This window comes from Oncorhynchus clarkii, chromosome 28, assembly GCF_045791955.1.
Source record: "Oncorhynchus clarkii lewisi isolate Uvic-CL-2024 chromosome 28, UVic_Ocla_1.0, whole genome shotgun sequence".
Taxonomy (NCBI): Eukaryota; Metazoa; Chordata; class Actinopteri; order Salmoniformes; family Salmonidae; genus Oncorhynchus; species Oncorhynchus clarkii.
The window spans coordinates 49502626-49565001 of record NC_092174.1 but is presented as its reverse complement, the minus strand read 5'-3'; the positions used below and the strand labels follow the sequence as shown (position 1 = coordinate 49565001).

The 62376-nt window shown below is 42.4% G+C and overlaps 1 protein-coding gene across 1 annotated transcript; it reads left to right on the top strand.

Annotated features, from left to right (window-relative positions):
• Positions 1 to 1634: 1634 nt before the first annotated feature.
• LOC139387300 (transmembrane protein 236) lies at positions 1635 to 17726 on the top strand. Its single transcript, XM_071133415.1, has 4 exons — positions 1635 to 1885; positions 8571 to 8643; positions 11690 to 11819; positions 17134 to 17726. Exons 1-4 carry the CDS (start codon positions 1635 to 1637, stop codon positions 17724 to 17726), a joined length of 1047 nt encoding a protein of 348 aa, XP_070989516.1.
• Positions 17727 to 62376: the final 44650 nt, after the last annotated feature.

The window sequence follows — 62376 nt, the reverse complement described above, 5'->3', positions numbered from 1 at the left end:
TTCCATTTGAGATCCGCCTCCAGGGATCTGACTAATTCTGCTGTTGTCTTTAAGCTTCTCTTGCCAGTGTTAAATTGATAGTTTTTTTTATTGTGCGTTTTAATTTATATTTGATTATTGTTATGCTATTTTACATGCACAGTACTTTACAGAATTTGTCATGATAGAAAATGAATGTGATGTCCTTCCTGATTTTAGGTCTATATTTAAATAGCTCATAAGAAGTGTTCTCTCATTTTAACCCTTTAGATCCAGGAGCTGCTGTTCATCTCAATGTATTTATCTAACCTTAACTACCCCTTATAGACTGGCCTCTGACTGTATTTATCTGAAGTAGAACCGAGCAATAGGTCTGTGGATGAAGGTTATGTTTATACAACTAAAGAATCCTGTCATTTCAAGTCTGGGGAATGTCGTCTACTGTGTTATCTTCTACTTCCCCCTAGCTCTGATCCATACTGTCACTACGTTCTCTACTGCCCCTAGCTCTGGTCTATACTGTCACTACATTATCTACTACCCCCTAGCTCTGGTCCATTTTGTCACTACATTCTCTACTACCCCCTAGCTGTGGTCCATGTTGTCACTACATCCTCTACTGCCCCCTAGCTCTGGTCCACAATGTCACTACATTCTCTACTTCCCCCTAGCTCTGGTCCATACTGTCACTACATTCTCTACTTCCCCCTAGCTCTGGTCCATACTGTCACTACATCATCTACTACCCCCTAGCTCTGGTCCATGCTGTCACTACATTCTCTACTGCCCCCTAGCTCTGGTCTATACTGTCACTACATTCTCTACTGCCCCCTAGCTCTGGTCTATACATCCCTGCTACTCGGAGCATGTAACAGACCTTATGAGAATATAAAGCCCATTGGATCAACTGACAGTAAAGTGTAGCATCAATCTTCATGCCTGGTTTAACTGTCATTTAATAGGATCTCTATGGGTTTACCTTTCAAACATGATAGTTGTAAAGGTTCTGTTAAATGTACCCAGCTGTTTAATATTTACTATTTTAACCATGCTTATTCATTGGTATTCACAATAAAACTAAAAGCCAAATATCCAGAATATTGTGGTTTACTATGATTTCTGTATGACTGGCTTTTCTTTTTACACTGATCATGTTCTAGGTTGATAGGTCATGTAGTTGACATGGGTAATGGTCTAGGTTGATAGGTCATGTAGGTGACATGGGTAATGGTCTAGGTTTATAGGTAATGTAGCTGACATGGGTAATGTTCTAGGTTGGGATATATAATCTAGTTGACACTGGTAATGTTAAACAATATTTTCCCCCTTAGTACAGTATGGGAGTGCTTTTTGCGACCCCATAAAAAGTTGAGCGTGACTACCTTATTGCCTTAGTAATAAAAGTATACAATTTCCCGAGTCGTGTGATGTTGCGTAGTGATGTGTAAGCAGTGTTGGTGAGCAGAGTCCACAGGAGGGTTCACTGGTTTCTGCTCCAGTCAGACAGAACAGGAGTAGTTTCAGTCCAGACAGAGAACAGGAGTAGTTTCAGAACAGACTGAGAATTGAAAGGGTTTCAGACCAGACTGGTGTTGAGTGAGAGGTTGATAAAGGAAGGGGCTGTATCTAAACCCTGGGGAACAAGGGTTAAAGACATGCCATCAGGGCGGATGATCAAGCTGGTGGTGTACGAGGTGTTACAGGTCGCTTGTCTCAGTGTTCCAATGTTTGTGGTGATGGAGAGGTTTGCTTCCCTGATGCTCCATGTCAGAGGAGATCTGACTGCCTATTGGTTGGTGGTAGCAGCTTCCATAGCCTACGTTACCTCTGTATCTCTGCTGGTCTGGGTTCCACTCCGGTACTTTGTCCTCAAGCAGCGCACGGTCATCACAAACATCACGCAGTGGTGAGTACATTACATTAGACAGTATTTGGAAAGTATTCAGACCTCTTCCCCTTTTCCACATTTTGTTACGGAACAGCCTTATTCTAAAATGTATTAAATACGTTTTTCTCATCAAAATACACACAATACCCCAAAATGACAAAGCGAAAGCAGGTTTTTAGAGATTGTTTTGTAAATGTATTAACGATAAAAAAACACCTTATTTACATACGTATTCATGCCCTTTGCTATGAGACTTGAAATTGAGCTCAGGTGCATCTTGATCGTCATTGACCCTCAAGCAACCTCTCCACTCACTGGACCCTTTTGATCACTCGACTAAGCATGCCTCTCCTTAATGTCAATATGTCTTGTCCATTGCTGTTCTGGTTAGTGTTTATTGGCTTATTTCACTGTAGAGCCTCTAGTCCTGCTCATTATACCTTATCCAACCTATTAGTTCCACCACCCACACATGCAATGACATCTCCTGGTTTCAATGATGTTTCTAGAGACAATATCTCTCTCTTCATCACTCAATACCTAGGTTTACCTCCACTGTATTCACATCCTACCTTACCTTTGTCTGTACATTATACCTTGATGCTATTTTATCGCCCACAGAAACCTCCTTTTACTCTCTGTTCTAGACGACCAATTCTTATTGCTTTTAGCCGCACCCTTATTCTACTCCTCCTATGTTCCTCTGGTGATGTAGAGGTGAATCCAGGCCCTGCAGTGCCTAGCTCCACTCCTATTCCCCAGGCGCTCTCTTTTGACGACTTCTGTAACCGTAATAGCCTTGGTTTCATGCATGTTAACATTAGAAGCCTCCTCCCTAAGTTTGTTCTTTTCACTGCTTTAGCACACTCTGCCAACCCGGATGTTCTAGCTGTGTCTGAATCCTGGCTTAGGAAGACCACCAAAAATTCAGACATTTTAATTCCCAACTACAACATTAGTTGTACTGCCAAAGGGGGCGGTGTTGCAATCTACTGCAAAGATAGCCTGCAGAGTTCTGTCCTACTATCCAGGTCTGTAACCAAACAATTTGAACTTCTACTTTTAAAAATCCACCTCTCTAAAAACAATTATCTCACCGTTGCCGCCTACTATAGACCACCCTCTGCCCCCAGCTGTGCTCTGGACACCATATGTGAACTGATTGCCCCCCATCTATCTTCAGAGTTTGTGCTGCTAGGCGACCTAAACTGGAACATGCTTAACACCCCAGCCATCCTACAATCTAAACTTGATGCCCTCAATCTCACACAAATTATCAATGAACCTACCAGGTACCTTCCCAAAGCCTTAAACACGGGCACCCTCATAGATATCATCCTAACCAACTTCCCCTCTAAATACACCTCTGCTGTCTTCAACCAAGATCTCAGCGATCACTGCCTCATTGCCTGCATCCGTAATGGGTCAGCGGTCAAACAACCTCCTCTCATCACTGTAAAACGCTCCCTGAAACACTTCAGCGAGCAGGCCTTTCTAATCGACCTGGCCGGGGTATCCTGGAAGGATATTGACCTCATCCCGTCAGTAGAGGATGCCTGGATATTTTTTTAAAATGCCTTCCTAACCATCTTAAATAAACATGCCCCATTCAAGAAATTTAGAACCAGGAACAGATATAGCCCTTGGTTCTCCCCAGACCTGACTGCCCTTAACCAACACAAAAACATCCTATGGCGTTCTGCATTAGCATCGAACAGCCCCCGTGATATGCAGCTGTTCAGGGAAGCTAGAAACCATTATACACAGGCAGTTAGAAAAGCCAAGGCTAGCTTTTTCAAGCAGAAATTTGCTTCTTGCAACACTAACTCAAAAAAGTTCTGGGACACTAAAGTCCATGGAGAATAAGAACACCTCCTCCCAGCTGCCCACTGCACTGAAGATAGGAAACACTGTCACCACTGATAAATCCACCATAATTGAAAATTTCAATAAGCATTTTTCTACTGCTGGCCATGCTTTCCACCTGGCTACTCCTACCCCTGTCAACAGCACTGCACCCCCAACAGCAACTCGCCCAAGCCTTCCCCATTTCTCCTTCTCCCAAATCCATTCAGCTGATGTTCTGAAAGAGCTGCAAAATCTGGACCCCTACAAATCAGCCGGGCTAGACAATCTGGACCCTTTCTTTCTAAAATTATCTGCCGAAATTGTTGCCACCCCTATTACTAGCCTGTTCAACCTCTCTTTCGTGTCGTCTGAGATTCCCAAAGATTGGAAAGCAGCTGCGGTCATCCCCCTCTTCAAAGGGGGGGACACTCTTGACCCAAACTGCTACAGACCTATATCTATCCTACCATGCCTTTCTAAGGTCTTCGAAAGCCAAGTCAACAAACAGATTACCGACCATTTCGAATCTCACCATACCTTCTCTGCTATGCAATCTGGTTTCAGAGCTGGTCATGGGTGCACCTCAGCCACGCTCAAGGTCCTAAACGATATCTTAACCGCCATCGATAAGAAACATTACTGTGCAGCCGTTGATCATTGATCTGGCCAAGGCTTTCGACTCTGTCAATCACCACATCCTCATCGGCAGACTCCACAGCCTTGGTTTCTCAAATGATTGCCTCGCCTGGTTCTCCAACTACTTCTCTGATAGAGTTCAGTGTGTCAAATCGGAGGGTCTGTTGTCCGGACCTCTGGCAGTGTCTGGGGGTGCCACAGGGTTCAATTCATGGACCGACTCTCTTCTCTGTATACATCAATGAGGTCGCTCTTGCTGCTGGTGAGTCTCTGATCCACCTCTACGCAGACGACACCATTCTGTATACTTCCGGCCCTTCTTTGGACACTGTGTTAACAACCCTCCAGGCAAGCTTCAATGCCATACAACTCTCCTTCCGTGGCCTCCAATTGCTCTTAAATACAAGTAAAACTAAATGCATGCTCTTCAACCGATCGCTACCTGCACCTACCCGCCTGTCCAACATCACTACTCTGGACGGCTCTGACAACTACAAATACTTAGGTGTCTGGTTAGACTGTAAACTCTCCTTCCAGACCCATATCAAACATCTCCAATCCAAAGTTAAATCTAGAATTGGCTTCCTATTTCGCAACAAAGCATCCTTCACTCATGCTGCCAAACATACCCTTGTAAAACTGACCATCCTACCAATCCTCGACTTTGGCGATGTAATTTACAAAATAGCCTCCAATACCCTACTCAACAAATTGGATGCAGTCTATCACAGTGCAATCCGTTTTGTCACCAAAGCCCCATATACTACCCACCATTGCGACCTGTACGCTCTCGTTGGCTGGCCCTCGCTTCATACTCGTCGCCAAACCCACTGGCTCCATGTCATCTACAAGACCCTGCTAGGTAAAGTCCCCCCTTATCTCAGCTCGCTGGTCACCATAGCATCTCCCACCTGTAGCACACGCTCCAGCAGGTATATCTCTCTAGTCACTCCCAAAACCAATTATTTCTTTGGCCGCCTCTCTTTCCAGTTCTCTGCTGCCAATGACTGGAACGAACTACAAAAATCTCTGAAACTGGAAACACTTATCTCCCTCACTAGCTTTAAGCACCAACTGTCAGAGCAGCTCACAGATTACTGCACCTGTACATAGCCCACCTATAATTTAGCCCTAACAACTACCTCTTTCCCAACTGTATTTAATTAATTTATTTATTTTGCTCCTTTGCACCCCATTTTTATTTCTACTTTGCAAATTCTTCCATTGCAAAACTACCATTCCAGTGTTTTACTTGCTATATTGTATTTACCTTGCCACCATGGCCTTTTTTGCCTTTACCTCCCTTCTCACCTCATTTGCTCACATTGTATATAGACTTGTTTATACTGTATTATTGACTGTATGTTTGTTTTACTCCATGTGTAACTCTGTTGTTGTATCTGTCGAACTGCTTTGCTTTATCTTGGCCAGGTCGCAATTGTAAATGAGAACTTGTTCTCAACTTGCCTACCTGGTTAAATAAAGGTAAAATAAAAAAAATAAAAAAAATAAATTGACATGTTTCCACAACTTGGAGTCCACCTGTGGTAATTGCAGTTGATTGGACATGATTTGGAAAGGCACACACCTTTCTATGTAAGGTCCCACAGTTGTCAGAGCAGAAACCAAGCCATGAGGTCGAAGGAATTGTCTGTAGAGCTCCGAGACAGGATTGTGTTGTGGCACAGATTCTGGGGAAGGATACCAAAACATTTCCGCAGCATTGAAGGTACTAACAAACACAGTGGCCTCCATCCATTCTTAAATGGAGTACGTTTGGAACCACCAAGACTCTTCCTGGAGCTGGCTGCCTAGCCAAACTGAGCAATCGGGGGAGAAGGGCCTTGGTCTGGAATGTGACCAAGAGTCTGATGGTCACTCTGACAGAGCTCCAGAGTTCCCCCGTGGAGATGGGAGAACCTTCCAGAAGGACAACCATCTGTGCAGCACTCCACCAATCAGTCCTTAATGATAGAGTTGCCAGACGGAAGCCGCCACTCAGTAAAAGGCACATGACAGCCCACTTGGAGTTTGTCAAAAGGCACCTAAAGGACTCTGACCTTGAGAAACAAGATTCTCTGGTCTGATGAAACCAAGATTGAACTCCTCGGCCTGAATGCCAAGCGTCACATCTGGAGGAAACCTGACACCATCCCTATGGTGAAGCATTGTGGTGAAAGCATCATGCTGTGGGGATGTCCTTGAGTGGCCCAGCCAGAGCCCGGACTTGAACCCGATCAAACATCTCTGAAGAGACCTGAAAATAGCTGTGCAGCGACACTCCCCATCCAAACTGACGCCCCTAATCAAATAAAATGTTCTGCGTCACATGCGCCAAATTTAACAGGTGTAAGCCTTTCAATGAAATGCTTACTATATACTGTGGGGTACTGGTACAGAGTCAATGCACCGGTTAGTTAAGGTAATATGTACATGTAGGTAGAGTTATTAAAGTGACTATGCTTAGATGATGACAACAGAGAGTAGCAGCGTTGTAAAAGAGGGGTCGAGGGCGTGGGGGGGGACAATGCAAATTGTCTGGGTAGCCAATTGATGAGACGTTCAGGAGTCTTATGGCTTGGAGGTGATGACAGATTTGCACACTCTTGGCATTCTCTCAACCAGCTTCATGAGGAATTATTTTCCAACAGTCTTGATGGAGTTCCCATATGATGTGCACCTGTTGGCTGCTTTTCCTTTACTCTGCGGTCCAACTCATCTCAAATCATCTCAATTGAGTTGAGGTCTGGTGATTGTGGAGGCCAGGTCATCTGATGCAGCACTCCATCACACTTCTTCTAGGTCAAATAGTCCTTACAGAGCCTGGAGGTGTGATGGGTCATTGTCCTGTTGAAAAACAAATTATATTCCCACTAAGCACAAACCAGATGGGATGGTGTATCGCTGAAGAATGCTGTGGTAACCATGCTGGTTAAGTGTGCCTTGAATTCTAAATAAATCACAGACCGTGTCACCAGCAAAGCACCACCACACCTTCTCCTCCATGCTTCCCTGTGTGAACCACACATGCGGAAATCACCTGTTCACTTGGTTTCTTTGCAGCAATTCGACCATGAAGGCCTGATTCACGCAGTGTCCTCTGAACAGTTGATGTTAATGTGTCTGTTACTTGAACTCTGAAGCATTTTTTGGGGCTTTTTTTACATTACACATTTCAATACATTATACCTTACATTATACATTATATTACACATTATACATTACATTATATATTACATTATACATTACATTATATATTATACATTACACATTATATATTGCATAATACCTTACAATATACATTACATTCTAAATTATATATTACACATTATACATTACATTATATATTACATTATACATCACATTATATATTATACATTATACATTACATTATGCATTACCTTACATTATACATTACATTATATATTATACATTACATTATACATTACATTATATATTATACAGTATCCATTACATTATACCTTACATTATATATTATGCATTACATTATATATTATACAATTTACATTACAAAATACATTACATTATACATTACGTTATACATTATACCTTACATTATACATTACGTTATACATTATACCTTACATTATACATTACGTTATACATTATACCTTACATTATACATTACGTTATACATTATACCTTACATTATACATTACGTTACGTATTATATTAAACATTGCAGTATATTATAAATGATTGTATATCTTACATTATACATTGCATACCTTATATTACATATCACATTGTACCTTACATTACATATTACATTTTATTATACACTATATTATACATTACCTTATATTACATTACATTATATTGTACACATTACATACCTTACTATACATTAAATTATACATTGCATTATACCTTACTATACATTACATTACATTATACATAACATTACATTATACATTATACATTACATTATACCTTACTATACCTTACATTTTACATTACATTATACCTTACTATATATTTAAATTATAAATTACATTACACCTTACTATACATTAAATTATACATTACATTATACCTTACATTATATATTATACATTACATTATACATTACTCATTATATTATACATAACATATATATATATATAGCTCAGTTGGTAGAGGCAATGCCAGGGTTGGGGTATTGGAGGATTTGGATTGTAGTATGGCCTATGTCATTGACTAACATGCTGTTTTTCAGGAGACCAACAACATTGGCCTATGTGATTCTGTGCACGTTACCATGCTTCTCTATTCTGATCGCCGGTTCCAAGGTAAAACATTTTTTATTTTTTTTATATAAATGTCAGGGCATGTGTCACTTGACTTTGGCTCTCTTGTGAGTGGAGTATGTGTGCACAGTGACCAAACACACACACACAGGAACAGGATGTGACGGGGAGTCAGGTACTCACTAACAATCCTAAATACAACAGCTTAACTATTAACCTGATCCACGGTGGAATGAAGTAGGAATTCAAACACAAGGTTACGTCATGTCATTACATTCTCACCCTGACCGTCTCACCCTGACCGTCTCACCCTGACCGTCTCACCTCAACCGTCTCACACTAACCTTAACCCTAATAACAAACACAGGACATTCAATGAGATCTTACTGCCAAAATCTTATAACAAAGATTTTAGATTTTTCTATCTCATGAAGACGTTTTCCTGACGGTGTCTCTATGAAGAAGTTTTCCTGACGGTGTCTCTATGAAGACGTTTTCCTGACGGTGTCTCTCTATAGGTATACTTTACGACTTGTTGCAGATAAAAAAATCTGTGTGTAGTGCACACAAAATATACTTTTTTTGCATAAGTTTTCATGTACCGAAAAACATCTAAAGTTCAATGTGTTTTATTGCATTTTTAACTCTACCATTTGTTTTTGTCACAAAAACTGTTGCATTAAATAGCAAATATGCCTACTCTGGTCATGGTATATGCACTCTGGCCAACAGCTCACAGATACAGAACGGGTAGGCTAGTCTCCATGAGATTATTAAGGATAAAAGGGAGAATATTTTTCTTGTCAAACGGAAATCAAGCATGGATCATCATGTCACCAGAATCAGCCCTTCAATATTTATTGGAAAGGAGCACCAAGCTCATGACCTTTCACCAGCCTGTGAAGTTCATACATGTTTTCATCTGTAGCCTAATAAACTCCATGCTTTTCAGAGTTGTGGTGGGAGGACCACACACCATATCATCGCATTACTCCATATGATGGTTATTAAATCAATATTTGAGCATGAAGGTGTTTCCACTGCCATTTCTTGCATAATTATTTATAAAAATATCCCACCATGTTGAACGAATCAATTATCTGTCAGCATTAAGAAAATTGTACCAAAACTTTCTCTTTCCATCAGACTTTTAAGGTATGACGGTACTTGAATAAAAATTGGATGGAAAATGTAATAACTCTTCCTACAGTTGAAGTCGGAAGGTTACATACACTTACGTTGGAGTCATTAAAACAAATTTTTCAATCACTCCACAAATTTCTTCTCAACAAACTATAGTTTAGGCAAGTCGGTCAGGACATCTAGTTTGTGCATGACACAAGTAATTTTTCCAACAATTGTTTACAGACAGATTATTTCACTTATAATTCACTGTATCACAATTCCAGTGGGTCAGAAGTTTACATACACTAAGTTGAGTGTGCCTTTAAACAGCTTGGAAATTCCAGAAAATGATGTCATGGCTTTAGAAGCTTGTGATAGGCTAATTGACATAATTTGAGTCAATTGGAGGTGTACCCGTGGATGTATTTCAAGGCCTACTTTCAAACTCAGTGCCTCTATGCTTGACATCATGGGAAATCTAAATAATTTAGCCAATACCTCAGAAAAAAATTGTAGACCTAAACAAGTCTGGTTCAAATGCCTGAAGGTACCACATGTATATGTACAAACAATAGTATGCAAGTATAAACACCATGGGACCACGCAGCCGTCATACTGCTAAGGAAGGAGACGTGTTCTTTCTCCTAGAGATTAACGTACTTTGGTGCGAAAAGTGCAAATCAATTACAGAACAACAGCATTGGACCTTGTGAAGATGATGGAGGAAACGGGTACAAAATGATCTATATCCACAGTGCGAGTCCTATATCAGCATAACCTGAAAGGGCGCTCAGCAAGGAAGAGGACACTGCTCCAAAACTGCCATAAAAAGCCAGACTAAAGTTTGCAATTGCACATGGGTACAAAGATCATACTTGTTGGAGAAATGTCCTCTGGTCTGATGAAACAAAAATAGAACTGTTTGGCCATAATGACCATCATTTTGTTTGGAGGAAAAAGGGGGAGGCTTGCAAGTCGAACACCATCCAAACTGTGAAGCTCGGGGAACAAAACATTGATATTTTGGGTCCATGGCCAGGAAACTCCCCAGACCTTAATCCCATTGAGAACTTGTGGTCAAACTTCAAGAGTCGGGTGGACAAACAAAAACCCACAAATTCTGACAAACTCCAAGCATTGATTATGCATGAATGGGCTGCCCATCAGCCAGGATGTGGCCCAGAAGTTAATTGACAGCATGCCAGGGCAGATTGCACAGGACTTGAAAAAGAGGGGTCAACACTGCAAATCTTGACTCTTTGCATCAACTTCATGTAATTGTCAATAAAAGCCTTTGACACTTATGAAATGCTTGTAATTATACTTCAGTATTCAATAGTAACATCTGACAAAAATATCTAGACACTGAAGCAGCAAACTTTGTGGAAATTAATATTTGTGTCATTCTCAAAACTTTTGATCATGACTGCACATGTACATTTTACCTCAATTACCTCAACACCGGTGCCCCCGCACATTGACTCTTTACCGGTACCCTCTGTATATAGCCCCGCTATTGTTATTTACTGCTGCTCTTTAATTATTTGTTGTTCTTATCTCTTACTTTCTTTTAGGCATTTTCTTAACTGCATTGTTGTTTAAGGGCTTCTAAGTAAGCGTTGAATACCTGTTGTATTTGGCGCATGTGACAAATAAAATTTGATTTGACACATGGTTACAGAAGACATTTTCTCTGATGCAGGTGGACAGATACTCTGCGCTTCCTTAACCCTTGAACTCTAACCCCAAATCCTAACCCCAAGCCCTTACCCTAACCTTAACCCTTAACTGTTTCTCTCTAAGTTGCTCCATGCAGGTGGATAAAGAATCACAGTACAGATAGGACCACTTCTCTGAACTGCCTTAACCCCTGACATCTAACCCTAACCTTAACCCCTGACATCTAACCTTAACCCGTAGCCCTAAACCCTAACTCAATCTCGCTCTACGTTGGTCCATTCAGGTGCAGGTGGATAAGGGACCCCAGTACAGACAGGACCACTTCTCTGAGCTGCCCATCTCTCTTGTGCTCTTCTCTCTCATCTGTGTGGATATCATCGAGAGGATCCGGCCGTGCTGCCTCACTGGGCAAGGTACCATTGTTACTGCCTCACTGGGCATGGTGCTGTTGTTACTGCCTCACTGGGCATGGTGCCATTGTTACTGCCTCACTGGGCATGGTGCCGTTCTTACTGCCTCACTGGGCATGGAGCCGTTGTTACTGCCTCACTGGGCATGGTGCCGTTCTTACTGCCTCACTGGGCATGGAGCCGTTGTTACTGCCTCACTGGGCATGGAGCCGTTGTTACTGCCTCACTGGGCATGGAGCCGTTGTTACTGCCTCACTGGGCATGGTGCCGTTGTTACTGCCTCACTGGGCATGGTACTGTTGTTACTGCCTCACTGGGCATGGTACTGTTGTTACTGCCTCACTGGGCATGGTACTGTTGTTACTGCCTCACTGGGCATGGTACTGTTGTTACTGCCTCACTGGGCATGGTACTGTTGTTACTGCCTCACTGGACATGGTACTGTTGTTACTGCCTCACTGGACAAGGTACTGTTGTTACTGCCTCACTGGACAAGGTACTGTTGTTACTGCCTCACTGGACAAGGTACCGTTGTTACTGCCTCACTGGGCATGGTACCGTTGTTACTGCCTCACTGGGCATGGTACCGTTGTTACTGCCTCACTCGGCATGGTACCGTTGTTACTGCCTCACTGGACATGGTACCGTTGTTACTGCCTCACTGGGCATGGTACCGTTGTTACTGCCTCACTGGGCATGGTGCCGTTGTTACTGCCTCACTGGGCATGGTGCCGTTGTTACTGCCTCACTGGGCATGGTGCCGTTGTTACTGCCTCACTCCAACGCTGGTCCGACCAAGCTGACTCCACACTCCAAGACTGCTTCCACCACGTGGACTGGGACATGTTTCGTATTGCGTCAGACAACAACATTGACGAATACGCTGATTCGGTGTGCGAGTTCATTAGAACGTGCGTTGAAGATGTCGTTCCCATAGCAACGATTAAAACATTCCCTAACCAGAAACTGTGGATTGATGGCAGCATTCGCGTGAAACTGAAAGCGTGAACCACTGCTTTTAATCAGGGCAAGGTGTCTGGTAACATGACCGAATACAAACAGTGCAGCTATTCCCTCCGCAAGGCTATCAAACAAGCTAAGCGTCAGTACAAAGACTGACGTAGAATCTCAATTCAACGGCTCAGACACAAGAGGCATGTGGAAGGGTCTACAGTCAATCACGGACTACAGGAAGAAATCCAGCCCAGTCACGGACCAGGATGTCCTGCTCCCAGGCAGACTAAATAACTTTTTTGCCCGTTTTGAGGACAATACAGTGCCACTGACACGGCCTGCAACGAAAACATGCGGTCTCTCCTTCACTGCAGCCGAGGTGAGTAAGACATTTAAACGTGTTAATCCTCACAAGGCTGCAGGCCCAGACGGCATCCCCAGCCACGCCCTCAGAGCATGCGCAGACCAGCTGGCCGGTGTGTTTACAGACAAAGGACCATATCACCTCCACCCTACCTGACACCATAGACCCACTCCAATTTGCTTACCGCCCAAATAGGTCCACAGATGATGCAATCTCAACCACACTGCACACCGCCCTAACCCATCTGGACAAGAGGAATACCTATGTGAGAATGCTGTTCATTGACTACAGCTCGGCATTCAACACCATAGTACCCTCCAAGCTCGTCATCAAGCTCGAGACCCTGGGTCTCGACCCCGCCCTGTGCAACTGGGTACTGGACTTCCTGACGGGCCGCCCCCAGGTGGTGAGGGTAGGCAACAACATCTCCTCCCCGCTGATCCTCAACACTGGGGCACCACAAGGGTGCGTTCTGAGCCCTCTCCTGTACTCCCTGTTCACCCACGACTGCGTGGCCACGCACGCCTCCAACTCAATCATCAAGTTTGCGGACGACACAACAGTGGTAGGCTTGATTACCAACAACGACGAGACGGCCAAGGGAGGAGGTGAGGGCCCTCGAAGTGTGGTGTCAGGAAAATAACCTCACACTCAACGTCAACAAAACTAAGGAGATGATTGTGGACTTCAGGAAACAGCAGAGGGAACACCCCCCTATCCACATCGATGGAACAGTAGTGGAGAGGGTAGCAAGTTTTAAGTTCCTCGGCATACACATCACAGACAAACTGAATTGGTCCACTCACACAGACAGCATTGTGAAGAAGGCGCAGCAGCGCCACTTCAACCTCAGGAGGCTGAAGAAATTCGGCTTGTCACCAAAAGCACTCACAAACTTCTACAGATGCACAATCGAGAGCATCCTGGCGGGCTGTATCACCGCCTGGTACGGCAACTGCTCCGCCCTCAACCGTAAGGCTCTCCAGAGGGTAGTGAGGTCTGCACAACGCATCACCGGGGGCAAACTACCTGCCCTCCAGGACACCTACACCACCCGATGTCACAGGAAGGCCATAAAGATCATCAAGGACATTAACCACCCGAGCCACTGCCTGTTCACCCCGCTATCATCCAGAAGGCGAGGTCAGTACAGGTGCATCAAAGCTGGGACCGAGAGACTGAAAAACAGCTTCTATCTCAAGGCCATCAGACTGTTAAACAGCCACCACTAACATTGAGTGGCTGCTGCCAACACACTGACACTGACTCAACTCCAGCCACTTTAATAATGGGAATTGATGGGAAATGTAAATATACAGTGCCTTGCGAAAGTATTCGGCCCCCTTGAACTTTGCGACCTTTTGCCACATTTCAGGCTTCAAACATAAAGATATAAAACTGTATTTTTTTGTGAAGAATCAACAACAAGTGGGACACAATCATAAAGTGGAACGACATTTATTGGATATTTCAAACTTTTTTAACAAATCAAAAACTGAAAAATTGGGCGTGCAAAATTATTCAGCCCCCTTAAGTTAATACTTTGTAGCGCCACCTTTTGCTGCGATTACAGCTGTAAGTCGCTTGGGGTATGTCTATCAGTTTTGCACATCGAGAGACTGACATTTTTTCCCATTCCTCCTTGCAAAACAGCTTTTCAATTTACAACATTAACAGTCTACACTGAATTTCTGATCAATTTGATATTTTCAATGGACAAAAAATGTGCAAAAACAAGGACAAGGATTTCTAAGTGACCCCAAACTTTTGAAAGGTAGTGTATAATTGAGGTTGGAATTGTATGAAATTGATTATTCCCCTTTACTGTTAGAGCTGTTTGAAAAGACCGCCTGTTTTTGTGGGATGGAGTTTTTGCCTGCCAGGTGACATCACTGGGCGTTACATTTTATTTTATATTTTTTATTTTACCTTTATTTAACTAGGCAAGTCAGTTAAGAACAATTTATTATATTTAAGCATCAGCTGTCAGAGCAGCTCACAGATAGGAACAGTTAACTGCCTGTTCAGGGGCAGAACGACAGATTTTATTTTATATTTTTGTACCTTGTCAGCTCTGAGATTTGAACTTGCGGTTATTAGTCCAACACTCTAACCACTAGGCTACCCTGCCGCCCCAATTAATTAATAGACCAATAACAAAGATGGTTCCAAACCTCTGCCAATGACAGCTAGTTTTCAGTTTTCCTCTCCCCACTCATACCACTCCCAGACAGTCCTAGCAAAATTCAAGCTTGAGAAATTGCTCATTGCTAAGAACTATTTTTAACCATTTTGATTGTTTTCAATCACAGTAAGATACTTAATTCTTACCCAGATATTGTTTATTTCACCTTTATTTAACCAGGTAGGCCAGTTGAGAACAAGTTCTCCCTTTACAACTGCAACCTGGCCAAGAAAAAGCAAAGCAGTGTGACACAAACAACAACACAGAGTTACACATGGAATAAGCAAACGTACAGTCAATAACACAACAGAAAAAAATCTATATACAGTGTGTGCAAATGCAATAAGGCAATAAGTAGGCCATAGTGGCGAAGTAATTAGAATTTAGAAATTAAACACTGGAGTGATAGATGTGCAGAATATGAATGTGCAAGTAGAGATACTGGGGTGAAAAGGAGCAAAAATAAATAAATAATAACAATATGGGGATGAGGTCGTTGGATGGGCTATTTACAGATGGGCTATGTACATGGGCTATGTACAGGTGCAATGATCTGTGATCTGCTCTGATAGCTGATGCTTAAAGTTAGTGAGGGAAATATGTCTCCATCTTCAGTGATTTTTGCTATTCGTTCCTGTCATTGGCAGCAGATACCTGGAAGGAAAGGCGGCCAAAGGAGGAATAGGCTTTGGGGGTGACCAGTGAAATATACCTGCTGAAGTGTGTGCTACGGGTGATTGCTGCTATTGTGACCAGTGAGCTGAGATAAGGTGGGGCTTTACCTAGCAAAGACTTATAGATGACCTGGAGCCAGTGGGTTCGGCGACGAATACAAAGCGAGGGCCAGCCAACGAGAGCATACAGGTCACAGTGGTGGGTAATATATGGGGCTTTGGTGACAAAACGGATGGCATTGTAGTAGACTGGATAGAATTTACTGAGTAGAGTGTTGGAGGCTATTTTGTAAATGACATCGCTGAAGTCAAGGATTGGTAGGATAGTCAGTTTTACGAGGGTATGTTTAGCAGCATGCGTGAAGGATGCTTTGTTGCGAAATAGGAAACCGGTTCTAGATTTAATTTTGGATTGGAGATGCTTACTGTGAGTCTGGAAGGAGAGTTTACTGTCTAACCAGACATCTAGGTATTTGTAGTTGTCCACATATTCTAAGTCAGAACCGTCCAGAGTAGTGATGCTGGACTGGCGGGCAGGTGCGGGCAGCGATCGGTTGAAGAGCATGCATTTAGTTTTATGAGCAGTTGTAGGAGTGTTGTATGGCATTGAAGCTTGTCTGGAGGTTAGCTAACACAGTGTCCAAAGAAGGGCCAGAATTATACAGAATCAAATATTATTTGAGATAAAAAGACAGCTGCATTGGACCTTTTTAGAAATGACTAAATCCAAATGGAAACTGTAGTAATGATGATGGACCTACATTCATATTGTTTTTTGACGGTCCAGCTCGCTGAAAAAGCTAAACAGTCAGAGAGCATCAACAATTCCCAAAACAATTCATTGAGATTATTTTATCCATGTTTTGTCAGCGAGGAAATAGACCACATTTTCAATGTGGCCCTCCGGACCTCGTTGAAGACCAAATGCGGTCAAATGAGTTTGACATCCCTGATGTAGACAATATTGCCATGGTCTGTAACCGGTAAAAAATTCGACTGAATGATCTGTTTTCTGCTATTTGATGAAAGGCTTGACCAATTTCTATAAAATAAGTCCATTTTTATTATTCTAAGCAGGGACATGATCAATGTGGGCACCACTGATACTACTATATAATGATGTCCTGTTGTCTCCTCCAGCAGACCGTATGGAAATGGATCTGGACATGCCGGGTCCTGTTCTGACCCACCTGGAGCAGGTGAACAGCGTGTCGGGCCAACTGTACTATGAGAGGGGGCAGAACGGGGTGTTGGGGAACGGTTCTGGTACAGGGAGGTGGAGAGACCAGGAAGCAGTCGGCTCACGACCAACCAGCGCGGCCTACCTATACTCATCACACTCCCACTCTGGCCCGCTCCGTGTCCTGTGGTCCCAGGATATGAGGTCAGAGGTGATTGTTCACAGCTTCCTGTTCTGGATGGATGTGGTGGAGCTGGTGCGCGTGGCGGGGATTCCAGATGTGTTTTACTCTGGCTGGGTGTTTGCTGTCTACATCCTGGCATTTCTGTCCTGTCTCCGTCTGGCAGTGACGCCTCACAGCGCTCTACTGCCATCAGCTGGCTTTTTCCTGCAGGACCTGCCTTTCCTGCTGCTGCGCCTCGCTCTGATCTCTGTCCACGGCTACATCACACCCCTGCTTTACCCAATGAAGAACCTGTTGGTCTGCCTTACATTCACCTACTTCAACTTCCTGACCAAGCTCCGCCTCTTCCGCAGAGATAGCATGTTCTAGTCTTGCCCACCAGACACTCTCTCTGTCGAGACGTCTGGTTTCACAGCGCCTCAGAACTGGACTTGACGGGGAGTCTATGGCAGGAGCAGTGAAAACAGAAGTGGTGTAAAGTACATTTTATCTGTACTTTTATTTACTATTTATGTTTTTGACAACTTTTACTCCACTACATTCCTAAAGAAAATAATGTACTTTTTACTCCTTACATTTTGCCTGACACCCAAAAGTACACATCACATTTTGAATGCTTAGCTGCACAGGATAATTGTCTAATTCACACACTTATCAAGATAACATCCCTGGTCATTCCTACTGCCTCTGATCTGGCAGACTCACTAAACACAAATGCTTAGTTTGCAAATTAAATCTGAGTGTTGAACTGTGCACCTGGCTATCTGTAAATTTAAAACACAAGAAAATCGTGTTGTCTGGAATTTTCTATTATTTATTATTTTACTTTTGATACTTAAGTACATTTAAAACCAAATACTTTTAGACTTTTACTCAAGTAGTATTTTATTGGTTGACTTTCACGTTTACTTGAGCCATTTTCTATTAAGGTATCTTTTTACTTATGCTCAAGGATGAAAATTGGGTACTTATTCCACCACTGGTGAACAGTCCGTTTTAATTGGCTGATCGCTCAGTCCATCACCATCTAGCAGAACCCCTAGAACCTCCCTACTACATTGTTGAGTTTAATGTGCCAAGCAGAGCAAGTGATTTAAACAACGAAGTGAGTTAGGACAATCTGAAAGTATGCATCTTCGATTTTTTTTTCACTTATAAACTGTATATGCCCGAACACAGAATCAGTTGAGCTTCCCAAAAATAATATGGTTAATGTGATCGAACACTTTGCCATTTCTCAAATTCCCATAATACAGCTGTAGCCAGCTCGCTCCCTCTCATGCCTCGATTTTAACTACACCCCTTTCAAGTCTTTATAGCAGTGTTACCAGGCTCTCGAGCCTGGGGACAAGGTTAAGCATGTTCTAAATAGATTACATCATCAGGATTCACTGAGTTGTTATTGGTTTTTATACCATCGTTGGGGAAGACATTAGGGCTAGCCCATGTACCCTAGGGCTAGGGAGTGAACATTATTTATAGTAAGGGTTACATGGGGAAAATTGGACCTCTCTGAAATGAGAATGGATGGCCCTGCCTGAACCATCCCCTATACCCAAAATAATAATTAAAATGAAATGGAAAGCAGAGAACATGTCTACAATTTACCCTCAATTCTTGGACAGACTAAAACTTTAGATATGTCGTTTTAAAAACTGTTCTTTGTCCTGTTAGCATTACATGGCAAAGCGATAATTTTGATAGTGCATGGGGTTGCAGGCCAGGAGTTTGTGGGTTTGCAGACCACCGTAGTCAAGAGTAGGGGTGGAAAGATTTCATTTATAGTAGAAGCTATCAGATGAATCTATCATCGTATTTGCAGCACAGAGAAATAATTAAGTTTCATTAACATTCCATGCAATTCTATGTAATTTAACATATTAGCATAATATTTTTGTAATAAAACAAATTACAGACTGAGAATGGACAGGGATAGGCCTATGTGTTCATCTTAACATATTTTTCCAATGCCAAAGTGTGCCTTGTTTGCAACAAAATGATCCCCATTTGAAAATAGTTCAATCTGAGACGTCATTAGGCTTAACCTAATGAGAGAAGGTAATAAGTGTTTCCCTAAAAATGGTCTGGGTTAAATATCTACTGTTGTACAGATAGTGACTAGCTTAATCAATTGATAGTGACAAAATTAGATTACTTCCCAAGCAAAGTCGGCCTCTGAATGTCAAAGAAATGAAACAACGAAATCCCCATAATGTATCACAGACACGTCTTTCCCAGGTACTTTACAGCTTGTTTCTTGTATAAGGTATTGCATACCCCCTAGGGTTAGCCTATATAACTACAAACTACAATACAATGTACAATGTGTCGTGAGCCATCACTTTTGAGTTAAATGTGTTTAAATGTAAGTTAAGTATTTATTCCTACTCCATCGTACTACATATTTGTTCATATTACATGACTGGAGAGAGAATTCAAGGATGTTATCATTTTTCCAAAACGACTTTTAGGGTCAATTACAACCAACAGTCTCAACACCAGGTGATCTCTCGTTAAACCAATAATATGCGCTAAGATTACCCGCCCAGTTGATCTCAATTTCAACTACAATTGGCCACTATATTACCGCTCCCTAAAGCTGATGTCCATGTTAAAACACCCATATCAACTGAAATCCACTTACTCAAGCTGAACGATGATGGCCAGAGCTTACCCATGGTGTTGTACAATGATTTACCTCATCATTTTTGTCAAAGTATGATAACTTCCATTCAAAAGTTTGGGGTCACTTAGAAATGTCCTTGTTCTTGAAAGGAAGCACATTTTTTGTCAATTTAAAATAACATCAAATTAATCAGAAATCCAGTGTATACATTGTTAATGTTGTAAATGACTATTGTAGCTGGAAACTGCTGATTTTTAAAAATGGAATATCTACAGAAGCCCATTATCAGCAACCATAACTCCTGTGTTCCAATGGCATGTTGTGTTGGCTAATTGATCATTAGAAAAGCCTTTTACAATTATGTTAGCACAGATGAAAACGGTTGTCCTGATTAAAGAAGCAATACAACTGTCTGCCTTTAGACTAGTTGAGTATCTAGCACCAGCACTTGTGGGTTCGATTACAGGCTTAAAATGGCCAGAAACAAAGGACTTTCATCTGAAACTCGTCAGTCTATTCTTGTTCTGCCCAACTTAGTATGAGAACAAGTACATTAGAGTGTCTAGTTTGAGAAACGGATACCTCACAAGTCCTCAACTGGCAGCTTCATTAAATAGTACCCGCAAAACACCAGTTTCAGTGTCAACAGTGAGGAGGCGACTCTGGGATACTGGCCTTTTAGGCAGAGTTACAAAGAAAAAGCCGTATCTCAGACTGGCCAATAAAAAGAAAATATTAACATGGGCAAAAGAACAGACACTGGACAGAAGAACTGTGCCTAGAAGGCCAGCATCCCGGAGTCGCCTCTTCACTGATGACGTTGAGACTGGTGTCAAGGAACTCGTTAATCTGTGTTGTTGTGCTGTTACATTTGTATTGGTGTTTCATGTCCAATGCGCTCAGGGTGTTGTTACATGCCATTTGCGGAGTGCATTATGTGCAAAGTCATTTCACTTCCCCGTGAGAACCTTGAGCACAGCTGACTTGGCTTTGCTGTACCGCAGCCGAAGCCTGGCAGCAGCCTACCTACCAAAGGTTGCACAGTGTCCATAACAATGAAGGAAGCGCATCTCTATCCCAAACCTTTCAATAGTTTTCTATATTACCTGAGTTTTGTCTTATTCCGTTTATTTATATGAAAATGCTAAAACTTTAGATAACAATAGATGGCGAAGTCAAAGATACTGGTTTCCATTTGTTGCAAAGTTTTCCCTAAATGCTTATGACATATCCAGAACCAGCCAGCTGGCTAATCTTTTGAATACAGTAAAGAACAAACAGCAACATCAAGACATTAGCTAGCCAGCTACACTGACAGCTGTCAGTGCCTTATTTGTTGATGTTTCTCCACGTGACGATGTTCCTTCCCACCCCCAATTCGTGAATATGTAGCCTCCCTTATTCTTTGGAGGTGGAACCTAAAATAGAGTTTCCGCTCTAGAACAGGAATTAAGTCAAAATAGGGACGGCATTGCCCTCTGGTGGGGTCCTTAACCCAGTAGTAAGCATTTCACTGTTAGTCTACAACTGTTCTTGACATGTGACAAAATAATCGGATTTGATCCTGGTTGCGGCCAACATTTTTCAAGACAATTTCTTCTGTATTTGCAGTGTGATTTAAAACTCATATTTGAGTAGACTAAGCACAGATCTAACTATTTTGACAATCAGTCTGTACAACTGAAATTACTCTACACATTTTAGTAATGTAAGGCTTGTTGGTCTACTTGTCATTTTCAATTTATATAAGCCATGAAAAAAAAAAGCTTGTCTTAATACAGTATGGTCGTTTTTTGAATCAAAGGACAGTAGAGTACAGTACGGCAAAGTAGAATGTAATCAATCAAATGTATTTATATAGCCCTTCTTACGTCAGCTGATATCTCAAAGTGCTGTACAGAAACCCAGCCTAAAACCCCAAACAGTAGGCAATGCAGGTGTAGAAGCACGGTAGCTAGGAAAAACTACCTAGAAAGGCCAGAACCTATGAAGAATCCTAGAGAGGAATTATGAGGGGAGAGGCTATGAGGGGTGGCCAGTCCTTTTCTGGCTGTGACGGGTGGAGATTATAACAGAACATGGCCAAAATGTTCATAGATGACCAGCAGGGTCAAATACTAATAATCACAGTGGTTGTTGAGGGTGCAGCAAGTCAGCACCTCAGGAGTAAATGTCAGGTGGCTTTTCATAGCCGATCATTGAGTATCTGCTGTCTCCAGAGAGTTGAAAACAGCAGGTCTGGGACAGGTAGCACATCCGGTGAACTGGTTCGGGTTCCATAGCCGCAGGCAGAACAGTTGAAACTGGAGCAGCAGCACGGCCAGGTGGACTGGGGACAGCAAGGAGTCATCAGGCTAGGTAGTCCTGAGGCATGGTCCTAAGGCTCAGGTCATCCGAGAGAGAGAGAGAGTGAATTAGAGAGAGCATACTTAAATTCACACAGGAAACCGGATAAGACAGGAGAAATACTCCAGATACAGTGCCTTGCGAAAGTATCCGGCCCCCTTGAACTTTGCGACCTTTTGCCACATTTCAGGCTTCAAACATAAAGATATAAAACTGTATTTTTTTTGTGAAGAATCAACAACAAGTGGGACACAATCATGAAGTGGAACGACATTTATTGGATATTTCAAACTTTTTTAACAAATCAAAAACTGAAAAATTGGGCGTGCAAAATTATTCAGCCCCCTTAAGTTAATACTTTGTAGCGCCACCTTTTGCTGCGATTACAGCTGTAAGTCGCTTGGGGTATGTCTCTATCAGTTTTGCACATCGAGAGACTGAAATTTTTTCCCATTCCTCCTTGCAAAACAGCTCGAGCTCAGTGAGGTTGGATGGAGAGCATTTGTGAACAGCAGTTTTCAGTTCTTTCCACAGATTCTCGATTGGATTCAGGTTTGGACTTTGACTTGGCCATTCTAACACCTGGATATGTTTATTTTTGAACCATTCCATTGTAGATTTTGCTTTATGTTTTGGATCATTGTCTTGTTGGAAGACAAATCTCCGTCCCAGTCTCAGGTCTTTTGCAGACTCCATCAGGTTTTCTTCCAGAATGGTCCTGTATTTGGCTCCATCCATCTTCCCATCAATTTTAACCATCTTCCCTGTCCCTGCTGAAGAAAAGCAGGCCCAAACCATGATGCTGCCACCACCATGTTTGACAGTGGGGATGGTGTGTTCAGAGTGATGAGCTGTGTTGCTTATACGCCAAACATAAAGTTTTGCATTGTTGCCAAAAAGTTCAATTTTGGTTTCATCTGACCAGAGCACCTTCTTCCACATGTTTGGTGTGTCTCCCAGGTGGCTTGTGGCAAACTTTAAACTACACTTTTTATGGATATCTTTAAGAAATGGCTTTCTTCTTGCCACTCTTCCATAAAGGCCAGATTTGTGCAATATACGACTGATTGTTGTCCTATGGACAGAGTCTCCCACCTCAGCTGTAGATCTCTGCAGTTCATCCAGAGTGATCATGGGCCTCATGGCTGCATCTCTGATCAGTCTTATCCTTGTATGAGCTGAAAGTTTAGAGGGACGGCCAGGTCTTGGTAGATTTGCAGTGGTCTCATACTCCTTCCATTTCAATATTATCGCTTGCACAGTGCTCCTTGGGATGTTTAAAGCTTGGGAAATCTTTTTGTATCCAAATCCGGCTTTAAACTTCTTCACAACAGTATCTCGGACCTGCCTGGTGTGTTCCTTGTTCTTCATGATGCTCTCTGCACTTTTAACGGACCTCTGAGACTATCACAGTGCAGGTGCATTTATACGGAGACTTGATTACACACAGGTGGATTGTATTTTTCATCATTAGTCATTTAGGTCAACATTGGATCATTCAGAGATCCTCACTGAACTTCTGGAGAGAGTTTGCTGCACTGAAAGTAAAGGGGCTGAATAATTTTGCACGCCCAATTTTTCAGTTTTTGATTTGTTAAAAAAGTTTGAAATATCCAATAAATGTCGTTCCACTTCATGATTGTGTCCCACTTGTTGTTGATTCTTCACAAAAAAATACAGTTTTATATCTTTATGTTTGAAGCCTGAAATGTGGCAAAAGGTCGCAAAGTTCAAGGGGGCCGAATACTTTCGCAAGGCACTGTATAGCAGACTAACCCTGGCCCCCCGAGACACAAACTACTGCAGCATAAATATTGGAGGCTGAGACAGGAGGGGTCGGGAGACACTGTGACCCCGTCCGACGATACGGACAGAGCCAAACAGGCAGAATATAACCCCACCCACTTTGCCAAAGCACAGCCCCCACACCACTAGAGGGATATCTTCAACCACCAACTTACCATCCTGAGACAAGGCTGAGTATAGCCCACAAAGACCTCCGCCACGGCACAACCCAGGGGGGTGGGCGCCAACCCAGACAGGAAGACCACATCAGTGAATCAACCCACTCAGGTGACGCACCCCCTCCAGGGATGGCATGAGAGCCCCAGTAAGCCAGTGACTCAGCCCCTGTAATAGGGTTAGAGGCAGAGAATCCCAGTGGCAAGAGGGGAACCGGCCAGGCAGAGACAGCAAGGGCGGTTCGTTGCTCCAGAGCCTTTCCGTTCACCCTCCCACTCCTGGGCCAGACTACACTCAATCATATGACCCACTGAAGAGATGAGTCTTCAATAAAGACTTAAAGGTTGAGACCGAGTTTGCGTCTCTGACATGGGTAGGCAGACCGTTCCATAAAAATGGAGCTCTATAGGAGAAAGCCCTGCCTCCAGCTGTTTGCTTAGAAATTCTAGGGACAATTAGGAGGCCTGCGTCTTGTGACCGTAGCGTACGTGTAGGTATGTACGGCAGGACCAAATCAGAGAGATAGGTAGGAGCAAGCCCATGTAATGCTTTGTAGGTTAGCAGTAAAACCTTGAAATCAGCCCTTGCTTTGACAGGAAGCCAGTTTAGAGAGGCTAGCACTGGAGTAATATGATCAAATTTTTTTGGTTCTAGTCAGGATTCTAGCAGCCGTATTTAGCACTAACTGAAGTTTATTTAGTGCTTTATCCGGGTAGCCGGAAAGTAGAGCATTGCAATAGTCTAACCTAGAAGTGACAAAAGCATGGATTCATTTTTCTGCATCATTTTTGGACCGAAAGTTTCTGATTTTTGCAACATTACGTAGATGGAAAAAAGCTGTCCTTGAAATGGTCTTGATATGTTCTTCAAAAGAGAGATCAGGGTCCAGAGTAACGCCGAGGTCCTTCACAGTTTTATTTGAGACGACTGTACAACTATTAAGATTAATTGTCAGATTCAACAGAAGATCTCTTTGTTTCTTGGGACCTAGAACAAGCATCTCTGTTTTGTCCGAGTTTAAAAGTAGAAAGTTTGCAGCCATCCACTTCCTTATGTCTGAAACACAGAATGTGGTGATCGATGGTATCAAAAGCAGCACTAAGGTCTAGGAGCACGAGGACAGATGTAGAGCCTCGGTCCGATGCCATTAAAATGTCATTTACCACCTTCACAAGTGCCGTCTCAGTGCTATGATGGGGTCTAAAACCAGACTGAAGCATTTCGTATACATTGTCTTCAGGAAGGCAGTGAGCTGTTGCGCAACAGCCTTTTCTAAAATTTTTGAGAGGAATGGAAGATTCGATATAGGCCGATAGTTTTTTATATTTTCTTGGTCAAGGTTTGGCTTTTTCAAGAGAGGCTTTATTACTGCCACTTTTAGTGAGTTTGGTACACATCCGGTGGATAGAGAGCCGTTTATTATGTTCAACATAGGAGGGCCAAGCACAGGAAGCAGCTCTTTCAGTCGTTTAGTTGGAATAGGGTCCAGTATGCAGCTTGAAGGTTTAGAGGCCATGATTATTTTCATCATTGTGTCAAGAGATATAGTACTGAAACACTTGAGCGTCTCTCTTGATCCTAGGTCCTGGCAGAGTTGTGCAGACTCAGGACAACTGAGCTTTGAAGGAATACGCAGATTTAAGGAGGAGTCCATAATTTGCTTTCTAATAATCATAATCTTTTCCTCAAAGAAGTTCATGAATTTATCACTGCTAAAGTGAAAGTCATCCTCTCTTGGGGAATGCTGCTTTTTAGTTAGCTTTGCGACAGTATCAAAAAGAAATTTCGGATTGTTCTTATTTTCCTCAATTAAGTTAGAAAAATAGGATGATCGAGCAGCAGTAAGGGCTCTTCGGTACTGCACAGTACTGTCTTTCCAAGCTAGTCGGAAGACTTCCAGTTTGGTGTGGCGCCATTTCCGTTCCAATTTTCTGGAAGCTTGCTTCAGAGCTCGGGTATTTTCTGTGTACCAGGGAGCTAGTTTCTTATGAGAAATGTTTTTAGTTTTTAGGGGTGCAACTGCATCTAGGGTATTGCACAAGGTTAAATTGAGTTCCTCAGTTAGGTGGTTAACTGATTTTTGTCCTCTGGCATCCTTGGGTAGACAGAGGGAATCTGGAAGGAATCTTTGTGTTGTCTGTGAATTTATAGCACGACTTTTGATGATCCTTGGTTGGGGTCTGAGCAGATTATTTGTTGCAATTGCAAACGTAATAAAATGGTGGTCCGATAGTCCAGGATTATGAGGAAAAACATTAAGATCCACAACATTTATTCCATGGGACAAAACTAGGTCCAGCGTATGACTGTGACAGTGAGTGGGTCCAGAGACATGTTGGACAAAACCCACTGAGTCGATGATGGCTCCGAAAGCCTTTTGGAGTGGGTCTGTGGACTTTTCCATGTGAATATTAAAGTCACCAAAGATTAGAATATTATCTGCTATGACTACAAGGTCCGATAGGAATTCAGGGAACTCAGTGAGGAACGCTGTATATGGCCCAGGAGGCCTGTAAACAGTAACTATAAAAAGTGATTGAGTAGGCTGCATAGATTTCATGACTAGAAGCTCAAAAGATGAAAACGTCATTTTTTTTTTTGTAAATTGAAATTTGCTATCGTAAATGTTAGCAACACCTCCGCCTTTGCGGGATGCACGGGGGATATGGTCACTAGTGTAGCCAGGAGGTGAGGCCTCATTTAACACAGTAAATTCATCAGGCTTAAGCCATGTTTCAGTCAGGCCAATCACATCAAGATTATGACCAGTGATTAGTTCATTGACTATAATTGCCTTTGAAGTAAGGGATCTAACATTAAGTAGCCCTATTTTGAGATGTGAGGTATCATGATCTCTTTCAATAATGACAGGAATGGAGGTGGTCTTTATCCTAGTGAGATTGCTAAGGCGAACACCGCCATGTTTAGTTTTGCCCAACCTAGGTCGAGGCACAGACACGGTCTCAATGGTGATAGCTGAGCTGACTACACTGACTGTGCTAGTGGCAGACTCCACTATGCTGGCAGGCTGGCTAACAGCCTGCTGCCAGGCCTGCACCCTATTTCATTGTGGAGCTAGAGGAGTTAGAGCCCTGTCTATGTTGGTAGATAAAATGAGAGCACCCCTCCAGCTAGGATGGAGTCCGTCACTCCTCAGCAGGTCAGACTTGGTCCTGTTTTTGGGTGAGTCCCAGAAAGAGGGCCAATTATCTACAAATTCTATCTTTTGGGAGGGGCAGAAAACAGTTTTCAACCAGCGATTGAGTTGTGAGACTCTGCTGTAGAGCTCATCACTCCCCCTAACTGGGAGGGGGCCAGAGACAATTACTCGATGCCGAAACATCTTTCTAGCTGATTTACACGCAGAAGCTATGTTGCGCTTGGTGATCTCTGACTGTTTCATCCTAACATCGTTGGTGCCAACGTGGATAACAATATCTCTATACTCTCTACACTCGCCAGTTTTAGCTTTAGCCAGCACCATCTTCAGATTAGCCTTAACGTCGGTAGCCCTGCCCCCCGGTAAACAGTGTATGATCGCTGGATGATTCGTTTTAAGTCTAATACTGCGGGTAATGGAGTCGCCAATGACTAGAGTTTTCAGTTTGTCAGAGCTAATGGTGGGAAGCTTCGGCGTCTCAGACCCCGTAACGGGAGGAGTAGAGACCTGAGAGGACTCGGCCTCTGACTCCGACCCGCTGCTTAATGGGGAAAACCGGTTGAAAGTTTCTGTCGGCTGAATGAGCGACACCGGTTGAGCGTTCCTACAGCATTTCCTTCCAGAAACCGTGAGAAAGTTGTCCGGCTGCGGGGACTGTGCCAGGGGATTTATACTACTATCTGTACTTACTGGTGGCACAGACGCGGTTTCATCCTTTCCTACACTGAAATTACCCTTGCCTAGCGATTGCGTCTGAAGCTGGGCTTGTAGCACAGCTATCCTCGCCGTAAGGCGAGTACAGCGACTGCAATTAGAAGGCATCATGTTAATGTTACTACTTAGCTTCGGCTGTTGGAGGTCCTGACGAATCGTGTCCAGATAAAGCGTCCGGAGTGAACAAGTTGAGGAAAAAACAAAAATATAAACGGTAATTAAAAAGTAAAAACCGTAAATTTGTCAGGTAGCAAAACAGGTTGGCAACAAAACACACAGCAAATCGAAAAAGCTCATCTGTCATATTATAATAGAGACATAGAGACAGTAGATCTAGCTGGTTTGGCATAATATAATAGAGACAGTAGATCTAGCTGGTTTGGCATAATATAATAGAGACAGTAGATCTAGCTGGTCTGTCATAATATAATAGAGACATTAGATAATGCTGGTCTGTCATAATACAAAAGAGACAGTAGGATTAGCTGGTCTGTCATAATTAAATAAAGACAGTAGATCTAGCTGGTCTGTCATAATATAATAGAGACAGTAGATCTAGCTGGTCTGTCATAATATAATAGAGACAGTAGATCTAGCTGGTTTGTCGTAATATAGAGACAGTAGATCTAGCTGGTCTTTCATCATACAATTGTACAGTAGATCTAGCTGGTCTGTCATAATATAAAAGAGACAGTAGATCTAGCTGGTCTGTCATAATATAATAGAGACAGTAGATCTAACTGGTCAGTCATAATATAATAGAGACAGTAGATCTAGCTGGTCAGTCATAACACAAAAGAGACAGTAGGATTAGCTGGTCTGTCATAATATAACAGAGACAGTAGATCTAGCTGGTGTGTCATAATATGATAGAGACAGTAGATAAAGCTGGTCTGTCAGAATACAAAAGAGACAGTAGGATTAGCTGGTCTGTCATAATATAATAGAGACAGTAGATCTAGCTGGTCTGTCAAAATATAATAGAGACATAGAGACAGTAGATGAAGCTGCTTTGTCATCATATAATAGAGACAGTAGATCTAGCTGGTCTCTCATAATATAATAGAGACAGTAGATCTAGCTGGTCTATCATAATATAACAGAGACAGTAGATCTAGCTGGTGTGTCATAATATAATAGAGACAGTAGATCTAGCTGGTCTTTCATAATACAAAAGAGACAGTAGGATTAGCTGGTTTGTCATAATATTATAGAGAGAGTAGATCTAGCTGGATTTTCATCATACAATAGTACAGTAGATCTAGCTGGTCTGTCATAATATAATAGAGACAGTAGATTTAGCTAGTCTGTCATAATTTGATAGAGACTGTAGCTCTAGCTGGTCTGTCGTAATAAAATAGAGACAGTAGATCTCGTTGGTTTGTCAAAATATAATTGAGACAGTAGATCTAGCTGGTCTGTCATAATATAATAGAGACAGCAAATCTAGCTGATCTGTCATATTATAATAGAGACATAGAAACAGTAGATCTAGCTGGTTTGGCATAATATAATAGAGACAGTAGATGTAGCTGGTCTGTAATAATACAATAGAGACATTAGATAATGCTGGTCTGTCATAATACAAAAGAGACAGTAGGATTAGCTGGTCTGTCATAATATAATAGAGACAGATCTAGCTGGGCTGTTATAATATAAAAGAGACATAGAGACAGTAGATCTAGCTGGATTTTCATCATACAATAGTTCAGTAAATCTAGCTGGTCTGTCATAATATAATAGAGACAGTAGATTTAGCTAGTCTGTCATAATTTGATAGACTATAGCTCTAGCTGGTCTGTCATAATATAATAGAGACAGTAGATCTCGTTGGTTTGTCATAATATAATAGAGACAGTCGATCTAGCTGGTCTTTCATCATACAATTGTACAGTAGATCTAGCTGGTCTGTCATAATATAAAAGAGACAGTAGATCTAGCTGGTCTGTCATAATATAAAAGAGAGAGTAGATCTAGCTGGTCTGTCATAATATAATAGAGACAGTAGATCTAGCTGGTCAGTCATAATACAAAAGAGACAGTAGATCTAGCTGGTCTCTCATAATATAATAGAGACAGTAGATCTAGCTGGTCTATCATAATATAATAGAGACAGTAGATCTAGCTGGTCTGTCATAATATAACAGAGACAGTAGATCTAGCTGGTGTGTCATAATATAATAGAGACAGTAGATCTAGCTAGTCTTTCATAATACTATAGAGACAGTAGATCTAGCTTGTCTGTCATAATTCAATAGAGACAGTAGAACTAACTGGTCTGTCATATTATAATAGAGACATAGAGACAGTAGATCTAGCTGGTTTGGCATAATATAATAGAGACAGTAGATCTAGCTGGTCTGTCATAATATAATAGAGACAGTAGATGTAGCTGGTCTGTAATAATTTAATAGAGACAGTAGATCTAGCTGGTCTGTCATAATATAATAGAGACAGTAGATAAAGCTGGTCTGTCATAATACAAAAGAGACAGTAGGATTAGCTGGTCTGTCATAATATAATAGAGATAGTAGATCTAGCTGGTCTGTCATAATATAATAGAGACAGTAGATCTAAATCAAATTTTATTTGTCACATACACATGGTTAGCAGATGTTAATGCGAGTGTAGCGAAATGCTTGTGCTTCTAGTTCCGACAATGCAGTAATAACCAACAAGTAATCTAACTAACAATTTCAAAACTACTGTCTTGTACACAGTGTAAGGGGATAAAGAATATGTACATAAGGATATATGAATGAGTGATGGTACAGAGCAGCATAGGCAAGATACAGTAGATGGTATCGAGTACAGTATGTACAAATGAGATGAGTATGTAAACAAAGTGGCATAGTTAAAGTGGCTAGTGATACATGTATTACATAAGGATACAGTCGATTATATAGAGTACAGTATATACGTATGCATATGAGATGAATAATGTAGGGTAAGTAACATTATATAAGGTAGCATTGTTTAAAGTTGCTAGTGATATATTTACATCATTTCCCATCAATTCCCATTATTAAAGTGGCTGGAGTTGAGTCAGTGTCAGTGTGTTGGCAGCAGCCACTCAATGTTAGTGGTGGATGTTTAACAGTCTGATGGCCTTGAGATAGAAGCTGTTTTTCAGTCTCTCGGTCCCAGCTTTGATGCACCTGTACTGACCTCGCCTTCTGGATGATAGCGGGGTGAACAGGCAGTGGCTCGGGTGGTTGATGTCCTTGATGATCTTTATGGCCTTCCTGTGACATCGGGTGGTGTAGGTGTCCTGGAGGGCAGGTAGTTTGCCCCCGGTGATGCGTTGTGCAGACCTCACCACCCTCTGGAGAGCCTTACGGTTGAGGGCGGAGCAGTTGCCGTACCAGGCGGTGATACAGCCCGCCAGGATGCTCTCGATTGTGCATCTGTAGAAGTTTGTGAGTGCTTTTGGTGACAAGCCGAATTTCTTCAGCCTCCTGAGGTTGAAGAGGCGCTGCTGCGCCTTCTTCACAATGCTGTCTGTGTGAGTGGACCAATTCAGTTTGTCTGTGATGTGTATGCCGAGGAACTTAAAACTTGCTACCCTCTCCACTACTGTTCCATCGATGTGGATAGGGGGGTGTTCCCTCTGCTGTTTCCTGAAGTCCACAATCATCTCCTTAGTTTTGTTGACGTTGAGTGTGAGGTTATTTTCCTGACACCACACTCCGAGGGCCCTCACCTCCTCCCTGTAGGCCGTCTCGTCGTTGTTGGTAATCAAGCCTACCACTGTTGTGTCGTCCGCAAACTTGATGATTGAGTTGGAGGCGTGCGTGGCCACGCAGTCGTGGGTGAACAGGGAGTACAGGAGAGGGCTCAGAACGCACCCTTGTGGGGCCCCAGTGTTGAGGATCAGCGGGGAGGAGATGTTGTTGCCTACCCTCACCACCTGGGGGCGGCCCGTCAGGAAGTCCAGTACCCAGTTGCACAGGGCGGGGTCGAGACCCAGGGTCTCGAGCTTGATGACGAGCTTGGAGGGTACTATGGTGTTGAATGCCGAGCTGTAATCAATGAACAGCATTCTCACATAGGTATTCCTCTTGCCCAGATGGGTTAGGGCGGTGTGCAGTGTGGTTGAGATTGCATCGTCTGTGGACCTATTTGGGCGGTAAGCAAATTGGAGTGGGTCTAGGGTGTCAGGTAGGGTGGAGGTGATATGGTCCTTGACTAGTCTCTCAAAGCACTTCATGATGACGGAAGTGAGTGCTACGGGGCGGTAGTCGTTTAGCTCAGTTACCTTAGCTTTCTTGGGAACAGGAACAATGGTGGCCCTCTTGAAGCATGTGGGAACAGCAGACTGGTATAGGGATTGATTGAATATGTCCGTAAACACACCGGCCAGCTGGTCTGCGCATGCTCTGAGGGCGCGGCTGGGGATGCCGTCTGGGCCTGCAGCCTTGCGAGGGTTAACACGTTTAAATGTCTTACTCACCTCGGCTGCAGTGAAGGAGAGACCGCATGTTTTCGTTGCAGGCCGTGTCAGTGGCACTGTATTGTCCTCAAAGCGGGCAAAAAAGTTATTTAGTCTGCCTGGGAGCAGGACATCCTGGTCCGTGACTGGGCTGGATTTCTTCCTGTAGTCCGTGATTGACTGTAGACCCTGCCACATGCCTCTTGTGTCTGAGCCGTTGAATTGAGATTCTACTTTGTCTCTGTACTGACGCTTAGCTTGTTTGATAGCCTTGCGGAGGGAATAGCTGCATTGTTTGTATTCGGTCATGTTACCAGACACCTTGCCCTGACTAAAAGCAGTGGTTCGCGTTTTCAGTTTCACGCGAATGCTGCCATCAATCCACGGTTTCTGGTTAGGGAATGTTTTAATCGTTGCTATGGGAACGACATCTTCAACGCACGTTCTAATGAACTCACACACCGAATCAGCGTATTCGTCAATGTTGTTGTCTGACGCAATACGAAACATGTCCCAGTCCACGTGGTGGAAGCAGTCTTGGAGTGTGGAGTCAGCATGGTCGGACCAGCGTTGGACAGACCTCAGCGTGGGAGCCTCTTGTTTTAGTTTCTGTCTGTAGGCAGGGATCAACAAAATGGAGTCGTGGTCATCTTTTCCGAAAGGGGGGCGGGGCAGGGCCTTATATGCGTCGCGGAAGTTAGAGTAACAATGATCCAAGGTCTTTCCACCCCTGGTTGCGCAATCGATATGCTGATAAAATTTAGGGAGTCTTGTTTTCAGATTAGCCTTGTTAAAATCCCCAGCTACAATGAATGCAGCCTCCGGATGAATGGTTTCCAGTTTGAAAAGAGTTAAATAAAGTTTGTTCAGAGCCATCGATGTGTCTGCTTGGGGAGGATATATACGGCTGTGATTATAATCGAAGAGAATTCTCTTGGTAGATAATGCGGTCTACATTTGATTGTGAGGAATTCTAAATCAGGTGAACAGAAGGATTTGAGTTCCTGTATGTTTCTTTCATCACACCATGTCACGTTAGTCATAAGGCATACGCCCCCGCCCCTCTTCTTACCAGAAAGATGTTTGTTTCTGTCTGCGCGATGTGTGGAGAAACCCGTTGGCTGCACCGCTTCGGATAGAGTCTCTCCAGTGAGCCACGTTTCCGTGAAGCAAAGAACGTTACAGTCTCTGATGTCCCTCTGGAATGCTACCCTTGCTCGGATTTCATCAACCTTGTTGTCAAGAGACTGGACATTGGCAAGAAGAATGCTAGGGAGTGGTGCACGGTGTGCCCGTCTCCGGAGTCTGACCAGAAGACCGTCTCGTTTCCCTCTTTTTCGGAGTTGTTTTTATTTTGGGTCGCTGCATGGAATCCACTCAGTTGTCCTGTTTGTAAGGCAGAACACAAGATCCGCGTCGCGAAAAACATATTCTTGGTGGTACTGATGGTGAGTTGATGCTGATCTTATATTCAGTAGTTCTTCTCGACTGTATGTAATGAAACCTAAGATGACCTGGGGTACTAATGTAAGAAATAACACGTAAAAAAACAAAAAACTGCATAGTTTCCTAGGAAACGCCGGAAGTTGGTCTAGCTGGTCTGTCTTAATATATTAGAGACAGTAGATCTAGCTGGTCTGTCTTAATATAATAGAGACAGTAGATTTAGCTAGTCTGTCATAATTTGATAGAGACTATAGCTCTAGCTGGTCTGTCATAATATAATAGAGACAGTAGATCTCGTTGGTTTGTCATAATATAATAGAGACAGTCGATCTAGCTGGTCTTTCATCATACAATAGTACAGTAGTTCTAGCTGGTCTGTCATAATATAATAGAGACAGTAGATCTAGCTGGTCTGTCATAATATAATAGAGACATTAAGACAGTAGATCTAGCTGGTTTGTCATAATATAATAGAGACAGTAGATCTAGCTGGTCTTTCATCATACAATAGTACAGTAGTTCTAGCTGGTCTGTCATAATATAATAGAGACAGTAGATTTAGCTAGTCTGTCATAATTTAATAGAGACAGTAGCTCTAGCTTGTCTGTCATAATATAACAGAGACAGTGGATCAAGCTGGTCTGTCCTAATACAATAGAGACAGTAGGATTAGCTGGTCTAAATCTAATCAAATCAAATGTATTTATATAGCCCTTCGTACATCAGCTGATATCTCAATGTGCTGTACAGAAACCCAGCCTAAAACCCCAAACAGCAAGCAATGCAGGTGTAGAAGCACGGTGGCTAGGAAAAACTCCCTAGAAAGGCCAAAACCTAGGAAGAAACCTAGAGAGGAACCAGGCTATGTGGGATGGCCAGTCCTCTTCTGGCTGTGCCGGGTGGAGATTATAACAGAACATGGTCAAGATGTTCAAATGTTCATAAATGACCAGCATGGTCGAATAATAATAAGGCAGAACAGTTGAAAGAAACTGGAGCAGCAGCACGGCCAGGTGGACTGTTGACAGCAAGGAGTCATCATGTCAGGTAGTCCTGGGGCATGGTCCTAGGGCTCAGGTCCCCTGAGAGAGAGAAAGAGAGAAGGAGAGAATTAGAGAACGCACACTTAGATTCACACAGGACACCGAATAGGACAGGAGAAGTACTCCAGATATAACAAACTGACCCTAGCCCCCCGACACATAAACTACTGCAGCATAAATACTGGAGGCTGAGACAGGAGGGGTCAGGAGACACTGTGGCCCCATCCGAGGACACCCCCGGACAGGGCCAAACAGGAAGGATATAACCCAACCCACTTTGCCAAAGCACAGCCCCCACACCACTAGATCTAGCTTGTCTGTCATAATTTAATAGAGACAGAAGATCTAACTGGTCTGTCATAATATAATAGAGACAGCAAATCTAGCTGGTCTGTCATATTATAATAGATACATAGAGACAGTAGATCTAGCTGGTTTGGCATAATATAATAGAGACAGTAGATCTAGCTGGTCTGTCATAATATAATAGAGACAGTAGATCTAGCTGGTGTGTCATAATATAATAGAGACTGTAGATCTAGCTGGTCTTTCATAATCCAATAGAGAAAGTAGATCTAGCTGGTCTGTCATAATATAATAGAGACAGTAGATCTAGCTGGTATGTCATAATATAATAGAGACATAGAGACAGTAGATCTAGCTGGTTTGTCATAATATTATAGAGACAGTAGATCTAGCTGGTTTGGCATAATATAATAGAGACAGTAGATCTAGCTGGTCTGTCATAATATAATAGAGACAGTAGATCTAGCTGGTGTGTCATAATACAATAGAGACTGTAGATCTAGCTGGTCTTTCATAATCCAATAGAGACAGTAGATCTAGCTGGTCTGTCATAATATAATAGAGACAGTAGATCTAGCTGGTATGTCATAATATAATAGAGACATAGAGACAGTAGATCTAGCTGGTTTGTCATAATATTATAGAGAGAGTAGATCTAGCTGGTTTTTCATCATACAATTGTACAGTAGATCTAGCTGGTCTGTCATAATATAAGAGACAGTAGATCTAGCTGGTCTGTCATAATATAATAGAGACCGTAGATCTAGCTGGTCTGTCATAATATAATAGAGACAGTAGATCTAGCTGGTCAGTCATAATACAAAAGAGACAGTAGGATTAGCTGGTCTGTCATAATATAATAGAGACAGTAGATCTAGCTGGTCTGTCAAAATATAATAGAGACATAGAGACAGTAGATGAAGCTGCTTTGTCATCATATAATAGAGAGAGTAGATCTAGCTGGTCTATCATAATATAATAGAGACAGTAGATCTAGCTGGTGTGTCATAATATAATAGAGACAGTAGATCTAGCTGGTCTTTCATAATATTATAGAGACAGTAGATCAAAATCAAATCTAATCAAATCAAATTTATTTATATAGCCCTTCGTACATCAGCTGATATCTCAAAGTGCTGTACAGAAACCCAGCCTAAAACCCCAAACAGCAAGCAATGCAGGTGTAGAAGCACGGTGGCTAGGAAAAACTCCCTATAAAGGCCAAAACCTAGGAAGAAACCTAGAGAGGAACCAGGCTATGTGGGGTGGCCAGTCCTCTTCTGGCTGTGCCGGGTGGAGATTATAACAGAACATGGTCAAGATGTTCAAATGTTCATAAATGACCAGCATGGTCGAATAATAATAAGGCAGAACAGTTGAAACTGGAGCAGCAGCACAGTCAGGTGGACTGAGGACAGCAAGGAGTCATCATGTCAGGTATTCCTGGGGCATGGTCCTAGGGCTCAGGTCCTCCGAGAGAGAGAAAGAAAGAGAGAATTAGAGAGAGCATATGTGGGATGGCCAGTCCTCTTCTGCCTGTGCCGGGTGGAGATTATAACAGAACATGGCCAAGATGTTCAAATGTTCATAAATGACCAGCATGGTCGAATAATAATAAGGCAGAACAGTTGAAAGAAACTGGAGCAGCAGCACGGCCAGGTGGACTGTTGACAGCAAGGAGTCATCATGTCAGGTAGTCCTGGGGCATGGTCCTAGGGCTCAGGTCCCCTGAGAGAGAGAAAGAGAGAAGGAGAGAATTAGAGAACGCACACTTAGATTCACACAGGACACCGAATAGGACAGGAGAAGTACTCCAGATATAACAAACTGACCCTAGCCCCCCGACACATAAACAACTGCAGCATAAATACTGGAGGCTGAGACAGGAGGGGTCAGGAGACACTGTGGCCCCATCCGAGGACACCCCCGGACAGGGCCAAACAGGAAGGATATAACCCAACCCACTTTGCCAAAGCACAGCCCCCACACCACTAGATCTAGCTTGTCTGTCATAATTTAATAGAGACAGTAGATCTAGCTGGTTTGGCATAATATAATAGAGACAGTAGATCTAGCTGGTCTGTCATAATATGATAGAGACAGTAGATGTAGCTGGTCTGTCATAATATAATAGAGACAGTAGATAAAGCTGGTCTGTCATAATACAAAAGAGACAGTAGGATTAGCTGGTCTGTCATAATATAATAGAGACAGTAGATCTAGCTGGTCTGTCATAATATAAAAGAGACAGTAGATTTAGCTAGTCTGTCATATTATAATAGATACATAGCGACAGTAGATCTAGCTGGTTTGGCATAATATAATAGAGACAGTAGATCTAGCTGGTCTGTCATAATATAATAGAGACAGTAGATGTAGCTGGTCTGTAATAATTTAAAGAGACAGTAGATCTAGCTGGTCTGTCATAATATAATAGAGACAGTAGATAATGCTGGTCTGTCATAATACAAAAGAGACAGTAGGATTAGCTGGTCTGTCATAATTTAATAGAGACAGTAGATCTAGCTGGTGTGTCATAATATAATAGAGACAGTAGATCTAGCTAGTCTTTCATAATACTATAGAGACAGTAGATCTAGCTTGTCTGTCATAATTCAATAGAGACAGTAGAACTAACTGGTCTGTCATAATATAATAGAGACAGCAAATCTAGCTGGTCTGTCATATTATAATAGAGACAGAGACAGTAGATCTAGCTGGTTTGGCATAATATAATAGAGACAGTAGATCTAGCTGGTCTGTCATAATATAATAGAGACAGTAGATGTAGCTGGTCTGTAATAATTTAATAGAGACAGATCTAGCTGGTCTGTCATAATATAATAGAGACAGTAGATCTAGCTGGTCTGTCATAATACAATAGAGGCACAGATACAGTAGATCTAGCTGGTCTGTCATAATATAATAGAGACAGTAGATCTAGCTGGTGTGTCATAATATAATAGAGACTGTAGATCTAGCTGGTCTTTCATAATCCAATAGAGACAGTATATCTAGCTGGTCTGTCATAATATAATAGAGACAGTAGATCTAGCTGGTATGTCATAATATAATAGAGACATAGAGACAGTAGATCTAGCTGGTTTGTCATAATATTATAGAGAGAGTAGATCTAGCTGGTTTTTCATCATACAATTGTACAGTAGATCTAGCTGGTCTGTCATAATATAAAAGAGACAGTAGATCTAGATGGTCTGTCATAATATAATAGAGACAGTAGGATTAGCTGGTCTGTCATAATATAATAGAGACAGTAGATCTAGCTGGTCTGTCAAAATATAATAGAGACATAGAGACAGTAGATGAAGCTGCTTTGTCATCATATAATAGAGAGAGTAGATCTAGCTGGTCTATCATAATATAATAGAGACAGTAGATCTAGCTGGTGTGTCATAATATAATAGAGACAGTAGATCTAGCTGGTCTTTCATAATATTATAGAGACAGTAGATCAAAATCAAATCTAATCAAATCAAATGTATTTATATAGCCCTTCGTACATCAGCTGATATCTCAAAGTGCTGTACAGAAACCCAGCCTAAAACCCCAAACAGCAAGCAATGCAGGTGTAGAAGCACGGTGGCTAGGAAAAACTCCCTAGAAAGGCCAAAACCTAGGAAGAAACCTAGAGAGGATCCAGGCTATGTGGGGTGGCCAGTCCTCTTCTGGCTGTGCCGGGTGGAGATTATAACAGAACATGGTCAAGATGTTCAAATGTTCATAAATGACCAGCATGGTCGAATAATAATAAGGCAGAACAGTTGAAACTGGAGCAGCAGCACAGTCGGGTGGACTGGGGACAGCAAGGAGTCATCATGTCAGGTATTCCTGGGGCATGGTCCTAGGGCTCAGGTCCTCCGAGAGAGAGAAAGAAAGAGAGAATTAGAGAGAGCATATGTGGGATGGCCAGTCCTCTTCTGCCTGTGCCGGGTGGAGATTATAACAGAACATGGCCAAGATGTTCAAATGTTCATAAATGACCAGCATGGTCGAATAATAATAAGGCAGAACAGTTGAAAGAAACTGGAGCAGCAGCACGGCCAGGTGGACTGTTGACAGCAAGGAGTCATCATGTCAGGTAGTCCTGGGGCATGGTCCTAGGGCTCAGGTCCCCTGAGAGAGAGAAAGAGAGAAGGAGAGAATTAGAGAACGCACACTTAGATTCACACAGGACACCGAATAGGACAGGAGAAGTACTCCAGATATAACAAACTGACCCTAGCCCCCCGACACATAAACTACTGCAGCATAAATACTGGAGGCTGAGACAAGAGGGGTCAGGAGACACTGTGGCCCCATCCGAGGACACCCCCGGACAGGGCCAAACAGGAAGGATATAACCCAACCCACTTTGCCAAAGCACAGCCCCCACACCACTAGATCTAGCTTGTCTGTCATAATTTAATAGAGACAGTAGATCTAGCTGGTTTGGCATAATATAATAGAGACAGTAGATCTAGCTGGTCTGTCATAATATAATAGAGACAGTAGATGTAGCTGGTCTGTAATAATTTAATAGAGACAGTAGATCTAGCTGGTCTGTCATAATATAATAGAGACAGTAGATCTAGCTGGTTTGGCATAATATAATAGAGACAGTAGATCTAGCTGGTCTGTCATAATATAATAGAGACAGTAGATCTAGCTGGTTTGGCATAATATAATAGAGACAGTAGATCTAGCTGGTCTGTCATAATATAATAGAGACAGTAGATGTAGCTGGTCTGTCATAATACAATAGAGACACAGACACAGTAGATCTCGCTGGTCTGTCATAATATAATAGAGACAGTAGATCTAGCTGGTGTGTCATAATATAATAGAGACTGTAGATCTAGCTGGTCTTTCATAATCCAATAGAGACAGTAGATCTAGCTGGTCTGTCATAATATAATAGAGACAGTAGATCTAGCTGGTATGTCATAATATAATAGAGACATAGAGACAGTAGATCTAGCTGGTTTGTCATAATATTATAGAGAGAGTAGATCTAGCTGGTTTTTCATCATACAATTGTACAGTAGATCTAGCTGGTCTGTCATAATATAAAAGAGACAGTAGATCTAGCTGGTCTGTCATAATATAATAGAGACCGTAGATCTAGCTGGTCAGTCATAATATAATAGAGACAGTAGATCTAGCTGGTCAGTCATAATACAAAAGAGACAGTAGGATTAGCTGGTCTGTCATAATATAATAGAGACAGTAGATCTAGCTGGTCTGTCAAAATATAATAGAGACATAGAGACAGTAGATGAAGCTGCTTTGTCATCATATAATAGAGACAGTAGATCTAGCTGGTCTATCATAATATAATAGAGACAGTAGATCTAGCTGGTGTGTCATAATATAATAGAGACATAGAGACAGTAGATGAAGCTGCTTTGTCATCATATAATAGAGACAGTAGATCTAGCTGGTCTATCATAATATAATAGAGACAGTAGATCTAGCTGGTCTTTCAGCTGTTATTCTATAGGCTGGGATCCACACTATGCAGCTGTTATTCTATAGGCTGGGATCCACACTGTTATTCCATAGGCTGGGACCCACACTATGCATCTGTTATTCTATAGGCGGGGATCCAGACTATGCAGCTGTTATTCTATAGGCTGGGATCCACACGATGCAACTGTTATTCTATAGGCTGGGATCCACACTATACAGCTGTTATTCTATAGGCTGGGATCCATACTGTTAATCTATAGGCTGGGATCCACACTATACAGCTGTTATTCTATAGGCTGGGATCCACACGATGCAACTGTTATTCTATAGGCTGGGATCCACACTATGCAGCTGTCATTCTATAGGCTGGGATCCACACGATGCAGCTGTCATTCTATAGGCTGGGATCCACACGATGCAGCTGTTGTTTTATAGGCTGGGATCCACACAATGCAGCTGTTATTCTATAGGCTGGGATCCACACTATGCAGCTGTTATTCTATAAGCTGGGATCCATACTATTATTCTATAGGCTGGGATCCACACTATACAGCTGTTATTCTATAGGCTGGGATCCACAGTATGCAGCTGTTATTCTATAGGCTGGGATCCACACTATGCAGCTGTTATTCTATAGGCTGGGATCCACACTATACAGCTGTTATTCTATAGGCTGGGATCCATACTGTTAATCTATAGGCTGGGATCCACACTATACAGCTGTTATTCTATAGGCTGGGATCCACACTATGCAGCTGTCATTCTATAGGCTGGGATCCACACGATGCAACTGTTATTCTATAGGCTGGGATCCACACTATGCAGCTGTCATTCTATAGGCTGGGATCCACACGATGCAGCTGTTGTTCTATAGGCTGGGATCCACACAATGCAGCTGTTATTCTATAGGCTGGGATCCACACTATGCAGCTGTTATTCTATAAGCTGGGATCCATACTATTATTCTATAGGCTGGGATCCACACTATACAGCTGTTATTCTATAGGCTGGGATCCACAGTATGCAGCTGTTATTCTATAGGCTGGGATCCACACTATGCAGCTGTTATTCTATAGGCTGGGATCCAAACTATGCAGCTGTTATTCTATAGGCTGGGATCCATACTGTTATTCTATAGGCTGGGAACCACACTATGCTGCTGTTATTCTATAGGCTGGTATCCACACTATGCAGCTGTTATTCTGTAGGCTGGGATCCACACTATGCAGATGTTATTCCATAGGCTGGGATCCACACTGTTATTCTATAGGCTGGGATCCACAACATGCAGCTGTTATTCTGTAGGCTGGGATCCACACTATGCAGATGTTATTCTATAGGCTGCGATCCACACTATGCAGCTGTTATTCTATAGGCTGGGATCCACACAATGCAGTTGTTATTCTATAGGCAGGGATCCACACTGTTATTCTACAGGCTGGGATCCACACTATGCAGCTGTTATTCTATAGGCTGCGATCCACACTATGCAGCTGTTATTCTATAGGCTGGGATCCACACAATGCAGTTGTTATTCTATAGGCAGGGATCCACACTGTTATTCTACAGGCTGGGATCCACACTATGCAGCTGTTATTCTTTATGCTGGGATCCATACTATAAAGCAGTTATTCTATAGGCTGGGATCCACACTATGCAGCTGTCATTCTATAGGCTGGGATCCACACTGTTTTTCTATAGGCTAGGATCTACACTATGCAAATGTTATTCTATAGATTGGGATCCACACTATGCAGCTGTTATTCTATAGGCTGGGATCCACTGTTGTTCCATAGGCTGGGATCCACAATATGCAGCTGTTATTCTATAGGCTGGGATCCACACTGTTATTCCATAGGCTGGGATCCACACTATACCGCTGTTATTCTATAGGCTGGTATCAACACACTATACAGCTGTTATTCTATAGGCTGGGATCCACACTATGCAGCTGTTATTCTGTAGGCTGGGATCCACACTATGCAGCTGTTATTGTATAGGCTGGGATCCACACTGTTATTCTACAGGCTGGGATCCACACTATGCAGCTGTTATTCTATAGGCTGGGATCCACAGTATGCAGCTGTTATTCTATATGCTGGGATGCATACTATAAAGCCGTTATTTTATAGGCTGGGATCCACACTATGCAGCTGTTATTCTATAGGCTGGGATCCACACTGTTATTCTACAGGCTGGGATCCACACTATGCAGCTGTTATTCTATATGCTGGGATCCATACTATAAAGCCGTTATTCTATAGGCTGGGATCCACACTATGCAGCTGTTATTCTATAGGCTGGGATCCACACTATGCAGCTGTTATTCTATAGGCTGGGATCCACACTGTTATTCTATAGGCTAGGATCTACACTATGCAAATGTTATTCTATAGATTGGGATCCACACTATGCAGCTGTTATTCTATAGGCTGGGATCCACTGTTGTTCCATAGGCTGGGATCCACACTATGCAGCTGTTGTTCTATAGGCTTGGATCCACACTGTTATTCCATAGGCTGGGATCCACACTATACCGCTGTTATTCTATAGGCTAGGATCCACACTATACAGATGTTATTTTGTAGGCTGGGATCCACACTATGCAGCTGTTATTCTATAGGCTGGGAATCACACTGTTATTCTACAGGCTGGGATCCACACTATGCAGCTGTTATTCTATAGGCGGGGATCCAGACTATGCAGCTGTTATTCTATAGGCTCGGATCCACACGATGCAGCTGTTATTCCATAGGCTGGGATCCACACTATTCAGCTGTTATTCTGTAGGCTGGGATCCACACTGTGCAGCTGTTATTCTATAGGCTGGGATCTACACTATGCAGCTGTTATTCTATAGGCTGGGATCTACACTATACAGCTGTTATTCTATAGGCTGGGATTCACACTATGCAGCTGATATTCTATAGGCTGGGATCCACACTATGCAGCTGTTATTCTATAGGCTGGGATCCACACTGTTATTCTACGGGCTGGGATCCACACTATGCAGCTGTTATTCTATATGCTGGGATCCATACTATAAAGCCGTTATTCTATAGGCTGGGATCCACACTATGCAGCTGTTATTCTATAGGCTGGGATCCACACTATGCAGCTGTTATTCTATAGGCTGGGATCCACACTGTTATTCTATAGGCTAGGATCTACACTATGCAAATGTTATTCTATAGATTGGGATCCACACTATGCAGCTGTTATTCTATAGGCTGGGATCCACACTGTTATTCCATAGGCTGGGATCCACACTATGCAGCTGTTATTCTATAGGCTTGGATCCACACTGTTATTCCATAGGCTGGGATCCACACTATACCGCTGTTATTCTATAGGCTAGGATCCACACTATACAGACGTTATTCTATAGGCTGGGATCCACACTATGCAGCTGTTATTCTATAGGCTGGGAATCATACTGTTATTCTACAGGCTGGGATCCACACTATGCAGCTGTTATTCTATAGGCGGGGATCCAGACTATGCAGCTGTTATTCTATAGGCTGGGATCCACACGATGCAGCTGTTATTCCATAGGCTGGGATCCACACTATGCAGCTGTTATTCTATAGGCTGGAATCCACACTATGCAGTTGTTATTCTATAGGCTGGGATCTAAACTAAACAGCTGTTATTCTATAGGCTGGGATCCACACTATGCAGCTGTTATTCTCTAGGCTGGGATCCACATTATGCAATTGTTATTCCATAGGCTGGGATCCACACTATGCAGCTGTTATTCTATAGGCTGGGATCCACACTATGCAGCTGTTATTCTATAGGCTGGGATCCACACTATACAGCTGTTATTCTATAGGCTGGGATCCACACTATGCAGCTGTTATTCTATAGTCTGGGATCCACACTATGCAGCTGTTATTCTATAGTCTGGGATCCACACTGTGCAGCTGTTATTCTATAGGCTGGGATCCACACTATGCAGCTGTTATTCTATAGGCTGGGATCCACACTATGCAGCTGTTATTCTATAGCCTGGGATGCACACTATGCAGCTGTTATTCTATAGGCTGGGATGCACACTGTTATTCTACAGGCTGGGATCCACACTATGCAGCTGTTATTCTATAGGCTGGGATCCACACTGTTATTCTACAGGCTGGGATCCACACTATGCAGCTGTTATTCTATAGGCTGGGATCCACACTGTTATTCTACAGGCTGGGATCCACACTATGCAGCTGTTATTCTATATGCTGGGATCCATACTATAAAGCCGTTATTCTATAGGCTGGGATCCACACTATGCAGCTGTTATTCTATAGGCTGGGATCCACACTATGCAGCTGTTATTCTATAGGCTGGGATCCATACTGTTATTCTATAGGCTAGGATCTACACTATGCAAATGTTATTCTATAGATTGGGATCCACACTATGCAGCTGTTATTCTATAGGCTGGGATCCACTGTTGTTCCATAGGCTGGGATCCACACTATGCAGCTGTTATTCTATAGGCTTGGATCCACACTGTTATTCCATAGGCTGGGATCCACACTATACCGCTGTTATTCTATAGGCTAGGATCCATACTATACAGATGTTATTCTGTAGGCTGGGATCCACACTATGCAGCTGTTATTCTATAGGCTGGGAATCACACTGTTATTCTACAGGCTGGGATCCACACTATGCAGCTGTTATTCTATATGCTGGGATCCATACTATAAAGCCGTTATTCTATAGGCTGGGATCCACACTATGCAGCTGTTATTCTATAGGCTGGGATCCACACTATGCAGCTGTTATTCTATAGGCTGGGATCCACACTGTTATTCTATAGGCTAGGATCTACACTATGCAGCTGTTATTCTATAGGCTGGGATCTACACTATACAGCTGTTATTCTATAGGCTGGGATTCACACTATGCAGCTGATATTCTATAGGCTGGGATCCACACTATGCAGCTGTTATTCTATAGGCTGGGATCCACACTGTTATTCTACGGGCTGGGATCCACACTATGCAGCTGTTATTCTATATGCTGGGATCCATACTATAAAGCCGTTATTCTATAGGCTGGGATCCACACTATGCAGCTGTTATTCTATAGGCTGGGATCCACACTATGCAGCTGTTATTCTATAGGCTGGGATCCACACTGTTATTCTATAGGCTAGGATCTACACTATGCAAATGTTATTCTATAGATTGGGATCCACACTATGCAGCTGTTATTCTATAGGCTGGGATCCACACTGTTATTCCATAGGCTGGGATCCACACTATGCAGCTGTTATTCTATATGCTGGGATGCATACTATAAAGCCGTTATTTTGTAGGCTGGGATCCACACTATGCAGCTGTTATTCTATAGGCTGGGATCCACACTGTTATTCTACAGGCTGGGATCCACACTATGCAGCTGTTATTCTATATGCTGGGATCCATACTATAAAGCCGTTATTCTATAGGCTGGGATCCACACTATGCAGCTGTTATTCTATAGGCTGGGATCCACACTATGCAGCTGTTATTCTATAGGCTGGGATCCACACTGTTATTCTATAGGCTAGGATCTACACTATGCAAATGTTATTCTATAGATTGGGATCCACACTATGCAGCTGTTATTCTATAGGCTGGGATCCACTGTTGTTCCATAGGCTGGGATCCACACTATGCAGCTGTTATTCTATAGGCTTGGATCCACACTGTTATTCCATAGGCTGGGATCCACACTATACCGCTGTTATTCTATAGGCTAGGATCCACACTATACAGATGTTATTTTGTAGGCTGGGATCCACACTATGCAGCTGTTATTCTATAGGCTGGGAATCACACTGTTATTCTACAGGCTGGGATCCACACTATGCAGCTGTTATTCTATAGGCGGGGATCCAGACTATGCAGCTGTTATTCTATAGGCTCGGATCCACACGATGCAGCTGTTATTCCATAGGCTGGGATCCACACTATTCAGCTGTTATTCTGTAGGCTGGGATCCACACTGTGCAGCTGTTATTCTATAGGCTGGGATCTACACTATGCAGCTGTTATTCTATAGGCTGGGATCTACACTATACAGCTGTTATTCTATAGGCTGGGATTCACACTATGCAGCTGATATTCTATAGGCTGGGATCCACACTATGCAGCTGTTATTCTATAGGCTGGGATCCACACTGTTATTCTACGGGCTGGGATCCACACTATGCAGCTGTTATTCTATATGCTGGGATCCATACTATAAAGCCGTTATTCTATAGGCTGGGATCCACACTATGCAGCTGTTATTCTATAGGCTGGGATCCACACTATGCAGCTGTTATTCTATAGGCTGGGATCCACACTGTTATTCTATAGGCTAGGATCTACACTATGCAAATGTTATTCTATAGATTGGGATCCACACTATGCAGCTGTTATTCTATAGGCTGGGATCCACACTGTTATTCCATAGGCTGGGATCCACACTATGCAGCTGTTATTCTATAGGCTTGGATCCACACTGTTATTCCATAGGCTGGGATCCACACTATACCGCTGTTATTCTATAGGCTAGGATCCACACTATACAGACGTTATTCTATAGGCTGGGATCCACACTATGCAGCTGTTATTCTATAGGCTGGGAATCACACTGTTATTCTACAGGCTGGGATCCACACTATGCAGCTGTTATTCTATAGGCGGGGATCCAGACTATGCAGCTGTTATTCTATAGGCTGGGATCCACACGATGCAGCTGTTATTCCATAGGCTGGGATCCACACTATGCAGCTGTTATTCTATAGGCTGGAATCCACACTATGCAGTTGTTATTCTATAGGCTGGGATCTAAACTAAACAGCTGTTATTCTATAGGCTGGGATCCACACTATGCAGCTGTTATTCTCTAGGCTGGGATCCACATTATGCAATTGTTATTCCATAGGCTGGGATCCACACTATGCAGCTGTTATTCTATAGGCTGGGATCCACACTATGCAGTTGTTATTCTATAGGCTGGGATCCACACTATACAGCTGTTATTCTATAGGCTGGGATCCACACTATGCAGCTGTTATTCTATAGTCTGGGATCCACACTATGCAGCTGTTATTCTATAGGTTGGGACCTACACTGTGCAGCTGTTATTCTATAGGCTGGGATCCACACTATGCAGCTGTTATTCTATAGGCTGGGATCCACACTATGCAGCTGTTATTCTATAGCCTGGGATGCACACTATGCAGCTGTTATTCTATAGGCTGGGATGCATACTATAAAGCCGTTATTTTATAGGCTGGGATCCACACTATGCAGCTGTTATTCTATAGGCTGGGATCCACACTGTTATTCTACAGGCTGGGATCCACCCTATGCAGCTGTTATTCTATATGCTGGGATCCATACTATAAAGCCGTTATTCTATAGGCTGGGATCCACACTATGCAGCTGTTATTCTATAGGCTGGGATCCACACTATGCAGCTGTTATTCTATAGGCTGGGATCCATACTGTTATTCTATAGGCTAGGATCTACACTATGCAAATGTTATTCTATAGATTGGGATCCACACTATGCAGCTGTTATTCTATAGGCTGGGATCCACTGTTGTTCCATAGGCTGGGATCCACACTATGCAGCTGTTATTCTATAGGCTTGGATCCACACTGTTATTCCATAGGCTGGGATCCACACTATACCGCTGTTATTCTATAGGCTAGGATCCATACTATACAGATGTTATTCTGTAGGCTGGGATCCACACTATGCAGCTGTTATTCTATAGGCTGGGAATCACACTGTTATTCTACAGGCTGGGATCCACACTATGCAGCTGTTATTCTATATGCTGGGATCCATACTATAAAGCCGTTATTCTATAGGCTGGGATCCACACTATGCAGCTGTTATTCTATAGGCTGGGATCCACACTATGCAGCTGTTATTCTATAGGCTGGGATCCACACTGTTATTCTATAGGCTAGGATCTACACTATGCAAATGTTATTCTATAGATTGGGATCCACACTATGCAGCTGTTATTCTATAGGCTGGGATCCACACTGTTATTCCATAGGCTGGGATCCACACTATGCAGCTGTTATTCTATAGGCTTGGATCCACACTGTTATTCCATAGGCTGGGATCCACACTATACCGCTGTTATTCTATAGGCTAGGATCCACACTATACAGACGTTATTCTATAGGCTGGGATCCACACTATGCAGCTGTTATTCTATAGGCTGGGAATCACACTGCTATTCTACAGGCTGGGATCCACACTATGCAGCTGTTATTCTATAGGCGGGGATCCAGACTATGCAGCTGTTATTCTATAGGCTGGGATCCACACGATGCAGCTGTTATTCCATAGGCTGGGATCCACACTATGCAGCTGTTATTCTATAGGCTGGAATCCACACTATGCAGTTGTTATTCTATAGGCTGGGATCTAAACTAAACAGCTGTTATTCTATAGGCTGGGATCCACACTATGCAGCTGTTATTCTCTAGGCTGGGATCCATATTATGCAATTGTTATTCCATAGGCTGGGATCCACACTATGCAGCTGTTATTCTATAGGCTGGGATCCACACTATGCAGCTGTTATTCTATAGGCTGGAATCCACACTATGCAGTTGTTATTTTATAGGCTGGAATCTAAACTAAACAGCTGTTATTCTATAGGCTGGGATCCACACTATGCAGCTGTTATTCTCTAGGCTGGGATCCACATTATGCAATTGTTATTCCATAGGCTGGGATCCACACTATGCAGCTGTTATTCTATAGGCTGGGATCCACACTATGCAGCTGTTATTCTATAGGCTGGGATCCACACTATACAGCTGTTATTCTATAGGCTGGGATCCACACTATGCAGCTGTTATTCTATAGTCTGGGATCCACACTATGCAGCTGTTATTCTATAGGTTGGGACCTACACTGTGCAGCTGTTATTCTATAGGCTGGGATCCACACTATGCAGCTGTTATTCTATAGGCTGGGATCCACACTATGCAGCTGTTATTCTATAGCCTGGGATGCACACTATGCAGCTGTTATTCTATAGGCTGGGATGCATACTATAAAGCCGTTATTTTATAGGCTGGGATCCACACTATGCAGCTGTTATTCTATAGGCTGGGATCCACACTGTTATTCTACAGGCTGGGATCCACACTATGCAGCTGTTATTCTATATGCTGGGATCCATACTATAAAGCCGTTATTCTATAGGCTGGGATCCACACTATGCAGCTGTTATTCTATAGGCTGGGATCCACACTATGCAGCTGTTATTCTATAGGCTGGGATCCATACTGTTATTCTATAGGCTAGGATCTACACTATGCAAATGTTATTCTATAGATTGGGATCCACACTATGCAGCTGTTATTCTATAGGCTGGGATCCACTGTTGTTCCATAGGCTGGGATCCACACTATGCAGCTGTTATTCTATAGGCTTGGATCCACACTGTTATTCCATAGGCTGGGATCCACACTATACCGCTGTTATTCTATAGGCTAGGATCCATACTATACAGATGTTATTCTGTAGGCTGGGATCCACACTATGCAGCTGTTATTCTATAGGCTGGGAATCACATTGTTATTCTACAGGCTGGGATCCACACTATGCAGCTGTTATTCTATAGGCGGGGATCCAGACTATGCAGCTGTTATTCTATAGGCTGGGATCCACACGATGCAGCTGTTATTCCATAGGCTGGGATCCACACTATTCAGCTGTTATTCTGTAGGCTGGGATCCACACTGTGCAGCTGTTATTCTATAGGCTGGGATCTACACTATGCAGCTGTTATTCTATAGGCTGGGATCTACACTATACAGCTGTTATTCTATAGGCTGGGATTCACACTATGCAGCTGATATTCTATAGGCTGGGATCCACACTATGCAGCTGTTATTCTATAGGCTGGGATCCACACTGTTATTCTACAGGCTGGGATCCACACTATGCAGCTGTTATTCTATATGCTGGGATCCATACTATAAAGCCGTTATTCTATAGGCTGGGATCCACACTATGCAGCTGTTATTCTATAGGCTGGGATCCACACTATGCAGCTGTTATTCTATAGGCTGGGATCCACACTGTTATTCTATAGGCTAGGATCTACACTATGCAAATGTTATTCTATAGATTGGGATCCACACTATGCAGCTGTTATTCTATAGGCTGGGATCCACACTGTTATTCCATAGGCTGGGATCCACACTATGCAGCTGTTATTCTATAGGCTTGGATCCACACTGTTATTCCATAGGCTGGGATCCACACTATACGGCTGTTATTCTATAGGCTAGGATCCACACTATACAGACGTTATTCTATAGGCTGGGATCCACACTATGCAGCTGTTATTCTCTAGGCTGGGAATCACACTGTTATTCTACAGGCTGGGATCCACACTATGCAGCTGTTATTCTATAGGCGGGGATCCAGACTATGCAGCTGTTATTCTATAGGCTGGGATCCACACGATGCAGCTGTTATTCCATAGGCTGGGATCCACACTATGCAGCTGTTATTCTATAGGCTGGAATCCACACTATGCAGTTGTTATTCTATAGGCTGGGATCTAAACTAAACAGCTGTTATTCTATAGGCTGGGATCCACACTATGCAGCTGTTATTCTCTAGGCTGGGATCCACATTATGCAATTGTTATTCCATAGGCTGGGATCCACACTATGCAGCTGTTATTCTATAGGCTGGGATCCACACTATGCAGCTGTTATTCTATAGGCTGGAATCCACACTATGCAATTGTTATTTTATAGGCTGGAATCTAAACTAAACAGCTGTTATTCTATAGGCTGGGATCCACACTATGCAGCTGTTATTCTCTAGGCTGGGATCCACATTATGCAATTGTTATTCCATAGGCTGGGATCCACACTATGCAGCTGTTATTTTATAGGCTGGGATCCACACTATGCAGCTGTTATTCTATAGGCTGGGACCTACACTATACAGCTGTTATTCTATAGGCTGGGATCCACACTATGCAGCTGTTATTCTATAGTCTGGGATCCACACTATGCAGCTGTTATTCTATAGGTTGGGATCTACACTATGCAGCTGTTATTCTATAGGCTGGGATCCACACTATGCAGCTGTTATTCTATAGGCTGGGATCCACACTATGCAGCTGTTATTCTATAGGCTGGGATCCACACTATGCAGCTGTTATTCCATAGGCTGGGATCCACACTGTTATTCTATAGGCTGTGATCCATACTGTTAGTCTATAGGCTGGGATCCACACTATGCAGCTGTTATTCTATAGGCTGGGATCCACACTATGCAGCTGTTATTCCATAGGCTGGGATCCACACTGTTATTCTATAGGCTGTGATCCATACTGTTAGTCTATAGGCTGGTATCCACACTATGCAGCTGTAATTTTATAGGCTGCGATCCACACTATGCAGCTGTTATTTTATAGGCTGAGATCCACACTGTTATTCTATTGGCTGGGATCCACACTGTTATTCTATAGGCTGGGATCCACACTGTTATTCCATTGGCTGGGATCCACACTATGCAGCTGTTATTCTATAGGCTGAGATCCACACTATGCAGCTGTTATTCTATAGGCTGGAATCCACACTATGCAGCTGTTATCCCATAGGCTGGGATCCACACTGTGCAGCTGTTGCAAGAGCGCATAGTTTCAAAAACAATGATTTATAGGGTTCAAATACACATTTAGGTATGTGAACAGCCATCCACAACAACCACAATCTGTAAGGTACAAATAGCTAAATGAGAGAGCAGCAGTGTGATTCACATCAATGCTCTATATAGATATCAATAATAAGTGATACCCGTATCGCCGTAGACTACACCACTGCTGTCATCCTCACCTCCAAGAGTTTATTCAAGTTGGATAATCTTTGGACGCCGACAGCAGTCGCACCATTGGAAGACATAGCTTGGACTGTAGCCTACAAAAGCCTATTTCTGCTCTCTTTTCCCACGATCCATCAAACACATTTGGTGTGTCATCATAGCTGTCTCTGACATGTGGTCAGACTTGCTAGGGTGGAACAAACTTAAACTTGCTGATTTTAATGTCGTCATTGAGAAAACTGAAGTGTCAAAGATGTTTTTCCCGCAAAGCATCCTTTCTGAATTTAAAAGACATCTAGGTTTTCAAAATGATCAATTCTGATTACAATATTTTTGCTGACAATGTAACGGAATACAGTTACTGTTTTTTTTAGTGATCCGTTACTCCCCAACCCTGACCTGTCAGGTGGATGGATTATCTTGACAAAGGAGAAATGCTCAAAAACAGGGTTTGTGAACATTTGAGAGAAATAAGCTTTTTGTGCATATGTACAATTTCTGGGATCGTTTATTTCAGCTCATGAAATATGGGACCAAGACTTTACATGTTGTGTTTATATTATTGTTTAGTGTATATAATTTCTGTTCCCCTTCATTGATACACTGTAATATATATAGTCGATGTTCCTGTCCATTGATGTTGTGTCATTGAGTCTGGTCTGATGAATGTTAATATCCCCGCATATGGATGAGGCCAGATAACTGCTTGGAGGGCTGTGATTGGTTGAGCCAGTAGGACACAATAGAGCCTCTTCCTTTGTGGTGTCCAGGTGCAGACACTTCAAGGCATGAAGAGAGGTGGGGGCTCTGTCCTCTTCTACACACAACACTGCAACAAACACACCGGATCACCCACAGAAGAACAAACAGTCCAGGAAGGAGTCACTCTCCTCCAGCCTGTTTTAAACAATACATTACCACCCAGTACAATAATTGTGCTTAATTTGATCTTTATTTTATCTTAAAGACTTTAAATGCCCACATCATTTTCTTGGAATAAAACAGAAAAAAACTAAACCATATATACTGTAAACATTCACATTTGATTAAAAGGTATCCCCTAGTTAGTAAACTTACCACAAAAGAGCACAGTTGATTATGAACAGAAAAAATGAACCTGTATAGCAGTGGCTCTCCAAACCTAAACCTTTGCATTTTGAAGTTGATCTATGTTCAATTCATCAGCTCGTCCCAAATGGCACCAATAGTGCTCTACTTTTGACCAGGGCCTATAGGGCTCAGGTCAAAGGTAGTGCCCTATATAGGGGCTAGAGTGCCATTCGGACACATGATTTCCCAACCCTCCTGGGGAAACACCAGGCTGCAAGTATTAGTTCTAGCTCTGCCCTATTTGACACCTAGGTCAGCTGACCAAGGGTTTGGCGGTGAGGTAATCAGGTGTGTTAGTATAGGGCTGGAACAAAGATGTGGACTGTCTGGTCTCCCAAGAATAAAGGTTGAGACGCTGTTGTAGGACAATTCGAAGTACTGTACCACCATGAAGCATGATAGCAGACCGAGGACTGCACACGGATACATCCCGATCCTCCAAGGATGCACTTGCACACTCCACATTGTGGCTTTAAAGGCTAGAGGGAGTTTCCACCATTGTGAAATCCATGACCGTTTGCACCTGTGCACTTCGGAAGAAGGGTAGAGAATCGGGACACAGTCAACCTCTCCATCCTTGCCTCATAAAGGTCTAGCTCATCAAAGAGAGTCAACCTGTCCTTCTCTGATTCATTAAGAAATGTGATTCCTTATCCCTCCATGATAGATGAACCTAACCTGAGGACTAGTGTTTTTCCTCCCCCACTCATGATGATAGATGAACCTAACCTGAGGACTAGTGTTTTTCCTCCCCCACTCATGATGATAGATGAACCTAACCTGAGGACTAGTGTTTTTCCTTCCCCACTCATGATGATAGATGAACCTAACCTGAGGACTAGTGTTTTTCCTCCCCCACTCATGATGATAGATGAACCTAACCTGAGGACTAGTGTTTTTCCTCCCCCACTCATGATGATAGACGAACCTAACCTGAGGACTAGTGTTTTTCCTCCCCCACTCATGATGATAGATGAACCTAACCTGAGGACTAGTGTAAGATCCAAAGCTAGGGCCTATCAAGCCTTTAGCTCTGTGGACGAATGTGGTCTTGAGGCACTCAAATGACTCTGGTTCGATACCCGGTTTGTTTGGTCACGTCTAGAATGAATAAACACAAACCTCATGCAGTCCTTCAGCCAATTAGAAGGACTGGTCTCCCCAGCACCCTATTCCCTATATAGTGCACTACTTTAGAGCAGGACCCATTATCACCCTGTTCCCTATAAAGTGCACTTCTTTAGAGCAGGGCCCATTAGCACCCTGTTCCCTATATAGTACACTAGGGTACCATTCCCGATGCAGACGTGGTGAACACTATTGCCTGGTGGAGAAATTACGTCACAACAGGATCTGATGTCAAGGCACTTCCCCAGAGAGAGAGGATCTTATTTTTCAGTGTCTGTGAGGCACCAACATATTAAACTAGATAATAAAACAGAATAATGTCATTATTAAACACTTGGCTAGTTCAGAGAACTGGATTTCTAAATAATAATAATAACACAGTTTATTTGGTAGGTTTGGTGTAACTTTTAAGCTGGCGAGCCTGGTCTGTTGCTGGGCTGTCTGCATTTGGTAGTCCCTTTTGATTAGAAACTCATCTGGCTTTTGAAACGCAGCACTAACTGTGAGATATACTGTAAGGGACGGTATCCTGGTACACAGATTAAGCTTAGTCCTGTATCAAACACAAATCTCATTTGAGAATCTTCATTGAAAGTGGGTTTTTTTCATCCAGGAATAGGCTTAATTTCTGTTCGGAAAACAGGCCACAACTGTGGAGCCGTTGCAGTGTCACACCGCTGTTCAACTGGCCATCAGGAGAAACTATTGTTAACAGATCATTATCTAGCCCTAACTGGGCTACTGTTAACAGAGATCATTATCTAGCCCTAACTGGACTACTGTTAACATGTCATTATCTAGCCCTAACTGGACTACTGTTAACAATGGTATTATCTAGCCCTAACTGGGCTACTGTTAACAGAGATCATTATCTAGCCCTAACTGGACTACTGTTAACATGTCATTATCTAGCCCTAACTGGGCTACTGTTAACAGAGATCATTATCTAGCCCTAACTGGACTACTGTTAACAGAGATCATTATCTAGCCCTAACTGGACTACTGTTAACAGAGATCATTATCTAGCCCTCACTGGAATACTGTTAACAGAGATCATTATCTAGCTCTAACTGGACTACTGTTAACAGAGATCATTATCTAGCCCTAACTGGGCTACTGTTAACAGAGATCATTATCTAGCCCTAACTGGGCTACTCTTAACATGTCATTATCTAGCACTAACTGGACTACTGTTAACAGAGATCATTATCTAGCCCTAACTGGGCTACTCTTAACATGTCATTATCTAGCCCTAACTGGACTACTGTTAACAGAGATCATTATCTAGCCCTAACTGGACTATTGTTAACAGAGATCATTATCTAAGCCCAAACTGGACTACTGTTAACATGTCATTATCTAGCCCTAACTGGACTACTGTTAACAGAAATCATTATCTAGCCCTAACTGGACTACTGTTAACAGAGATCATTATCTAGCCCTAACTGGGCTACTCTTAACATGTCATTATCTAGCACTAACTGGACTACTGTTAACAGAGATCATTATCTAGCCCTAACTGGGCTACTCTTAACATGTCATTATCTAGCCCTAACTGGACTACTGTTAACAGAGATCATTATCTAGCCATTATTGGACTACTGTTAACATGTCATTATCTAGCCCTAACTGGAATACTGTTAACAGAGATCATTATATAGCCCTAACTGGACAACTGATAACATGTCATTATCTAGCTGTAACTGGACTACTGTTAACATGTCATTATCTAGCCCTAACTGGACTACTGTTAACATGTCATTATCTAGCCCTAACTGGACTAGTGTTAACATGTCATTATCTAGCCCTAACTGGGCTACTGTTAACATGTCATTATCTAGCCCTAACTGGACTACTGTTAACAGAGATCATTATCTAGCCCTAACTGGACTACTGTTAACAGAGATCATTATCTAGCCCTAACTGGACTACTGTTAACAGAGATCATTATCTAGCCCTCACTGGACTACTGTTAACAGAGATCATTATCTAGCTCTAACTGGACTACTGTTAACATGTCATTATCTAGCCCTAACTGGACAACTTTTAACATGTCATTATCTAGCCCTAACTGGACTACTGTTAACAGAGATCATTATCTAGCCCTAACTGGAATACTGTTAACAGAGATCATTATCTAGCCCTAACTGGACTACTGTTAACAGAGATCATTATCTAGCCCTAACTGGACTATTGTTAACAGAGATCATTATCTAAGCCCAAACTGGACTACTGTTAACATGTCATTATCTAGCCCTAACTGGACTACTGTTAACAGAAATCATTATCTAGCCCTAACTGGACTACTGTTAACAGAGATCATTATCTAGCCCTAACTGGGCTACTCTTAACATGTCATTATCTAGCACTAACTGGACTACTGTTAACAGAGATCATTATCTAGCCCTAACTGGGCTACTCTTAACATGTCATTATCTAGCCCTAACTGGACTACTGTTAACAGAGATCATTATCTAGCCATTATTGGACTACTGTTAACATGTCATTATCTAGCCCTAACTGGAATACTGTTAACAGAGATCATTATATAGCCCTAACTGGACAACTGATAACATGTCATTATCTAGCTGTAACTGGACTACTGTTAACATGTCATTATCTAGCCCTAACTGGACTACTGTTAACATGTCATTATCTAGCCCTAACTGGACTAGTGTTAACATGTCATTATCTAGCCCTAACTGGGCTACTGTTAACATGTCATTATCTAGCCCTAACTGGACTACTGTTAACAGAGATCATTATCTAGCCCTAACTGGACTACTGTTAACAGAGATCATTATCTAGCCCTAACTGGACTACTGTTAACAGAGATCATTATCTAGCCCTCACTGGACTACTGTTAACAGAGATCATTATCTAGCTCTAACTGGACTACTGTTAACATGTCATTATCTAGCCCTAACTGGACAACTTTTAACATGTCATTATCTAGCCCTAACTGGACTACTGTTAACAGAGATCATTATCTAGCCCTCACTGGACTACTGTTAACAGAGATAATTATCTAGCCCAAACTGGACTACTGTTAACAGAGATCATTATCTAGCCCAAACTGGACTACTGTTAACATGTCATTATCTAGCCCTAACTGGAATACTGTTAAGAGATCATTATCTAGCCCTAACTGGACTACTGTTAACAGAGATCATTATCTAGTCCTATCTGGACTACTGTTAACAGAGATCATTATCTAGCCCTAACTTGGCTACTCTTAACATGTCATTATCTAGCCCTAACTGGACTACTGTTAACATGTCATTATCTAGCCCTAACTGGACTACTGTTAACATGTCATTATCTAGCCCTAACAGGACTACTGTTAACTTGTCATTATCTAGCCCTAACTGGACTACTGTTAACAGAAATCATTATCTAGCCCTATCTGGACTACTGTTAACAGAGATCATTATCTAGCCCTAACTGGACTACTGATAACATGTCATTATCTAGCTCTAACTGGACTACTGTTAACATGTCATTATCTAGCTCTAACTGGACTACTGTTAACATGTCATTATCTAGCCCTAATTGGACTACTGTTAACATGTCATTATCTAGCCCTAACTGGACTACTGTTAACATGTCATTATCTAGCCCTAACTGGACTACCGTTAACAGAGATCATTATCTAGCCCTAACTGGACTAGTGTTAACAGAGATCATTATCTAGCCCTAACTGGACTACTGTTAACAGAGATCATTATCTAGCCCTAACTGGACTACTGTTAACATGTCATTATCTAGCCCTAACTGGACTACTGTTAACATGTCATTATCTAGCCCTAACTGGACTACTGTTAACAGAGATCATTATCTAGCCCAAACTGGACTACTGTTAACATGTCATTATCTAGCCCTAACTGGACTACTGTTAACAGAGATCATTATCTAGCCCTCACTGGACTACTGTTAACAGAGATCATTATCTAGCCCAAAGTGGACTATTGTTAACATGTCATTATCTAGCCCTAACTGGAATACTGTTAACAGAGATCATTATCTAGTCTAACTGGACTACTGTTAACAGAGATCATTATCTAGCCCTAACTGGACTACTGTTAACAGAGATCATTATCTAGCCCTAACTGGACTACTGATAACATGTCATTATCTAGCTCTAACTGGACTACTGTTAACATGTCATTATCTAGCTATAACTAGACTACTGTTAACATGTCATGATCTAGCTCTAACTGGACTACTGTTAACGGAGATCATTATCTAGCCCTAACTGGACTACTGATAACATGTCATTATCTAGCTCTAACTGGAGTACTGTTAACATGTCATTATCTAGCCCTAACTGGACTACTGTTAACAGAGATTATTATCTAGCCCTAACTGGACTACTGATAACATGTCATTATCTAGCCCTAACTGGACTACTGTTAACAGATATCATTATCTAGCCCTAACTGGACTACTGTTAACATGTCATTATCTAGCCCTAACTGGACTACTGTTAACATGTCATTATCTAGCCCTAACTGGACTACTGATAACAGAGGTCATTATCTAGCCCTAACTGGACTAGTGTTAACAGAGATCATTATCTAGCCCTAACTGGACTACTGTTAACATGTCATTATCTAGCCCTAACTGGACTACTGTTAACAGAGATCATTATCTAGCCCTAACTGGACTACTGTTAACAGATATCATTATCTAGCCCTAACTGGACTACTGTTAACAGAGATCATTATCTAGCCCTAACTGGACTACTGTTAACATGTCATTATCTAGCCCTAACTGGACTACTGTTAACATGTCATTATCTAGCCCTAACTGGACTACTGTTAACAGAGATCATTATCTAGCCCTAACTGGACTACTGTTAACACGTCATTATCTAACCCTAACTGGCCTACTGTTAACATGTCATTATCTAGCCCTAACTGGACTACTGTTAACAGAGATCATTATCTAGCCCAGCCTGGACTACTGTTAACAGGTCATTATCTAGCCCTACCTGGACTGCTGTTAACATGTCATTATCTAGCCCTAACTGGACTACTGTTAACATAGATCATTATCTAGCCCTAACTGGACTACTGTTAACAGAGATCATTATCTAGTCCTAACTGGACTACTGTTAACATGTCATTATCTAGCCCTAACTGGACTACTGTTAACAGAGATCATTATCTAGCCCAGCCTGGACTACTGTTAACAGGTCATTATCTAGCCCTACCTGGACTGCTGTTAACATGTCATTATCTAGCCCTAACTGGACTACTGTTAACAGAGATCATTATCTAGCCCTAACTGGACTACTGTTAACAGAGATCATTATCTAGCTCTAACTGGACTACTGTTAACAGAGATCATTATCTAGCCCTAACTGGACTACTGTTAACATGTCATTATCTAGTCCTAACTGGACTACTGTTAACAGAGATCATTATCTAGTCCTAACTGGACTACTGTTAACATGTCATTATCTAGCCCTAACTGGACTACTGTTAACAGAGATCATTATCTAGCCCTCACTGGACTACTGTTAACAGAGATCATTATCTAGCCCAAAGTGGACTACTGTTAACATGTCATTATCTAGCCCTAACTGGAATACTGTTAACAGAGATCATTATCTAGTCTAACTGGACTACTGTTAACAGAGATCATTATCTAGCCCTAACTGGACTACTGTTAACAGAGATCATTATCTAGCCCTAACTGGACTACTATGTCATTATCTAGCCCTAACTGGACTACTGTTAACAGAGATCATTATCTAGCTCTAACTGGACTACTGTTAACAGAGATCATTATCTAGCCCTAACTGGACTACTGTTAACATGTCATTATCTAGCCCTAACTGGACTACTGTTAACATGTCATTATCTAGCCCTAACTGGACTACTGTTAACAGAGGTCATTATCTAGCCCTAACTGGACTAGTGTTAACAGAGATCATTATCTAGCCCTAACTGGACTACTGTTAACATGTCATTATCTAGCCCTAACTGGACTACTGTTAACATGTCATTATCTAGCCCTAACTGGACTACTGTTAACATGTCATTATCTAGCCCTAACTGGACTACTGTTAACAGAGATCATTATCTAGCCCTAACTGGACTACTGTTACCAGGTCATTATCTAGCCCTAACTGGACTACTGTTAACATGTTATTATCTAGCCCTAACTGGACTACTGTTAACAGAGATCATTATCTAGCCCTAACTGGACTACTGTTAACATAGATCATTATCTAGTCCCAACTGTACTACTGTTAACATGTCATTATCTAGCTCTAACTGGACTACTGTTAACAGAGATCATTATCTAGCCCTAACTGGACTACTGTTAACATGTCATTATCTAGCCCTAACTGGACTACTGTTAACAGAGATCATTATCTAGTCCTAACTGGACTACTGTTAACATGTCATTATCTAGCCCTAACTGGACTACTGTTAACATTTCATTATCTAGCCCTAATTGGACTACTGTTAACATGTCATTATCTAGCCCTAACTGGACTACTGTTAACAGAGATCATTATCTAGCCCTAACTGTACTACTGTTAACAGAGATAATTATCTAGCCCTAACTGGACTACTGTTAACATGTCATTATCTAGCCCTAACTGGACTACTGTTAACAGAGATCATTATCTAGCCCTAACTGGTCTACTGTTAACATGTCATTATCTAGCCCTAACTGGACTACTGTTAACATGGCATTATCTAGCCCTAACTGGACTACTGTTAACATGTCATTAACTAGCCCTAACTGGACTCCTACACCGGCTCTGATGCTCATCGAATGTGGCATGGCTTGCAAACTATTACGAATTACAAAGGGAAGCCCAGCCGTGAGCTGCCGAGTGATGCATGCCTGTCAGACGAGCTAAATGACTTATATGCGCGTTTTGAGTCAAGTAACACTTAATCATGCATGAGAGCACCGGCTGTTACGGACGACTGTGTGATCACACTCTCCGTATTCGATGTGTGTAAGACCTTTTCAACAGGTCAACATTCACAAGGCCGCAGGGCCAGATGGATTACCAGGACTTGTACTCAGAGCATGGGCTGACCAACTGGCAAGTGTCTTTACTGATATTTTCAACCTCTCCCTGTCTGTAATACCGTCAAGGTAACCTGCCTAAATGACTCCTTACCCGTAGCACTCACATCTGTAGCCATGAAGTGCTTTGAAAGGCTGGTTAAGGCTTAAGGCTCACATCAACATTATCATCCCAGAAACCAGTAGCATACCACCCTGCATCCCACTGCTGGCTTGCTTCTGAAGCTAAGCAGGGTTGGTCCCTGGATCGGAGACCAGATACTGCTGGATGTGGTGTTGGAGGGCCAGTGCTGTTCATTGACTACAGCTCAGCGTTCAACACCATAGTGCTTACGAAGCTAAGGACCCTGGGACTA

Excerpts from the sequence above, each read along its gene's own strand:
- LOC139387300 (XM_071133415.1), top strand. The coding sequence starts at position 1,635 with ATGCCATCAGGGCGGATGATCAAGCTGGTGGTGTACGAGGTGTTACAG. Across the intron at positions 1,886-8,570 it reads ATCACAAACATCACGCAGTG|GAGACCAACAACATTGGCCT; the intron begins GTGAGTACATTA and ends GCTGTTTTTCAG. Across the intron at positions 11,820-17,133 it reads GTGCTGCCTCACTGGGCAAG|CAGACCGTATGGAAATGGAT; the intron begins GTACCATTGTTA and ends TGTCTCCTCCAG.